This window comes from Camellia sinensis, chromosome 1 (assembly GCF_055761805.1).
Source record: "Camellia sinensis isolate YWXY chromosome 1, ASM5576180v1, whole genome shotgun sequence".
Classification (NCBI taxonomy): Eukaryota; Viridiplantae; Streptophyta; class Magnoliopsida; order Ericales; family Theaceae; genus Camellia; species Camellia sinensis.
Window position 1 is genome coordinate 219872461 of NC_138961.1, and position 72089 is coordinate 219944549.

Here is a 72089-nt window from a genome sequence, read left to right on the forward strand (position 1 = left end):
AGGGGCAAACTCAGGTACAATCCTTTGAGAAGAAGTACAAAAGAGGAATTTACAAAGCCAATACAATAAAAAGAAAATAATTCCCTATCAATCACAAGGCCTTCCTTTTTGCTCTCAGCCTTGACAAAGTCACTATAGGATGAGTTCAGAGGGGGAATAAAAAAAGGGATGTTAAGGTCAAGGTAGTCTGGACCAAAGGGAGTACCAATAGGGGATAACCCTAACAGATGACAGATGTGAAGGACAGTAGGGGCCATCATACCACATCTAAATTAGAAGAAATTGAAAGTAGAATTCCAAAAACAAAGAGCAGCAGGTATTAAAATGGGTCCTCCGAAATAGTGAACCTAGATAGTTAAAGAGCGTCGACGAGGCAAAGTTCCTGGAGATCTAGTGTCTCAGCAGGGACGACTCGATCATACCATTCCTTCCATTCTGGTCTTACTATAGGCCAGCAGCGATGGGGTCGGTTCACTCTCCAGCTTCCTCAATCAAGACCGCCTTCATAAAGGAGGCAGTGGTCCTCCAAATGTGGGTACAAAGCTGGAAGCTGAGTAGGGGCCTCTTTAAAAATAGGCCCAAGCACATATTCCTGTTGCTTATGGCGACGGGGAATGAAAATGCGCCCATCAATAGCACTTTTCTCGTTAGCTTTTTATTTCTCACACTCTTCAGCAATGATCCTCTTTAAAGGTACTGATGGACTCACGCGTTCCACGACTGGTATCTTCAAGGAGGAAGAAGCCATTGACAGAAGTTTTCAAAGGACGAAGCTGAGAAAAAAAAGGTAAAGAAGATGAGAGGTCAATAGAAATAAAGGGTTTGTGTGTTGGGTGAGCAAGTAAATTAAAAGCACAAAAGGAGAGGGCCTTTAAACCTTTTTGTCCGAAAGATGCCCAATCAGTTTATATGTGTAAAATTCATAAGAAGTATTGAAGGTGTAGACATAAAAAGTTTCTCTCAAGAGTGATCGTTTGGGAGGAAAAAACGTATCTCAAACACTCAAATTGGCTTCAAAATCAAATATTTGGCTTCGAAACCAAGGTTTGGCTCCAAAGCCGGATGAAAAACATCTAACTAGGGCTTCGAAAGTAGATAGTTGACTTCGAAGCTGGTTTCATACCTAAGAGTACAAGAATGCTCAGGTTTTTCTTTGCTTCAGGGGGATTAAAGACTTGCTTTTAAGTTTTTTGTTGAAAATAAAATCCTTCGAAGTAAACTTTGAAATACTCTACAGTTAGAATTTGTTTGTTTTAGACTTTGAAGTTGCAAAAACCAATATTTGGTTAAACAGTGAAAGAACCCAAACGGACTCACTTTTTCAGAATAAAACAGTGCAATCCCTAAGGGAAGTTTCCATACTTCGAAATACGTAGACTATTTTTTCAAGCAAAGATAGTTAATTCGAAGCTATTGATTGTGTTAACCATATGATTGGAATGAGAAGACCTAAGGCAAAGATTGTCAATTATACTCTATATGTTGGAGATATTCAAATTAGGTTTTCAATATTCTATTAGAAATGTTCAAATCAGGTTTCGAATGACAAAATTGGTAAATTCAAAGCTCTGATTTTGTTTGATTTGGGCGAATAGAATGGTTACAAGTATGTAATTGGAATATAAAACCAGACCATACCAAATAAACAAAGAAAAACCTAGCTTTATTAATTTAGAAAGCCTTCTTGGCTACAAATTCAATTTCATAAAAATAAGGAATAAAAAGAATAACAAGGTCATGAAATTTGCTCCAACAGTGGTCAATGAATTTATGTTCCTTTTTTATTCTGTCATTTATCCTATCCAAGCTGGGTTGCAGCTGATATGTTCTTATTTGATGGAAAAGTTGTTCAGCTTTCATTTCAAACTCCATTTCCTTCAATTCTTGTTCCATCTCATCCATATCTAGATCATCCCCGTATGAAAATTCTTTATTCTTGAAGTTATTATATTCGTCGATAAGATTCTCTATTTCATACTGGGTTTGAATTCGATGAGCCAACATTTTATCCAAAGATTGAGTGGTAGCCAAAGAAGTTTGGTACCAACGGAGAAGAAGTGGAAGTTGATCCAAAAACATCTGAAGTTTTGCTTGAGCAATGGGGTTGAGGACATGACCCCGAGTCATAATGTCATAAGCCCATTGAAAGTTCTTAAGAGGAATATTACCTCCAAAAGCATTGAAGGGCAAGTGAGAAACGGCTGCAAGCAAAAGTTGAGCTTCATATCGCTCAAATATAGTGGGAAGATCTGGAGGTTGGTAGGAAGGAAGAAATTGATTCTCAAAGAGAGTAAGTTTCAGTTCTTCTATCCAGTGAGGGTTTTGAGGAAGAGGAGGTGCAGGAGGGTTCATCCTAATGGGAGAAGGGAATTGGGGGTTATTTACACATTCAAGCCAGTCAGAAGAGCAAAATTTTAGCTTCTTGGCTAAGAATGACAGGTTGTATCCTTATGCTTCCTCTGGACGAGGAGTTGCTCACACTATTTTCGTAGGTATGGACGATGTGTACCACGCTACAAGTAAGTTGTCCTTCAAACTACGTCAGTGATTGATGGATACATATGGGTAAACCATTGAGCTCCGAGCAAAATGAGGAATATGAATTCGCTCCCTTAGCTTAGATTCATCAGATTCTGGCCAGCTTCTCAGCTAGTAGACATAGAGGAAGAAAGAGCGGCTGTGTCCCATGCAGAGGTTGGTGGGGTAGAAGAAGAAGCAATTGTGTCCCATGCAGAAGATGATGGGGCAGACGAAGAGTTTCCAAGATCCATTTTTGCAAATGCTTGATCTAAGGGTTCGTAATTGGCAAACTTCAGGTTTAGAGGTTGGTACGTTGGAAAAACTTCCATAACTTGCATAAATGGAGGCGGATAGGTGTAATCAATAAATGCATTGAGATTTTTTCGAGGTCTATAATCATCTTCCATAGACTCTTCGTATGCTCAATCCATGTAAGAAAAGGTTTGCTTGGCCATGAGGATTGTATTAGTCTTTTCGAATGCTCAGATAGTGGGAAATGTTCAAGGCGTAGAAGAGAATTTAATGCAGTACAAACATTGCAATGATGGACGTCGGTTGTAGTTCTAAGAAGATGCAAAGCACATGCACGTTCTAGGACGTGGGTAAAGTGCCTTGATCCACTAATATCACCAAGTATTGTGTATATTAGTGCGGAGGATAATGTTGGTCGTATAAATTGTAAAAGGCAATCACAATTCAACGCGTGGCATGAAGGGGACAATTTAGGGAGTTAATACAAGTTGCCAATCAAGTCAGACACGTGTCAGCCCGTATTGATAGATCTACGTAGCACTGGAACAATCGAGGGATATAAGGTGATGTGGCCTAACGATTACTCAGAAAGTTCAAATTCAAAATCAGGAGGGAAGCCTAAATGCAAATGTGGCGTAGTGGGACTAACTGTTAAAGAGCATGTTCAGTAATCATGGGAAGACATTTCGACGGTTAGAAGTCCACTTCAACGGTTATCATTGAGAAGTACAAATAGCAGAGAAGGACCCAGAGTGGAGGATCCAGATTTAGATCAAAAAACCAGTTTTATTTACTTTGTTTTCCCTTCTAGTTTTTACTATTCTTTACATTTCTGTACTTCAAATTCCTGCACTGCACTTCATTCATAGGAGTAGTTTCAAATAGTTTGTTGCTGTAAACCTCTACAAGGCTGGGTCAGATCATTGTAAGTTTTTCATTTTACCTAATGAAATTCTGAAATTATTCTTTACTAAATTGTTATTTACTAATTTCTCCTAAACAAGCCACCAATAAAAGTCCTCTTCATTGAGGCTAAGAGAACTAAAACACAATCGTCTGATAATTAGTTGGCAATTAATCTTTTGTATGGACTGATTGATCATTGCTAGCACGCTTAAAATTACAATATTAACCTTCGAAAGCCAAAAAAGCCAACAACTTCACACTATGTAATAATTTTGCAAAAAAAGTTTGAAAATCTTAAAAACTTAATTCATTTTCATATTTCATATTGCATAATAAATATTAATTTTTAATTTATTACACTTAATTATCTTTAGTTTTTCTCATAATTTTTTCCAGCTTCCTTATTTAGGAGTTATTTTTTTTCATATTTGAAAAAATCAAACTATTTATCAAAATAACTCATTTTTAAAATTATTTATCAAACTATAACAACTCTGACCCATGATTAACTGTTAAGCCATGATTAAGTATGCCTAATAAGTAATTAAAATAAAATCCTGAGTTAATTACATGTGCATTGCATTATTGGTGTTTCTATCTGTCTCTAGTAAAAATATCTATTTATGTTTCTATTTCGATTTGCGAATTAAAGGCCTTATAAGCATTCGAACATGAAATTAATTTGGTATTTGTGTTATGTGGAACTTTTAGAATTTTCTGATAAGTTTAATTGAAATTCGATTTGGAACGAATTAATTAGAATTAAATAATGCTCATTTGATTAGTGGTAAGTCTAATTAATTAAACTCCCTAAGCAAGCCTATATAAGGCTATTACATTACTTTGAGTCATCATCTCTTCATCATTTTGAGCCTACATATGTGTGTGAGAGAGAGAAAGAGAGAGAGAAAGAGAGAGAGAGAGAGAAAATGAATTGAATTCAATTAGGAGATTTACTAGGGAATTATGGGAATTGGCTTGGAAGCTTAAAGATGTAGCAAGCTAGAGCCTAAATCAACAGTGAGGTAAGGATTTAAGCCTTTACTTGTGTAATTGAGATGTATTACATGAATTCAAGATAACTTAGAACAAGAATTGAGCTAGGAAAGGAGAATTAGGAAGATTAACATACACCCATGCAAATTCTCTTTTATTTAAAGTTGGAGTTTGAAGAATTTTCACATGTATGTCCATATCTTGGTTTTATTCAAGGAATTCAACATGTTTTTGGTCTAACCGTCTCATTTGCTCATGATTTGGAGACTTGGAGCTTAAGTCATTTCTTGCCTGTCATGTCCATGTTATGTTTTCACATTTCAAGCTTGAGTTGTATAATTGACATGTTTATAGGCCTTGATTTCATAAAATAATCTTTAATTCTCTATGATTTCCGAGTTTAGACTTGTTTTCTCATGTTTTGGGCCCAAAGGATGTGTTTTGAAAGGTTAAAGATGAGTTTTGAAGCTTGGAGCTGAATCTGGAAATTCCAGAATTCGACCTCACCGCTCGAGCGACAGATCTTGCACTCAAGTGACCACTCTGTGTTTTGCACTCCTGCTCGAGCGACAAATAGTTGGCTCAAGCGTAAAATACATGCTCCTAAAAGTTTTCTATTTTTGCAGACCGCTCGAGCGACAAGAGTTGCGCTTAAGCGAGGACCTGAGCCTTAAGCTTAAGCGAGCATCAAGTGAGCGTCAAACGGAAAAACCAAGTAACCAGTACTTTTGCAGAGTTTACAGACCCCTTGAGCGACCTCTTACATTTTTGCATGTTCGCTCCAGCGAAAGAAGTGCGCTCTTCTTTCGCTCGAGGGAGACCCCTGTTTTCAATAAATTTTGTTAAGTGTTTTCAAGACCATTTTGGCATTCTCATTGCATCCTAGGCACTCCTAGGTCATGATTAAGACATAATAATGAGAATAAGAAGTAAAAACACACCAAGATAAGAACGACCTAAGTTAATGCTTCCGGATGTGTAATTCAGTACGTATTTGTTCTGTAATTGTGTAGGTCATGCGCCACAAGGTATCTGATTTGCTTACTCTGTTTGTCTGCTTTCGAAGCTATCTATGAGTAATAACTTAGTAAAACTACGTTCAACTTTATTTATTTTTATATATGGAATCGGATTTGTTTTATAACATGTTATAAATTCTGTACAGTGAATGATTGTCCAATTTCTGACAAGTATTTATGACAACAATTCCGTGGCTCAAGTAAGTTATCTGTTCTCGGTCCGGAGGTTCCTTTATGGAACTGACAAGTTATCCATACCCGACAGAACGGTTCCTTTACGGAACTGACAAGTTATCTATTCCCGGTCCGGAAGTTCCTTTATGGAACTGGCAAGTTATCCGTACTCGGCCGGAGGTTCTTATATGAAACTGACAAGTATGACCCTTGATGCTCTATATGTGATCTGTTAACGCTAACGAATGTACCATTTAAGATTAAGCATGAACTCTGATTTCTGGTTATGACTCGAATAAGAACGTGTATATGTATCTATTTCTGTTTACATAATGAGTTATGGGACATCATTTATTTAACCCTTTACTCAGTTATTATTCACTGGGTTTTCGCTTACTATTTATATTATGTATGTAGGTGAGCAGATGCATAAGTAAGCCTAAGCTGTTGCTTGGAGAGTTGGGTCAGCTAGCCACTATGCCTCCCAAGGAGGTTCCCTTTGAGAAGTCAAGTTTTTGTAGTTCAAACTTTTAAGACCTGTTTTCTTTTTGGTATTATACATTAGACTAAGTCTCATTTTTATTTCATCTGTCTATGGAAATGATGTATGACTAATGTCTTTTTATGACGTCACAAGTGTGTTTATAAGTTTAAAATTATTTGTCCCACGCATGTTAACACAGCTCGATGGACTATGTAATTTTATATATTTGTTTCCGCAGCCCTTTACATTTTGTAATTCTGTTCAGAGGTCTTTGGTAATCTAAGGATTACTAGCCGGTTACGATGTTAAACTTTTAGGGATGAGTTTGGTTTGTAACACAAACTAACCTACTTTTTTAAAAACACAAGTTCAAAATACCACTTTATCATGAAATCACATGTTCAAAACGCGATTTCATATTGATTTGATTTACTGATGTGTAGATACTGGTTATATCAATATGAAATTATAGGTTCAAAATACAATTTTACCATAAAATGATATTTTAAACCTATGATTTTAAAAAGTAAATTAATTTGATAAATAATTTTAAAAATTAGTTCTTTACCTAAATATTTTATTTTTAAAAAAATATTAAAAAAAAAAAAAAAACCTCCCACTTTTATCCACGCGGTGGTGATCCCTAGCGTAATTATCGTAAGAGTGACCTCCAGCTTGGTTTGTGGATGCTTTTGCGCGAATTGCGCCGTTCGCGGCTGGTCGGTAGCTTTTTTGCATCCGGACACTCTCTGTCCCCTTTGTCCTCACTTTTTGTGATGGATTTCACATAAAGTTTTTTTAATAATTTTTTCAAAATAATAATTAAAAAAGTAATACATTTAAGTATATATTATTTTATCTGTCTCAAAATAGAATATGTGTCTCCTTTTAAAAATTAATAATTAAAATAACATGAATTTTTTATTTTGTCATTTTTTAAATTTATTAACATTAATATTTTTAAAATGTAATAATTAGGGTTCGTTTGGGTATGAGTTGACTTTTTGATTATTTTAGTTTGGAATTAAAAAGTCTCGTTTGAGATGATTTTTTTGACTTTTGTAAAAAAATGTAATGGTTATGAGTTAGATGCAATGTTTTATTTTATTAAGGGGTTGTTTGGAGTGTCCTAAAAAAGTGCACTTGTTATCTTTTTAAACTAAAAAGTTGAGAAAAAAAAAATATGGATGTTTGGATTAACTTTTTATCTTTTTACAAAAAAATATATAATAAAAAGTTGTATAAATAAAGTATATAGTGGAAGAAAATTAATTGATTGTACGGCTCTCCTGCAGCTGCGCAACATGTCTCCATAGAAATAATTGCCTTCTTCGGGGCAAATAACTTTTGGACAGTGATGGTCGGTTTGTGGGGGCTATCATGGGTCTCATTTTAATAATTTAAACCGTTCAATATGTACAACTCGTCGAGTATTTTATGCCTGTAAAAAATTACATTGATCGGATAGCTATATGATCGAATTAGTTTTGTTCAACAGTTAACTATCACACCATCCGTTTTGTTTATACAATCATATAGTTAACGATATACGATCAACGTGATTTTTTACAGGCATATATTATTCGACGAGTTCTACATATTGACGGTTCAGATTATTAAAATGAGAACTATGGTGGCCCCTACAGACCGACCATCACTGTTCAAAAGTTATTTGTCCCGAATGAGGCAATTTTTTTTTTGGCCTAAGAGAAGTGTATGATGGCCTACTTAACGGCTGTGACGTTGTCAGTGGATTTATATTATAAAAATATATAAAATATTTTTTTAATATTTTTTATTTGTAAATATATTTTTTTTTACTTTTTGTATAACGTTTTAACTTTTTAAATTATATTTGACTTGTCAAACTTAATCTAAGTTAAAAAGTTTATTTTTTATTTTTATTTTTATTTTTTTTTGACTAAAATAACCAAAAAGTCTCAGGCTTTTTCTTCTAAAATGAATCCTTATACTGTTAAAAGATAATTTTGAAATTTTAATATTTTTTAAGTATAATAATTTTACTATTCCTATAAAAATAAAAAATAAAAAAAAAAGTTGAATTTTAAGACGGAAGGAGTACGTTTTTTTATGAAAAAGTTTAGACGAGAAAGTTTTATATATTTTTTTAATAAAATAAAACATTGTTAAATGGATAAAATATTTTTAATTAAAACATGATTGGCGAAAACAGCAATGGACTGTTGTGACGGCTGTTTTGCCAATCATAATGGCGCCATTTAAATTTGAAGAAATTGCTAACCAGTCCAATTTTTTATTTTTACAAACTTATCATTATTGATAATATAAATGGCTGTTAAAAAAATAAGCAGTCTGTTTGGTTTGACTTTTTTGAATTAAGTTTTTTAAAAATTGACTTTTTGATTTTCGTATTTTTTTTGTTTTTAATGAATATTTTTAAAATTTTAAATAATTTTTTTACTTTTTTAGATGCACCTTAATTAGATGTGTCTAAAAAGTAAGAAATTTGTGAAAAAATATTTTAAAAAATTAATAAATACATAAAATACAAAAAATGTACTGAATTCTTATATTTTTTTTATATTTTTGATATTTAGTGAATTTTTAAAAGATTTTTTTAACATTTTTTTTTACTTTTTAGGTGTATTTATGTTAGGTGTGTCTAAAAAGTAAAAAAAATTACTTAAAATATTAAAAAATTCAGTAAAAACAAAAAAATACGAAAAATAAGAAAGTAGAATTTTCTGAAAAGTGTTTTCTAAAAAGTGAAAACAAACAAGGTGAATAATATTTAGGCCTGGTTTGGCATACTCTAAAAAAATTAAAAAGTTAAAAAGTTATTATTCTATTTAAGTCACATCACTTCTCTATTACATCACTTAAAACCCAACCCATATTTCATAAACAATCAAAAAGTACACTTATTTAGAACATTCCAAACAACCCTTTAAACTCCAATTTTATTTGGACATCAGAATTGCTATAGGGCCCGAATATGCAACGGCTCGAATGGCTCAAAAGTAGTTTCCCTCCGAAAATTTGATGCACATGGAGCTCACGTGTTCTGGAAAGCAAACTAATGAAACAAAAAACAAAAACAAGAAATGAGAGAAGAGAGAATAGAGAGAGAGGTTGCGAACCAGAGTACAGGACTTCACGACGACGAGAGAGACAACCACGACGACCACCGACCCGGTGTTCACCGACGACCGTCGCTGACCATCGTCCACCACTGTTCGGAATCTCCATGCCGAATGTCCTAAACATTTTTTTTATCTGTGCATCTAGGTAAGTTATTGTATTTTTTTATTTTTTTTTCCTGAGATGCATTTGTGAGAGAGGTGTAAAAGGCAATTTATTTGATCTGTGTCAGTAAAAAAAAAATTTTTGGTTGTTCTGGAAGCAAGCCCTCTGTTAAACATTTTCATTGTAGTGATGCATGCCAATTGTTTGATGAAAGTCCCCATAGAGAAATTATCCTGATTTTTTATGTTTTGGTTGATGAAAGTCTTGATGAAATTATCCCCATAGAGAAATTTTCCTGATGCATGCCAATTATTTTCAAACAAACAAGTAAATAAATTTAACCAAAGCCAGATTGTGACCAACCTATATAATGTCATTGAGTTTACAATCCCAATTGAGTTATTTAGCAAGAACAAATGGTATTTAAAGTCCCCCTCTGTTAATTTTTTTTTTTTAAAAAAAAAACTATTCTCTATAGAAACTAAGTAATTTTGTGATTAGTCATACAAATTTAGTGACATGATGCTAATCTTTCTTGTTTTTTGTTTCACTATTATTTCCCCAAAAATGGAACACTTAAATTATGTTTGAATTAACTAATTTGACATTTAGGGTAATGTTTGAATTACTGTTTGAATTCAAACACTAATTTCAGTGTTTGAATTAACTAATCTCATTACTATACATTAGTTAATTCAAATAATCTCAGTGTTTGAATTTAAGTATTTGTACAGTGTTCTCATTAGTTAACTAATCTCAGTGTAAGAATTAACTCATTACTAAGATCAGTGTTCTCATTAGTTAACTAATCTTAGTGTTTGGATTAACTAATCTCATTACTGTGATTAGTTAATGCATTAATGCTAATGTGATTACTATTTGAATTAACTGTACATTACATCCATTATTGTACATTACTGTTTGAAAATGGAACACTTTATTTGTTTCAGTGTTGAAATTCCTGTGTATGTTAAATTCATTTTTGGCAAAATTATTTACCATCTAAGAACTTGAAAATCATTGTAAACCATTTCAATGTTGTCTGATAAGACATAGAACTTTCATGGACATTAAAACAAATGGTATTAATTAACCTTGAAATGAAATGTCCCTATCCAATATGAAAATCTATGTGGGTACTGGTTATGTTGGAGAACCTTAGAAAAATTGAAATGCACTTACATGCACTTACACTTTATTTTTTATTTGGTTTGAAGCTATATGAACTACACGTCTCAATGGACATTGATTCAAACAATCCTTTATTGAATGGGATTGGGGAAGTTGAAGAAGCGGAGAACAATCCGTCATTAAATAAGATTGGTGAAGTTGAAGAACTTAAGAAGGGCATGTGTTTTAGCTCAAAGCAAAAAGTATATTCGTTTTATGCAAAATATGCGAAACACCTCGGATTTGATGTAGTTTATAGAACACAAAATATTAGACAAGATGGGAAAGTAAAATACTTTGGAATTGAATGTACTCGGGCACGTAAGAGAACAAAACGATTAAAAGTACACTCTCTCGAACCACCTTTGTCATTATTCATTGCATGTAAAGCAAAGGTTAGAGAAACTTTACAAAAGGATGGAAGATTTAAGTTGACCACAGTTGTGCTTGAACATACGCATGACTTGATTTCTAGTGACTCATGACATTTTGCAATGAATAAGAGAATTCTTACCCCTGTGAAGAGAATAGTAGAAATAAACGATCAAGCAGGGATAGGGGTGGCTAGGAATTTTCATTCTATAGTTGTTGAAGCAGGGGGGAATGAGGCATTAACATTTGATGAACGAGATGCAAGGAATCATATTCAGAGCATGAGAAGATTGAGGCTTGGGATAGGAGATGCTGAATCAGTTGCACTTTATTTTCATAGGATGTAACAACAAAATTTGAACTTCTATTCTGCAATTGACCTCGATGAAGATGGTCGCATGTGAAACTTGTTTTGGGCAGATGCAAGGATTAGGGCAACTTATAAAGCATTTGGGGATGTGGTTTTATTTGACACAACTTATCTCACAAACAAATATGATATGCCATTTGCTCCGTTTGTAGGAGTTAATCACCATGGGTAGTCAATTTTGCTTGGTTATGGGTTGTAATCTAATGAAAACACTGAAACATTTGTGTGGCTATTCAGAGAATGGTTAAGTTGCATGTCTGACGTTCCCCCAAAAGGTATAATAACAGATCAGTGCAGAGCTATGCAAAATGCCATTAAAGTTGTCTTTCCACAAGCTCGACATCGTTGGTACTTATGGCATATAATGAAGAAAATTCTGGAGAAATTAAGAGGATATGCCCAATATGAATCCATCAAGTTTGCTTTGCAAAATGCAGTTTATGATTGTTTTACAAAAGATGAACTTGATGAAGAATGACAAGTGATGATTGCAAAGTTCAAGCTAGATGATGATGAGTGGTTGGGGGTATTTATACAATGAGTGACATAGGTGGATTCCTGCCTATGTTAAGAACGTTTTTGGGGCTGGCATGTTGACTACACAACAAAGTGAGAATATGAATGCATTTTTTGATGGATATGTGAACTCAAAGATAACTTTAAAGTAATTTGTTGAACAATATGATAATGCCTTGAGAAGTAAGGTTGAGAAAGAGATGAAAGCATATTTTAAATCTCGAAACAAATTGTATATTGCTTGACGGTATATGAGTTTGAGAAACAATTTGGTGCAGCCTACATGAACGCAAAATTTAAAGAAGTGCAAGTAGAATTAAAGCGACTATTGTATTGTCGTGCGAATCTTGTCAAAGAGGAGGGAGAAATTTGTACTTATCATGTGAAGGACGTTGTTCTTGTCGGTGAGAAAATAAAGATTGTGGAATTTGTTGTGTACTTTAATGCAAGTGAATGTGAATTGCATTGTATGTGTCAGTGGTTTGAGTTTAGGGGCATTGTGTGTGCCCATGCAATTACTGTGCTACTTAAGAGGTGTATATATCAGGTTCCAGATAAATACATTGTATCAAGATGGAAAAAAGATATTGAAAGAGGGTATGCATGCATTCCAACCACATACACTAAAGCTAGAGCTGTTTTTAATGCAAAGTTGCATGATAAATACCATAAGATGTTGGATGAAATCATAGAAATTGTTGCCAACGATGATGGTAAACACGAAGTGCTTGATCTTGGGTTAATAGAAATCAAGGATAGAGTGAGAAAAGATCAATCGGGTAGTCCGAGTCATGTACCACCTTCTACTAGTAACGTGCTGTAGACACCCTATTTTTGATTGCCCTTAAGACTTGGGCGCTACTGATTGTTTACTTAGTGATGCAGGCTATGCTATGCAAAGGGTCGATTTCTTTGGTGAGGAGAGTGTCAAATCCAAACCTCAACCCCTTTTTTGGACCAAAACTATTTTGAATGACTTTTAGACCTTAAGGCCCTCTCTTTCGAAATATTTTGAAAAAAGCTTCTGCGATGCTCCATGTGACAACCCTCACAACTGTTTACTGATAATACTACTGATTACTGCTAAACTGTGACTGAACACGATTAAGTAACTAATTTAACTGACATTCTGAACTGATTGATTGAGTTTATTAGTTTAAACGCATTTCTGTCTGTTGGACTGTTAATTGATCTGTTCATGTTTTAAATGTCGAACTGTGAATTGAAGGCCTTGTCAGCGGCCGAATCTGAAAATTGATTAGTGTTTCATGATTATTAGAATTTATGTGATTTTATGGTAGATTTAATTGAAATTTGATTTGGTATGATTAAATTGGATTCAATAATGTTAAATTGCATTAGTGGGCTTATTTACCAAATTGCCACTTAGTGGACAATTCTAGGACCATTTAGTTGGCTCTTATACGCTAGCATTAGCACCTCTTCAGCCATTATTCAAGACCCAAAACCGTAGGAAAGAGTGAGAGAGGAGAAACTTGGCTTCAATTGAGATTTGACTTGGAGACTTAGAAGATTTGGAGGATAATTGCTAAAATTGAGCTTCCCTTTCTGAACTTGAAGACTTAAGGTAGAGCTTTTACCTTCTTGTTTATGAATTGAGTTGGTTCTTGCATGGTTTAGAACAATGTTGAAGTCTAGAGCCTAGTTATGGCTTAAATTGTGGAATAGTGAGCTTGAATCATGCATGCATGCATGTTTACATTCTTGAATTTTGAGGTTGTTTTCATAGAATCCTCACATGCATGTCCATATTTGGGTTATAGTTCATGAATTCATCATGTTTTGGAAGGATTGGCTCATTTGATCAAGTATTTGAAGCTTTGATTTCAATTGAACACTTGCATGTTGCATGTACATCATGTTCTTAAAGTTTTGTTTGGAAATGGGTTCAATTAAACTACCTTTGGGCTTTGATTTTGCAAATTGATCTTTGAAACATGTCATTATATGATTTTTAAAATGTTTTCCAGAAAATTAGCCCAAAATGATCGAATTTGATGCTTTAAATGTTGAGTTTCATGCTTGGAGACAAATCTAGAAATTCCAGATTTTGGATCCACGCTCGAGCGTACACTCTGAGTTCATGCAGTCCGCTCGAGCAAGTAAAGTAACGCTCGAGCGTGAAATGCGTGTATCCAGTACTTTGTATGTGTTTACAGTCCGCTCGAGCGAGGGAATGCACGCTCGAGCGAGAACTTGTGTCTCACGCTCAAGTGGGGGTCGAGCACCTGTCGAGCGTGAATTTCATGCATCCAGTACTTTTGCAGTCCGCTCGAGCGAAGAAAGTCATGCTCGAACGCTCGAGCGGAGATCCTTTGTCTGCATGTCCGCTCGAGCGTAGAAAGCCACGTTCGAGCGAGACCCCTGTTTTCTAAAAATTTTGAAAAGTGTTTTAAAGTACATCTTTGCATCCTCATTTCATCCTAAGCATTCTTAGACCTTGTTTAAGGCATCTTAATGAGGATATTGATGTAGAACCACATCGAGTCAAGATAGGGACTAAGTCATTGATTACCAAGTGTGTAACTTAGTATGTGTTCGTTCTGTAATTGCGTAGGGTTGGCATCCGAGGACGCTCACTAGCCTATTTGTAATCCAGAACTCTGTGAGTAACAATGTTGTAAAGATATATTCAATCATGAATATTTTCTGAATGATTAATTGTACTACTTTCTGAAATGATATTTCTTACTGAATGAATGCTTGTCCTATTTGCGAACTGTATTCGTGGCATCCATAGTAATTTACTGTTACTGTACTGTACTACTACTGTCACAAGATCTCTGTCGGTTTCCATGTTTGGAACCACTACTGTTTACTGATATGATGACCATCAACTGACTGTTCGGTCTGTTAAGACCTACTGTACTGTTTGCTATGGGATGTACCACATATGACTGCTATGACTGAATGACTGATATACTGTTGTAACTAACTGTTTTAAATACTAAAGGGATATTCATTCTTAACCTCTTTACGCATATGTTATTCACTAGGCTTTAGCTTACTGTTTATATATATATATATGTAGGTGCCCAGGCACCGGATCGGAGCTAGGAGCGTTGGGTTTAACTCCCTTTTTGTCAAGCCAACCACTGTGCCTCACTGAGAGGTTCCAAGTCCTTCAAGCTAGGGCTTTTTGGGATGGTTTTAGATTCATTCTTTCTGTCTCTGTTTTTGCATAGACTGACTGTACCTGTACTGTACTGTACTAATAGGGATTAGGTCCTTGTCCTGGATGATTCTATATGTATGTATGTATATATGTTTTGCTTATGAATGTGAATATGTTCAGAAAATTCATTTTGCATGCAGACTGTCACAGCTCATTGGACATCTTTTATTACTGTTTTGGCTTCCGCCAGCCCTTGTACTCTGTATTACTGTCTTTACTGTTAAGCAGGCCTTCGGTAATCACGGATTACTGGCCAGTTATGGTGCTAAACCCATAGGGGCAGGTTTGGGTCGTGACATTCCGAGGCTCACATTTCGTTAAATGTTGCACTTTTTGATAAACCGAGCAAGAACAAAGTGGAAATGAATGAAAGAGAGATGAAATATTTGAAGAATCTTTTAAAACACCTTGTTTAGGGGTTTGGAGTTGAGGAAAATTGAAGAAGAGGGAAGAAACCCAGTTGGGGAAAGAGTTGGGCATGAACCGTTAAGAGAGAGTCGAGCAGCCCTCAGTAAATCCGGCCTATCCATTTGCACACTTGGATTTCAGCTATAAGGCCACCACTGTTGGAAAGAAGACTTCCGGGGCTTCATTTTCCACTCGAGAATCTCCTAAAGCCGTGTCCGGATGAAGGAGGTATGGCTGGATGAAGTTAGGCATCAATCCGGTTGGACCGAAACTGGACAGTCTTCACTAAAAGAGGGATATCTTTTAGCACACTTGGAATTTTTATGTGAGGCTTCCACCATTGGAAAGATTACTTCTGGGGCTTCAATTTGGACATAAGAATGACCTGAAAAGGAGTCCAGATGAAGGAGATATGCCCATTTGAAGTTTGACCTGCAGAACAGATTTTTGCTGTTGACCACATATGTGGGCTGTCGACTACCAGGGGTGGCTGGTTGACCAGAAAAGGTGGACGACCGACCAGTAGAGGTGGACGACCGATCAGGGGTGGCTGGTTGACCAGATATTTTGCTCCAGCTGTCTTCCAAGTGCTCCAGCTGTCCTAGCATTAGATATTTCGACCAAATGTCTTCCAAGTTTTTTGGAGGCTCTCTCTCTAAAAGTCTCTCTCTCTCTCTCTCTCTCTATAATTTTGTGAGCAAAATTCTAGCCCCTCTCTCTAGAAGCCTCTATTTCTTCTTGTTTTGAGCCTTAAGCTTATAATCCTCTATACTTTTGCAAAGAGACCGTTAATCAAACTTGACAACCATTGGGTTGAGGTAGCTTGGGACTTTGTTTGAGCTCCAAAAGGCTGGTTTTGGCTCAGATTTTGGCTGGTTTTGCTGCTATGCTTCAAGGGTAAGCACTTTCCCCTTTCAAGCTTGTTTTTGCACACTTGCTTTATCTCCCTTTTCCCATTGTTTTGGAATATTTTGGGGTTGGTTTTGAACCATAAAAAACTCTGATTTTGAGGTTCTAAAATGGTGGTTTAAGCCTTGTTTGGCTAGGGGGTTTTTTCTCCTTTTTGCTCCTTGGCTTGTAAGGCCTTTTGAGCTATCTTTCAAGCTTTTCAAACAACTTCTTTTGGGCCTTAAAAACACTGAATTCCAGAGGAATTTCAGTGGTAGAAAGGTGGTTTTGAGGTCCCAAATAGGTGCGGGTGGTCCATCCCTCATCTTCTCTTGTTTGCATGTGTTGATGGCCCATTAAAAGAGCATGTGTTTCTACTTCTTAGTGGCTTTGTTTAGGCTCATTTTTGTGACTTTTCAAACCTACCATAACTCTATTTTTGTCTTTCTTGGTCACCTCTTGCATGCTTCTTGTACTTGTAGTGTAATCCTACTTGTAGCCTTGCAAAGTAGCATGTCTTTGTACCTTGGATTTGCTTAGTTCAATCATGTTTTTAGCCATTATTTGCCATGCCATAACTCTATTTTTGGCTGTCATGGTTGCCTCTTGCATGCTCCTTGCACTTGTAGTGCAATTTGGTTCACTAGTCTAGTGTATTTGGTGTTTTAGCCTATTGATCTACATGTGTATGCTCTACTCCAGCACACTTTTGGCTATGTTTTAGCATGTTTTAGGTCAGATTTGAGTGGTTTTGGTCATGCATGCTTGGCTTTACATAGCTATAGTGTATTTGGCTTTGCTAGCCTTGCACTTTGGGACCTCTAGCATGTTATATTTGAGCTTTTTGCATGGCATAGCATCATTTGGCATGCTATTTCTGACCACATACCTCTTCCATATTCTTGCATTTATCACTCTTTCAATGCTTTTGGAGAATTGTGCCTTATGCCTTGATCATGAGCTAATTTGTATGCATGTTTGTCTAAGCTTTTGAGCTATCTCAGCATGTTTTTGGTCTTATTTTGCCATGTTACAACTCTGATTTTGGTTGGTGGAGTCAACTCTTGCTTGGTTTTGGTACTTGTAGTGTAATCCCGCTCATTGGCCTTGCATGCTTAGTGTTTTGGCTTATCATGCTAGCTTGTTTTGGCTACACTCCATCATGTTTCTAGCATTGCTTTGACCTACCTTAGGACTGTTTTGAGTCGTCTTAGTCCTTTGGGGCTTGCTTGATATGGCTATGGTGCAAGTGCCTTAGCTAGTCTTGAGTTTTGAGCACCATAGCATGCTATACTTGTGATGGTTGCATGTCTTGGCATCATTTAACATGTTATTTCAGAGCATATACATGTGTCATGTTCTCACTTCTTTCACTCCTTGAGAGCTTTTGAGAGTTGTGCTTTTGTGCCTTATTTGTGAGCTACCAAAGGAGCATGATTTTCTACTCTTTTGAGCCTTAGTTTGAGCATGTTTTTGCTACTAATTTACCATGTTGTAGCTTTGTTTTGGGTTGGTTTGGTCATTTAAGCTTGATATTGCATGCCTTTTATGTTATACTCTTTGCTAGTTTTAATGTTCTTGGCTCTTAGCATGCATTGCATGAGTTGTTAGAATGTTTTAGCATCATTTATCATGCCATTTCAGTGCTAGAGTATGTGCCATTGCATCCCACTAATTCACTCTTTCAAAACTAGAGGACTCTCACTTTTGGACTTAACCGATTAAGGGACTAATTGGTAATCTAAAATGTGTAAACAAAATGAATCAAGTAAAACATGACCAAGATAAGCATGTTATTTGTATTACATGTGTTTGGATCGGACGTTAATCCAAACACGAGAAATGTGGGACGTTTCATACTCATAGTGATGAACGTGTCGCATTTCTCGGTCGCCGATGCCCTTGATTGTGCATGATAGGGTGGAGGCCTTTTGAGTCTTATGTGTGTATTTACTAAGCTTGCACAAGCTTGATTCTTTGGCCACCATGCGTTGAAAATGGTTGGTTGGCGGCTCGAGAGTCAAGTGCCATACTCCTTTGAGCTTGAGATATGATAAGGAGTGTGAAAGTGCATACATTTCCTTGCAAATACACTGTCTTGCCTCTGTCTGTGCTCTGTTGCAGCAACAGGAGGAATTTCAGCCCTCAAGGTGTTCTTGAGATTAGAAATAAGCAATATGGAAATTGGTGTAATTTTCAAAGGTTCAAAAGAGCACAAACAGAGGCATCTTGAGGCAAGGCAGTGGATTTTCGGGAGGATGCAACCGAGCATGCATATCTCTCTCGCCCGCGAGGCCATTTATCACTTTTGTTAACTAGTTGTAGTTAATTACATGTGCTATAATTAATTTAGCTCAGTGCTTTGTAATACTCTAATTAGCTTAGATTAGCTAGTTATTCATTTTGTTCTGTAATAATTAATTAGCTAGAATAGTTAGTTAATTAGTTGGTTTGTAATAGTTAGCTTAATTAGCGTAGCTAGTTAGCTTTCATTTTATTTGGACCCTCCGTCGAGAGGGCTAATGTTGTAATAAGGGTGCGTGTGTGTGTGCATGTCTTCCAACCCCCATTTCTTTCTCTCTTTTACTTATCAGTTTTTGATGGTTAGTTTAGGGCATATCTTGATTAGCATACCTTATGCTTTGCATGTTTGCATCATTCATTTGTATTGCATGCACCGGGCTCGGCGCATCATTCAAACTGCATTGTATTTCAATACACTTCTTTGAATACATGTATCAAATGTCGCATTCATATGCCATCTTAGATAGCCGAGCCTACTTAGTGGCATTGTGCATGTGTTGCATTAGATATCTTAACTTAGCTAGGATCATGCATTGATTTCTAACTAGTTTTCTTTCTTTGGCTCGAAGTACACTGTAAGTGTTTACGCTTTAACATACTGCATGAGATGTGCATGTTGCCATGCTAGCATGCTTGCCATGAGGCTATGTGCTTAATTGCTTAACTGCATGAATGCTTGTGGATGGAGGCTTCATTACTTGAATTGGAACAATTCATCAAAATGTGCGTTTTAAGTCCACTTGAAGTGGCAAATCATGTTTTAAGCCCACTTGAGGGTGGCAAATCCGCGTTTTAGCCTACTTGCGAGTAGCACCTTCAAACTATTTTCGAAAAACAAACATGAGATGTTTTGTTCCAAATTGAGTGATTTAGTCAATAGTTGTATGCTGTGTGCATCACATAGTAAGTTAGCTAAATAACCGGAATAAGAACACGTGTTTTCAAAATAACATATCATGTTTAGTAGAGGTCGATCTCTGATCGGGCGAGCGGGGGTGCTTATTTCAGGACCTTCCTCTCTCGTACCCAAGTTCCCGAGTCGAGGCAACTTTGGTGATGATGGACACGTGTGGCCTTAGGCACGAGTTAGGATTTTCTAAATTTTCTAAAAATAAAATATTTAGGTGGCAACTCTGAAATCTGGTAAAACAATCCATGTTTGGCAATTTTTGATTCAAAATTGATTTTTCAAAACCAATTACCGGATTTGGACTCTTTGGTGATTTATCAGTCTTACATTACACTTTGTGAGATTAGATTCAAAACCATGACAAGAGTCCGAACTGTAGTAGCTATGAACACAATTTGCGCCCTCGCGCGCGGAGCGAGTTCGGGCGGTCTACACGTGCCACCTTATACTAGTAATGTACCACCTTCTCATAGTTCGCTGAAAAGTCTGTCTGCTTGTAGTACTACAAAAGCAAGCATGTCTCGCAAGATGCTTAGTCCTATGGTTACTCGCCGAAGAGGACATCCATGTACCAAACGCAAGGTTAGCAAAGTGGATGAAATAGTGAATCGGTTGAACGGAAAGAGTAAAAAGCCTTCAAAAGCACAGGTAAGTTCTTTTCTTGTGTGTGATATGGAAATTGTTGAATGTATTTAAGATAAATTATTCACCAATGTGTCTGTGTCTTACTATAGGGACGTACGGTTCCTCAATGTCAGCCTTGGAAGTTAAATTTTCATGCTACAGATGATATGTAATACAATACTTATCATGACCTAGTATGTATTTGAATTTTTTTGTTGTTGGTTGTTTTTTATTTTAATGTCTGAAATGTATAATGAAATTATGTTACTATGATCATAAGGCGACGCAAACTACACCTTAGTATTTTCCTTGCATGGATGGCACGCAACAGAGTATGTATGTACTGGTTTGTGTTCAATGTCTAAGGTAAAATATTTGTTCTTGTTTTAATTGATATATATGTTGAATGGACAATATTTGTAAAGTGTACTTGTTTATTGAATAGGCACAGTTTAGTCAAACGCAAACAGTGAACAATATTAGAGGCACATCTCATACTCAATCAGGAATGGTGAACAACATCAGCAGTCGAAGTTCGACAATTGCTTTAAATTTTGTTCACTTCAATGTAGATGCGGATCCAAATGTCCCATTTTTTTTTTTTTAGTTTCGCATTAGTACTTTGTAATTTATTTTTTTGTTTGTACTTTTAGTCTTTTTTGTTTTTGTTTTTGTGTGGAATGCTCCTGAGATGAGTTTGTTGGTAGAATACTATGAATGATGTTGAATGGTGTTTAACTATAAAATTAAATGAGGCAGATTGATGGTTAACTATGAATGATGTTGAATGATGTTGAATGGGGAAGATTTTGGTGTATCTACAAGGCTGATGCATAGACACACAGGTTTCCACTGGAAAGGTAAGTAGGAGAGTGGTTTTCGGTGAAACCCATAAACGGTTTTGGTGGAGGAAAAAGGTGGACAGTGTTATTGTAGTTTGAGACCATCAAATTCATGAAAGGGTCAGTGATAGTTTTTGGGCTTTGATCAGTAGGAGTAGATTCTGACTTTGATTCACATTTGAATTTTCTGTTTACTCTCTTGGTGAGTAAGTTGGAATTCAAAGAAGGCTCGGTCACGTAGATTTCTAGTGGGCCAAGGAGTGGAAATTAAGGAGGATTGGTTTCTGATCTTTCCATGGTAAAATGGGAGATACTGTGGTTTATGAGTTGTTAATGAAAATTCATAATCCAAATTCCCCTTAAATTGCTAGTCCACCTGAGAGTTAAGGGGCTTATTTTTTTGGTATCTGAAAGAGAAAAGGATCATATTAGCACAAAAATATATATACATTTTTAAAAATCATGTGCATTGCTTGAACTGAAACAAAACAATTTGAAAGCTAATTGTCTTTGGCATGGACTGAAAAAGTCTGAAACAGAGCACAATATCATACTTATCATAAAAGTTTTATATTTTCAAATGTACAACAAGATATACATTTGATTTTAACCAATAGATGTACCCTAACCCTGTTTTAGTTAATTCAAACAGATATACATCTGATTTTAACCAGGAAATATACATTTGATTTTTTTTATTTTTTTATTTTTCCATATTAAAATTACAACAATACATTCATTTAAACACTAACATTCAACATGTCCATTACATCCATAATTACATTCATCAAATTTCCCAAAAACTAACAGTCAAGCATTTCAATTCTTATATAATGAAGTACAAAACAATACAAACTACAATCACATAAATCATAGTCTTGAATTTGTTGTCCATCCTTTGAAGCTTTCTACCACGGTCATGTATTTCATTTTCCATCTCAAAAAGCCTTGCCCTGACATCATTCAATTCTTCTGTTTGGATAGCTTTACAAGGTCCACTATTAGAATGGATTGTCGAGGTAATGTCCCCATCATCATCGTCTACATACTTGAAGTAATTGCAGTGTTTTTTGTTACTCTTACTCTACAATGCATGACAATCAATTATTTAATTTACACAAATAATTTCCAAAATACTACAAGTTTAATTTCATAACACATACTTACATATTTGGATGGGCGAACAAAAAAGAGACGCCCTTGATTTCCATTCTCATTGGTTCATACAATATACATTGCAGTTGTTCTCCCACAATCACACATTCTTGGTCTTAATCTAATGTTGCTATTGTTAGTAGAAGAAGAAGCCATTTTTAATCTGCATAAACAAAATTCAAAATATTTGAATATTAGTTTCAAACAATGTTTCCATATTTCATGTCTTCAATGCTCTATGATATTCACCGGACAAGTGTCTTATACATTCAAAATTCAAAATTGAGATTTTATAGCAGTGAGTTTTTACAAAGAATATTTTCAGGAAAACTCACAACCTAAATCACTTAACAAGACACTTAAAATATACATTCAAAATTGTTAAGTGTCTTATACATTGAAATTAAGTGTCTTATACATTCAAATTAAGTGTTCTATTTTCAGTAAAAACTCATAACCTAAATCACACCAACAAACACCCAACTTACATCCACAGTTTGTTGAATCCTGCATATCAAGCTAGCAAATCAAAGATTTTCTTCAAGCATAAGGCAAAGAACATACAAATTCATCTAATTCATCTAATTCAAGAACATACAAAGAACATTTTCTACACATGGAACATACATTTTCTTCAAGCATAAGGCAAATAACAAACATTTTCTGCATATCCTGCATATCAAATTCATTTAATAACAAACATTTTCTGCATATCTTTCCATTCACATTTATAAAATTGTAGATAGATGAGTGGAATAAATAACTATCTATTAACAAAATTATCATTGTTTTCATTTCATCCTTAAACTATCAATTTCGTCCATTTAGTTTAGTCATAAAGTTCCTGATTTCAATTCATATGGTTTGATGGGAGACAAGCCTGACCCAACAGGGGCAAAGAATAAAAATTTAAAAAACAAAAAAACAAAAACAGAAGGTAATTTTACAATGTGAACAACCTAAATCACACCAACAAACACCTAACTTACATCCTACAACTAAATATTCATATTCTGCTCTATCCCTCATTTCAAAATAGTGAATAATAATAATAAAAAAAATCAGTGTGTAAAAATTGAACCATATGAACTGAAATTGATAGCTTATGAATGAAATGTAAAAATAAAACCCTACAATCGGGTGTGAGAGTCGTTTGAAATTAACCAATTTACAAGAGATCATAGAGCAATAATCGGGTGTGAGAGTCGTTTCAAAATGCTCTATGCTCTATGAAAGTAACCAATTATTGAAATTATTGGGAAAAAAATACAAAAACCCTCAATCATTAAACCCTAGTTTTGAGTTTACCTGAGATTCAAATCAGATTGGTTAGTAATCCGGCAGTGAGGGAATCGGGTGTGAGAGTCGTTTCCGACGTCGTTTCGAAGGAGATAGACTCGAATGATTTGGAGATATGCTTCGGAAGAATGACGACTTTACAAGAGACAGAACAATAGAGAGAGAAAGTCTAAATATGAGAAGAAAAATGAGGAAATAGAGCGAGATATAGGTTTTAGCGCGTGAGTCCACATTTTCGAGCCATTCGAGCCCTGAAACATTTTTGATTTGGACATAGATGTTTTTAGTAAAATTGTTATCTTTTGGGATGAACTAAAAAAATCAACTTATTGACTTATTTGGTAACATCAACTATTTATTTTTTGGATAAATTACAAACACACCCCCTGAGATTTACTTAAATTATAAATTATCCCTTGTGTTTCTAGAAATTACATTATGCCCCTTAAGATTTCTAATTTCATAATAAATGGGTCATTTTATTAATAAATCATCAAGTTAATTAACGGTATTTAATAATGTTAAAATTTTATTTCAATTAATAATTCAGATAATTTTATTATTGTATAGATAAACAGTTAGAAATCTCACATTTTCAATTAATTTTGTTAAATAAAAAATTTTGACAGGAGGTATTTGTAATTTTCCAAATCACAAGGAGTAATGCGTATTTTAAGCAGACCTCAGGAGATGTATTTGTAATTTACCCTTATTTATTGTATATTTTTTTATAATAAATAAAAAAAACCCAGTTATCAGTCATACCGAGGACAACCTTAAGATTTTAAGTAAATGTAACATTGCTACATGAAAAAACTTATAATTTTAGTTATTAAAGTTGGTGCGTTTTATCATTGATTTAAAATTTATTTTAAAAATCTGCACTGATTTGTAAATTAAAAAGGGGGGGTGGAAATCTCTTTGTACTTATTCATTCACAAAATGCATAACTTTATTTCTAAATAATAAATTATCATAATTCTATCCAAAAAATATCATAATATTTACTAAAAGAAATACGTAACATATATGCCACAAAAATATATAGCGGGTGTTTGGGAAGTTGCTATTTTAGTAAGATAAAATTTTTGTGTTTGGGAAGATGATTAGATTTTTTTTGTAGTTGGATGTGATGTTTGTGAGAGAAAAAGTGAAATAATTATGAATTTGATGTGATATTTTGTCTTATGAAATATTTTAGCCTATTTTAGCCCAAAAAATTAAAAAAAAAAAATTTCCCAAACACCCCATAATAAGAGTGTTGTGTATCATACAATTATCCAATTTTTGTATTATAAATGCAAATAGTATTTTTTTGGAACAATCCAGCCTGTCATTATTATTTTTTGTGTAGAGACAAAAGAATAGATGAAGTCATATATGACAGTTGAATTCAACATATGAGAGGGAAGAATTGGTTCTGCTATGTAGCTCGAATTTTTCGAGGTCGAAATCAGCCCGAATTCAAAACGACATCATTTTGAATTTTTTTTTTTCCCTTTTCTGGTTGAAGAAGAACGAAGAAGAAGAAAAAGAAAGAAAGAAGAAGAAGATGAGAGGAGCAGAGCAGAGAAAGAGAAAGAGAGATCATTGCCATCATCAACCAAAAATCAAACCCACCCCAACAATCATTAACAATTTTTTTTTTCTTTAATCATTAACAACAACCAACGATCACACAAAAAAAAAAAAAAAAAAAAAATCAAAATCAAGGGGACGGTTCTGTGTGTATACACAGATCATTAACAATTTTTTTTTCTCCTTTAATCATCAACAACAACCAACAATCACACACAAAAAAAAAAAAATCAAAATCAAAGAGACGGTTCTGTGTGTATACACAGATCTGTGTGCATACAGATCGAATTTTTTTTTCTTTTCCTTTTCTCTCTGAAACAGAGAAGGGAGAGAAGAAAGAGAGGGGGCGTCGATCGGAGGCGGCAGCGACGACGGAGGCGGCGATCGACGGGGATGATGGCGGCGATGATTGGCAGCGGTGATTGGCGGCCTAGCCCCTCTCTCATTTCCATCAACATCTTCCTCTCTTCTTCCTTCTCTATTTCTCTCTTTCTCTCTTTCTCCCTCTCCCTCTTCCTCTCTACGTTTCAGAAATAAAAGAGGGGAAAAAAGAAGAAAAAAAAAAAGAAAAAAAGGAAACTGCCAAAAACGACGTCGTTTTGGGCAGTCGGGGGATTCGGGGAAAAAAAATTCGGCGGGGAAATCATTTTCCGGGAAGAATATGGGTAACACATAAAAGAGAAATGCCTCGTAGCTCAATTTATTGAGGCTAGAGGGGACCGAAATGTTCTCTTCCGTCTCTCCTCTCTATCTCTATCTCTGTTCTCCTCTCATCTCCTCTCTAAGTGTTCTCTCTCCTCTCCTATATATCTTTGTTCTGTTCTCCTCTCCTCTCTTCTCTATCTCTGTTCTGTTCTCTCTCATTTCCTCTCTAAGGGTTTGCAAGAAAGGAAGGGGGAGAGAGAGAGAGTGAAGGGTCGCAAGGAACATTGATGGCGGCGCCGATAGGTAGAGGGGTTTGCGATGGTGATGGCTGTGAAATCATACCCATATCTCCTCTACAACAGTGCTATATAAAAGAAGATGATTCACACTCTCCTCATTTCTTGCATATACAACACCAATCCAACAAGAATACTCGCATCCTCAAATTATAGGACTTCAGAATGGACTAAAAGCCGTTGTTTAAGCAAAGAATGTAACTTTTTCGAGCACCCTATAAAGGAGATCTTGACCTCAATCCCCTTTTGAGCTACACTTGTGAAATGTAGAACTTAGTGTAGATAAATTGTTCCTTGTATTTTGTCAAGTAACATTAGGATATTAGTGGAAAATGCTTGCATTACTTAATCTAAGCATGTTTGTTTGCCTTTTTGTTGCACTCCCTTCTGGCCCGTGTTTGAAAACTCAAACCTACTAGTGTTGGATAGACATAAATCTCTCTTAAACAATTCTTGATAGAAAAGTCGAACATCATCTAATTTCTGGCTTGTTATTATTGAGTGAAACTTATTCAAATGTGTTTTACAAGTTCTAATAGAATCAACTTAGTAGTTTATGGAAGGTATGAATAAAGATAAAAGGGGATTGAGCTCAAAACCCATTTTTGGATATGATTTCACAGCGGCGTCATTCTATAATATTCATTGTGACGGTGGGTAGAGGGGTTTGAGTGTATTGAATCGAACCGTGTGTGGGTCGAGTGGGTTTGTGGGTGGGAATGAGACTCTATTTCGAGAAAATGTTAGTGATTTGGTGAGGAATTTGAGCTTGGAAGGTGTTAACAATGGTGGATTCACTGTTGGGTCTGTGAGTAGAAGGAATTTAACGGTTTATGGGTTGACTCAGTGTTGAGAATTCACTGTTGGGTCTGTGAATAGATCTATCACCTTTTCTTCTTCTTCTCTCTCTATGTTTGTTTTTTTTTATTATTATTCATCAATGGATTCTCTCTCCTCTCTCTCTCTCAAACCTCTCATGCTTCAGAAATGTAAGGCCTTGTTCTTCACCATCATCTTTTTCTCTCTCCTTCTGTTCCCCCTCCTTTTCTTTCTTCCTCTCGCCTATCTGTTTTACAAAGAAAAGAGAGAAGAAGGAAAGAATGGGAAAAAAAAAGAGATTCCAAAACGACGTCATTTTGGAACCTCGAGCCATTCGACCCAATTGATTTTCGAGCAGCGTAGTAGAGTTGCACATAAAAATAGATAGCGGTCCGCTACGTAGCTCGAAAGGCTTTGGCTCGAAAGTAAGTTTTACTCAACTTGGTGTTGCTGTAGCTGTGCAGATACACCCACCTTTCATTTCATTTCAAAAAAAAAAAAAAAAAAAGAAAAGAAAAGTACAGAGCACTGCTTGGTCTGGTGGTAATCTAGCTTGTGCCGCCGCTGCTGCTGTTTCATCATAGTGGAAGAGAAGGAAATTTGTGTGCCGCAGAGCAATCGGAGTTGTGCTTGAGTTGTAGATATTGTATTTCCCCTTCAAACATTGCTATGTAATTGCGGATGCCATGGTTGTTACTTAAGATGATTGTGGTTGCCATGGTTCCTCTTCCATTGCTCTATCATAAGATTATTGTTAAGATGATTGTGAAAATAACATATTGTTAAGGAAAATGATTGTGAAAATAAGAGGTACCCCCAAAAATTAGATTCTTTGTCTAATTTTAGTTGAAGATTTTTTTCAGATTCATTGTCTACTATTATTTAAAAAAAAAAAACAAAAAAATTGGATTTATTTATTGCTTCATTTTGTTTAAGAACTTATATTTTGTTTATGAGGAGATCAAATAGTGCATTGATGTCATTGTCATTAAGCAAATTAAAAGTTTTTTTCACTGTTTCACAAAAGGCACAGCTACTCAATTAACATCTTATACAATAACCTGTTGAAAGACAAAGAAGGCATGAGAGAGATCGAAAGGTAAGAGTGCAAAGTCTTTTTTCTGGTTTCGAGAATATATTAAAGAGGCAGTGAGGAGGGAAGAGCAAAGCAAAGGGAAAGGAAAAAAGAATAAAGCTTTGGACCCCCAGTGGGGGTACTGGGGGTCACCTCCCATTGGTCCAAAAAAAAAACAGTTTTTTTTTTTTTTTTTGAGTTTTCAGCCAACCCCAGGCCGACACGTGGCACTGGGGGTCACTGGGGGTCATCCCCAGTGGGGGTCTGTAGCATTGCTGAGGAAAAAATTATAGAGGAGAGAGAAATTCGTACTTTCAAGTCGCTTCGAGCCAAAGGCTTTTAAGCTACAAATCATTTTCCGATAGTTATATAGGGTTGGTTTGGACGGTGGGGTGATTTTTTAATTTTTTAGTTATTTTAATTTGAGGTTAAAATATTTTATTTGGGATGAGTTGTTTTTGATTTTTTTAATTTTTATGAGAGAAAGAATATAATAATTATGGATTGGATGCGATATTTTGTCATATTCAACTAAAAAGTTTTTTTTTATTTTTTTTTTTGTGACTATTTTAGTATAAAAACCCCCAAATCTAACTTCCCAAATGAGCCCATAGATAGAATAGGAAAAGGGGCAAAATAAAAATAGGATCATTTACAAGTACTAATTTATGAATTTATATTCTATTCAATTAAATTTTTTTGGACTTTCATGTCCTATTAAATTTTTAATAATTAGAATTGTCCTATAAACAATAATTGTTCATCATTTATGATTATTTATAAAAGAAAATGATGATTTGATATTTATTTTGATTTTCAAAACTTTAAAACATTAACATTCAAATTGAAAAAAAAAAAAAAACTAATAATGTTCTGAGTTTTAAAATTGAAAAAAATTGATAATATTCTAGGTTTTATTAGATAATTGAATCAAACTAATAAATAGAATGACAAAAAAGTTTAATTTCATATTTTGTTTTTTTTTATCAGTTAGTAAAATAATTATCTAGAACATTATTATGTAAAATTGATAATCTTCTTAGTTTTAAAAATTAAAAAAAGACTGATAATATTCTTAATTTTACAAAATAGGATTTATTGGTTAAAATTTATAAATAAAACTTTTAGGTAATTAACTCATAAAAATAAAAAAGGGACAACAAACACAGCACGCCCAGTGGGACTCGAACCCACAATCGCCTGATTAGAAGTCAGACGCCTTATCCATTAGGCCATGGGCGCTCGCTGCTGTGCGTTATTTTGATGAATTATTTTATATTGTTTTCCACTAAGTTGTTCGTCTGACTGCAATCGACGAGATCAGAAATAATGTAGCCCCACATACCTAATTATTTTATATTCTTCCCTAATTAAATACAGTACAAAACTTGTTATCAAAACATGGTCATAAAGTAAACTCTTGTTGGTGTCATATTAGAAAATTACATTTTGCCCTCACAAATACATCTTTAATGATATGGCAAGGATGATGGGTTTCATATTATTGTGAGTTGAATTGTGAAAAATTTATAAGGGTCTCAAATATTTTTCATAAAAATATATGTTATAATTGTTTAATAGGTAATTACCACCAAGGATCCTCTAGAGTGTTTTTTTTCTAAAGTTTCCTAAAGTAGTGTATTGTGTGGTTGAAATTTAATGTTGAAAAATTGATGTGACTTGTCATTAAATCTTAACCACACAATACACCACTCTAGGAAACTTTTAAAAAAAAATACTCTAGAGGATCCTTACTCGGTAATTACACCATTATCTTTTAAGGTTTGAAGAAATTACAACAATCCCAACAATTTTAGTTTAATTATACTGTTATCTCTTTTAATTGAGACTAAAGAAGTTGGAACTAATGCATATAGTGTGAAAATATAAAAATAAGTCAAATAAAATTTACATTTTATTGTACAAATATTTTTTTTCTTATTGATATAACTAATGAGCCGACCCCATTTGACGAATTACTAATGAGAATTACTAATATGAAAAAGAGGTTTAAGTGTTTTATGAATTAAAATATTAAGAGACTAATGTAATTATGATAAATTTGTGAAACTTATTGTATTATTTCTCTAAATTTTAAAAGAGGTCAGTATAATTTACCGTTGATTAAATTAGTCGCAAAAATATCAAACTAAAGCTTCGTTTGACATTGGCTGCGATAGCTAATTTTTTTGTGTTGGGATTTTTTAACTTGACTTTTTTAGCCTTGTTTGGTTTTTGTTTTAAGGTTTTTTTGACTTTTATGAAAGAAAAAGTGTAATGATTATGGTTTGAATATAACATTTTATTTTATTGACTTATATGGCCTATTTTGTCTTTTTATAGTTTTTAGACCCAAAATATTTACCAAATGAGGACTAAGAAATGATATTAGAAAACAACGAGCCATAATAATCTAGTTTCTTACCTCCCTACCATTGCTAATATTATATGTTGTTTATATATAAAATATATAAAATCAACAATAAGATGGGTGTAAATAACGACTCATATCAAGTTGTATAACACTATTTTTTACCCAAATTATTCAAAGAAATTTTATTTATGACTATTTAAATAGGAAAATGCGGGAGAGCTCGAATGCCTGAGAAATGCCTCGAATGCGAAACGATGTTGTTTTGGCAAATTTTTTTTTTCCTCGTTTATATCTAAACAGAGGGGGAGAGAGGGAGAAAGAGAGAGGATGAGAGGAGAGGGAAACAAAGAGAGAGAGACGGCGATGGCGGGGCAGGGCGACGGTGATGGAGGGTGCGAGCGGTGGACGCGACGGTAACCTTGCACCCTTTCGATTTCTTTTCTCTCTCTCTCTCTTTTTTTTTTTTTTTTTGGCTCTAAAGATGGAGATGATGTGTTGATGATGGTGATGCTAATGAAGATGTTGTTGTTGATTGTTGTTGATTTTTTTTATTTTTTTTTAGTAGATCCAGATCTGAAGAGAGAAAAAAAAAAATGTTGACTGATGATGATGTGATGAAGAAGATGTTGTTGATGATGATGATGTTCATCACCAGCGATCTTCTTCTTCTTCTCTCCCTCTTCTTCTTCTTCTTCTTCTTCTTCTTCTTCTGCCTCTTCTTCTTCTTCAGACAAACGAGAAGGAAAAAAGAAAAAGAAAAAAAAAAAATCCCAAAATGACGTCGTTTGGGGATTTCAGGCCATTCAGGGGCTTCCAATTTTGAGCTACGTAGCGCGATTGATTTAAACAACATTTTATCTTCATATTAATAGAATAATAACTACATAAATCATCAACCAACTTATGGAGTTTTCTTAAGTGTGCAAGTGAACACCATGTGCCACTTACACAAAAAGTGTAAGTGTAAGGTGTAAGTATAAGTATAAGGTGTAAGTGTAAGGTGTAAGGTGTAAGTGGGTTGCACATGGTGTGCAACCTCAAAAAAGGTGTAAGTGTAAGGTTTAATTTTTTACAAAAGGTGTAAGTGTAAGGTGTAAGTGTAAGGTGTAAGTTGCACACCATAACCAAACCCCCAACTTATTCACTTTTGGAGGTTTTAAAGCAATAATGTACAATCAAACATATATTAATATTGTCATCTAATTTTATCTGAATATTGTGCCCACATAATTTTATTATATTAATCTTCATATATATATATATATATATATATATTAACAGAAAAATATTTATTTTTATAAAAATAAATATGATAAAATTATATATTTATAATTATTAAATCAATTTTTATTTTTATTTTTATGACTAATCTACACATATGTTGAATGATTTAAATTACTAAATTGAAACTTGTGATAAATTTCACTCGTCCAATAACAGAGTCTTAAAAAAAAAGAGGGGGGGTGGGGTGGTGTATTTCAATGGGGCCCAATGAATAGAAGCCAAGGGAGCAATTTTAAAGGGCTACCCCATAATCTATTTTTCATTAACAAAAGGCTTTTTTCAAGGGGAATTGTCAGACTTGTGTTTAGCTTCAGATCCAAGTTACAAAGCATACCTATTTTGATCAACTGTGAAAAGAGTACTTTATAAAAATCTATGACTTGGGCCTAGCCTGGCCTCATCTACAGTATGGAGCGTGGTCTTACATGCAGTGGGCCAATAAATATGATCATGCTTGGTTATAGGCAAGTCCTAACTAAGCTCGGAATAACAAATGTTGGGAATTTGAATTGAATTTACTAGCTACCTTGCATCCAACTATCTCAATTCTCGACACAAAAGATGAAATGCGGTCGTGTAGTTACGTTAAGCACTTACCTGTATTCGTTATTGGTTAGTTTTGTCTCCAGTTTATTATGTAATTGAACTTGATTAATTAAGACTTGTGGACTCACCATAAACTCCATTTTGATACTTTAATTTATGAATTTTAAGTTAAATGATTCATAAATGATTTGATATCTCTCACAACATTCAAATTCCCAGGGCTTTGTTGCACATATTGGGTGTCATCCTTTCAAATTCCAAACTCAAGTTTGGTTTGTCCCTCATGTTTTTAGAGAAAAAATTTAAAAAATATGTTTGATTGAAAATTTAAAAAAAAAAATTAAAATCACTTTTCTCTCTCCTACACATTAATATTTTTAAGATATACAACTAAATAAATTTTAAAATTTTTATTTTTAAAATAATATCTCAAAACACATACAAATTTATCTGGTTGGTATCTGGTTAGTAAGTACTGGAAGAAGGGTTGGTTGGTTGGTTGAAAAAGGGTTTTACCTTTATCTGCATGGATCAACCAACAAGTAAAAGAATTTATTATTTTATGATGAAATATGGATGATGGAAGTGAGTACTGCAAGGGCTAGAAGTTGTTCTGTTCTGTCTAATTAAGTGGTGTAGCGGCAGCCAATCAATGATCTTCCATTTTAGTGAAACTGCACTCTCAAATCAAAACTCTTTTTACTGTTTCGTTGACTCTCTCTCTCTCCCTCCCTCTCTCTCTCTCTCTCTCTCTCAACGTTTCATCAAAGCTGCATTTATACTCATAGCTTGCTTCTAAGTTCAGTGCACATTGGATACAGCAATACTACATATTTATAATTATTTATTCAAAATTTATTTATAATTAATAATAAATAATTTAAATTTATTTCACTTGTGAACTTTACATTTTATCAATTTAATTTTTATCACATATACTCATTTTGAATAAATTTTAAGACCCTAATTTTGACATACCAGACTTTTCCTTTCTGATATCTAACTAATTCCAAGGCATCTATCTTCTTTGTTCTTTACAACAAAAACAATTTATATTCTTTGTTCTTTACAACAAAAACAATTTATATTATTTAACCTTGGGAGAAGGGACTTGAACACTTGAGTCTTGACCTCAGCTTTATATTATTGAGAGTGGATATTTTAAAATGTAATTACAAATCAGTGTAAATTTTTATGAATCTTAATAATTAAATTTATAATTTTTTTCATGAATTTGTATTTTTTTTTTCTATCTTCCACTAGAGTGTAATTATCCCTTTATTATTTTACTATAATAAATTAAGGTTTTTATGAGGAAACATTTAGGAATAAAATTATTTTTTAGCAACGAAATATTTTTATTGTAAAAAATGTTATTATTGTATTTAAGTGATGAAATTAGATATTTTGTGATAGATTACTATTTTTTGGATCAAATTTTGTTTGTTTAAAAATATAAACCATTTGAGAACCAAATTATTTTATCAGCAACATTTTTAAAATTTTGTCGCTAAAAATTTATTTAACAACTATTATAGTGACGACAAAAATTGATCCCTAAATATTTTTTATAACAAAATTTTTACTTTTAAATAAAAAATTTGATCCCTAAAACTCCTATTTATCTATTGTGCTATTTTGCTTTCTCTACCAAGAGACATTTTTTTTTTTAGACAGGTACCAAGAGACATTGACATGGCTAATTATTTGACAGTCTTAATTTATGTAATGCTAGGAAGTAATCACAAAATAAAAAATTTTACGGATAAAACATGATAACTCATATTGTTAGGTATGTATTGAGATTTGTTTTGTAGATAATGAAATGTGATAGTACAAGAATATTTATAATTTTTTTTATTGGGATGAGGCACTGTTATTTTTATTTTTGAGTGTCAGTGAAGCCACCCAACCTTGATATTCATTTATCTATTTACTGTTGGATTGCTTGAATGCTTGCACGAGTGTGAAAAAGGGTCGTTGCGTCGGTGGTAAATGGAGATTTGAGAAGCAAGAGACAGACAATCTGAAAAGAAGCGAGTCTGCTAGTGGCTATTGGTTTGTTCTATTCCGGTAAACAAGTACAAGATTCATCAGACTCTGGTTGTGGTGGTGAAGAACATCATGTTCAAATTAAAGACAGCCTGTGACGACGAGGACTGGGACCATTTTCATGGGTTTCTATCCTCTATCGTCCACTGTTTTAGGGGCTCTTCGCTGCATGTTATATCAGGTTTTTATTTTTTATTTTAACTTTGTGTCAAAATTGATTGGTATAACTTCTTATTATAATTTATTGGACATAAATAACTTAAGAAAAAATTAGTGAAATATCCCTCTCCACTCTTGTGTAGTAGGAGAGGTCTAAGAAGATTTTTTTTTATTAGTTAAGGTCTTTCAATATTTTTTCAGAAAAAATTTAACTCAGAGAAATTTTGGGCCCGACTTAAAGAAATTTCAAAATTTCTCTTAATCAGTGTGAAATTTTTCTAAGTCAGGCAAAATTTCTTTAAGTCGAATTTTCTTTATAGAAATGTTAAGAGATCTTAACTATTATGAAAATATTGTATATCCTTTATCTTATAAAATCTTAATATCAGGAATCCTAAAAAAAAATCTTCATAACTTAATAAGTTAAAAAAGGTTAATAATCTAAAAAATAGGATATATGTGTTTTGATATGTATGTTCTAATTACCAAGTTTTAATTTACAATAGGGTAATGTTAGAGATACTAAATTTTTTACCAAATAAATGATTAAATGCCTCACATGAGTGTAGGATCTACTTCCGTGTGAGAAATTTGATCATTTATTTAATAGAAAATTTAAAATTTATAACATTTTCCTTTACAATATATTACACCAAACAACTTCTTAATGTACTTTCACTCTCATGGTGTGGTGGAATATCAGGACACAAGACTCGTGTAATATATTGTCAAAAAATAAAAAATAAAAAAAAATTCTAGTAATATGATCCTGCATTTTTAATTAGAATAAAAGATTTAGTGATGATTTGAGGATGAGTTATTTAATGTGATTTGAGGATGAGTTATAATCGAATTGGCTTCTCCCTAAGTCGAGACAAGTCCATTTGATCCGGTTGCAGCATGGTCTTATCATTAATTCTTTGTGATCATCTTGGAATGAATGTTAAAGTCTATTATTCAATTATGATTAAAAATGTACGGTTGAAAACTACTGGCGGTGCCGTGCAGTGCCTATAAAGGACTCATTAATGTTTTCTACAATGAAGAAACCCGCAAGCCTCTCAATTCTTACCTCCTGTTGGAGACTTCACATTCCAAAGGTGGAATTAGATCTTAAAAAGTTAAAAGTCCGAAAGGTCACTTACAAAAGAGCTATTCAAGGTTTTTATTTTTTTATTTTTTTTATAACATTTAAAAAATAAATTAGACTAATGCTTGGTGCTTATACATATCCAGGCTCCAAGGTTTTTTTTGTTTTTTTTTTTAAAGGATGATTATATGTAGGGATATGTCAAAAAATTAGACATTCTGCACCAATTCAACATGTATGGTTTAATAATTTGAGTGAGTTGGGTTTTTTTTTTTTCTTTTTAACATTTAAAAAAAATTAAGACTAATGCTTGGGGCTTGTACAAATCCAGGCTCCAATGTCTGGAACTTTATTTTATTGTCTATTTGTTGGACTGTGTTGGTTTGGTTATTGTTGTTGTTTTTTTTTTTTTTTTTTGAAGGGTGGTTATATGTAGGGATGTGTCAAAAAATTAGACATTTTGCACTAATTCAACCTGTATGGTTTAATAATCTGAGTGAGTTGGATTGGACTGATTAGGTGATAAAATTGACTGATCAGTTATGCTGCTGGTTAAAATTTATTAATTTCATAGAGCATTTTTTTCTACATACAAAATACCAAAGCCATTTTAATTTCCTCCGAGTCTTCCTGATTTGAAATAAAAATATAATAAGGGCTCGTACAAAATTATATGAAATTAACAAATTTTAACTAGCAGCCTAACTGATCAGTCAATTTTATCACACAGCCAGTCCAACCCAACTCATTCATCTTATCAAACTACATAAATTGAGTTGGTGCAGAATGTCTTATTTTTTAACATACCCTTGCACATAACCATCATTCCAAAAAAAAAAAAAAACAAAAACAATTCAAGGCATTCCTGCTTCAATTTGTCAAGGCCCCTAGCACTGCTCAAAAGTTAATTATTGACTTATTTAAATTATACCATCTTTTATTTTTCTGTACGTCTTTTCCTAACAAATAAAAAAATCAATTTATAAATCATATTCAAAATAATCTTTAATAATCATGCAATGATAAGTCACAAACTTATACACAGATAGTAATTTGAACTCTCACCCTTGACACTAACACCAGATACGATTCATACAAATCTAAAAAATTTGTCCAACTAATTATATTTACTGTCGAACGAATGACTAACTCCCGAAAAAACTAAACCTGATGGAACCTTGCTAGAAGGTCTCAACCCCCCCCTCCGCGGCGCCGGAGTACACCTCTTGAGGTTTCGTTTGAAAAGTTGTTTTGATTTTTTGATTTTTTTATTATTTTAGGTTAAAAAATTTGTTTTGGTTAACTTTTTTAATTTTGTAAAAAAAATAAAATAAATATAATTTAAATATGATATTTTATTTTATTTTATATTTTTATGATTAATTTAACCAAGAAGCCTACGGATCACCAAGTCCTTGTAAATATTCACCAAGGTTTGGATGTCGAAACGATCACCCCTGGTGTCAGACTGTCAGTGTGTGTGAGTAAGTAATCTATGAAAACAATCTGTACTCATGTGAGTTAAACAGTAAAAATTCCGTGGACTTTGTTATAGTGTTATTTTGAGAAGTTGGTAAAAGTTTATTTTTAATTTTTTTAACCAAAAAAATTAGTTTGTTAGATAGTGACTCGAGTAAAAAAACTAATCTTTTTGACTAAAAAAATCCAAAACTAGCTTTTTGCTAACTTGCCAAAGCAAGTCATAATTGATGCCAAAGACAAACGGTAGTGCTACGTAGCTCGAAACCCCTCCTCCCCCGAACCAAAAACGACGCCGTTTTTGTTTTGTTTTTTTTTGTTTTTTTTTTTTTTTTTTTTTTGTAGATCAGAAACAGGAAGAAGAAGAGGGAGGGAAGGGGAAGAGGAGGAGGAGGAGGGACTGGAGGGGGCCCAACAAATGGGGCTGGAGGCGGAGGCCGGGGGAGGAGGCGAGAGAGGCAGAGACTGCGAGGGGCGGGGCTGCGACGGCGGAGCTGCTACTGCGACGATCGGAGCTGCTCGACGATCGGAGCTACTTGACGATCGGCAGGTCGGCGGCGACAAGGAGGGGCCCTCTCCATTCCCTCTTCTCTTTCTCTCTTTCTCTCATCTTTCTCTCTTCTCTTTCTCTCCTCCCGTTCCTGAGCTGATCGAAAATGGAAGAAAAAAAAGAAAAAAAAAAAAGGCTAATGCCCAAAATGACGTCGTTTTGGGCATTAAGGGGATTTGGGGGGGGGGAATCCTCGAGCTACCAAACATTATTCAAAGACGGATTATGGTGCAATCTCTCATTTACTCAACTTCAATCTTGTACAGTTGAACTAAGGGATTGTTTGGAAAATGAGAAAATAGTTGAAAAGTTCAAAAATTAATACTAAAAAATTAATTTTTATCTTTATTTTTTTTGTATGTCTTTTTTAAAAAAATTAAAAATTAATTAAAATAATCAATTTCCAAACGAACCCTAAATTTCTTGTTAAATTATAAGATAAATGTGTAAAACAACTATTTTCAAATATATGAAAAATATAATAAAGTATAAATATTGTCATTTTGTATTGTTTTTTAACGACCATAATCAAACCTTATAAAGGATTAATTTCACTTTTACCTCTCAATTATCTTCATTTTTCCTTAATTCATCCCTAAATAATTAATTTCATCAATTTAGTCATTCACATAATATTTTTTTTCGGGCTTGTTTGGTTTGATTTTTAGAAAAAAAAATTTGAAAAAAATTCTCTACAAACAAATTTTTAAGAGTAGTCAAACCAAACAAATTTTTTTAAAAAAAATCTCAAAATTTTGTTTGGTTATCTACTTTCCAAAATCACTCTATCTCATACACATCAAATCAATCACTTTTTTTAAAACTCTTTCTCCAAAAACAATTTTCTAAAATCATTTCTGAAAAAAAAGCAAACCAAACAAGTTTTCGTACTTTTTATCTCAAAAACTACTCTACAAACACAAACCAAACACATATCTTTTATAATTAAATATATGTTATCTCATTGATTATTCTTATATTTGCACACTATTTATATTAATTATTGTTATTTTAAACTTAAGCCTCGTGTGTTAATTATATATTTTAGTGAAAATATTATTATAAATTGTTATATCATTTTTTTTATTTTTTTATAAAAAAATTAAAAAATTATTAAAATAATTTATTTCCAAACGTGAGCTTATTAAAAGAAAAATTTATACAATTCTATCAAATTTATGTAAAGTTTTTAAAATCTAATGATATTAGATGATTATGATTTACCTCGGAATATATTATTAGTAGGTCCCTGATCGACCTTGAGAAGCGTGCCGAGGGAACAATGAGGGCGCACCGAAGAGTAGCAAAGAACCCCACTTCTGAATTTGGGTGGTTGAAGTTCTGACACATGTCATGTGACTGTGGGGGCTTCCTTTGGAGTTTTTTATGCATCAATTTTGTGTTAAAAAGCAAATAATGGCTTTACAACCCAAACAATCCCCAACTTTTATGAGGGGGAGATAAGACACATGGTTCATGCACCTTTACCCGATTATTAATCCCTTTAATCCGTGCCCTCAAAATTGTGGACCCAAATCTAAATTTAATGATCAAAATCTCAACCGTCAAACTCATCAATGGTATTAGATCCGACTGTTGATGTTCTTTCTTGGTCAAGTCTTTCAAACTTATCACCTACTTGCACTCACTCTTTTTTGTGAAAAGTTAAATGATAAAAACAGCAAAGAAAGGTGTCAGATTATTGTGAATATTTATTTTTTGGAAAATGATTGGTGGCCCTAAAAAAGTTACCCCTAATACCCCTAATTTCCAATTTTGGAAACTGTTTTTTTTTTTTTTTCTTTTTTCTCTTTTTTTTTCTTTTTTTTCTTACCTAAAATGGACTTTCGGGGCATTCGAGCCCCGAAGTCTCGGGCCCTCAATCAGCGTTGTTATTTTTTTATTTAAAAGATATTATGCACTAAAAAAATATATTTAAAGTGCTTAAAATTAGTGCTCGTCTGGCTAATAATTTGGAATTAAAAAAACATAAAAAAATAAATAAATTATATAAATCAATAAGATAAAATATCACTTTTTATCCATAATAATTATATTTTTTCTCTCATAAAAATTAAAAAAGTCCCAAAATAAAAATCAAAGCTAAAAATGTCCCAAGCTAAAAAAGGTTGGCTATATTAGGGGTTGATTGGTTTTTGAGTTGGGCTAAAAAAACACAAAATGACAAAAAAAAGTCAAAACATCACAAGAAGGCAAAAATCACAAAAAAATAAAAAAAAAAATCCACCATTTTAAAGCTAAAAAATTCAAAAAGCCAGTCAAAAATATCAAACAAAGAAAAAAATCTCAAGCTAAAAAAGGTTAAAAAAGTCAAAAAACTAACTAAAAAAATTATTGTCAAACAAAGGCTTAACCAATATGAAACGATACCTTAAAATATAATATCAATTTTAATTAAATGTAAAGTGAAATAATTAGAATAATATGATTATTCATTTCGAATTCTATACATTTTCTAAATAATTTTTGGAGAAGGATCCGACTGTGCAGTCTTGCCTCGTGGACTTGTTACGAGTCTTGCTTTTATTACAACAATGATTCATCCCACTAAAAATATCACAATTAATAGCACTAATACATTAAAAAAGTAAAAAAAAAAAAAAAAAAATACAACTTCAAGACCAAAACATCACATCATTAATGGCGGGACCCACTGCCACCTAATTAGTGGGAGCACTAATTAGTGCTCCCAAGCATTTTTCCTTTTATTATCTAGAAAGAATTATTTAATAGTGGGACAGAGAAAAAAATTATACAAATATAATTGGTGCAACTCATTTTATGATGGAATGAGACTCAAATTTTGTGGGGGCGCAAAGCCCTCCATGTTAGTGTAGTTTTCTTTTTTCGGTCTCACTGTTGAGTTATTCCTCCTATGATTTATTTTTAAGATTATGTGCATATATTATGTATAAAAAAATAATTAATTTAATAATTATAAATACATCATTTCATCATATTAAATTTATATGTAAAAAAAATAGACAATACATATGTGTTAAAAAATAAATGTTTTTTTTCTAGACAAATCTGATAAGTCATGTAATTATTATTATTAGATCAATTAATTTTTTTATGCATAATTTACGTAAAATAATAGAAGCTACTGGCCGGACTGCACAGTTGTAAACTGGAGAGAAGATTTTCTCTAGTTATATACAATACAGAGAGGGGTGGGGGTAGCCCAGCATAGTAATGGTATGGATCATGGATCAAAGAGTAATGTTAAGAATCATGAAAAATATATCATAAAAATAATTGTAAACTGGAGATGATTTTCTCATTGCTTCTGAAAATTGGGAATTTGGCCCAGATGAAGATGTCCACCTCTACCTTCTTCCTCGAACAATTACAGAGGGCAAGAGTAAGAGCCCTGAGTCAACACTTAGTTGTTTTTATTTAAGATTTTAATACTTTTTGTTTCTAACGTCTGTTTCTTTGCAGATCTTCATCAGCCACCGAAAAATTTTCGTCAATCCTTCTTCCCAGGAACAGATCTGAAAACACTTCTTGGCCTTCCAATCCATAAACGAAAAGCCCCAGTATTACTAAACTTTATCCCTACATACAAATCCACCTTACCCGACGTCCCAAGAAAAAGGAAGAAGAGTCTCTCTCCACCCACAGCCACAACCTTAACTGCTTCTACATCCCGAACAGATCAAGAGTCCACATCTGACCCAGCCGATCTTCCATCAACTTCGGCCCCCTACTTAATACCAATTCCTGAACGTAAACGCCGAAGAAGGCTTGTAAAGACTGCCGAGATGGTTCGTCCAAGGCCCGTCGTTCAAGACCTTCTCGTCGACCTTCCAACTGACACCGAAGCCGGACCAACGTAATCAATGCTCCCACCCAAACCAAAGAGAGCTAAAAAGGCTCAGCCTAAGGCCAAGGCTTCAAATGCTGAGGCTGAGGATGCTTTGCCGATTTCCAAACTAGCGGAAAGCAAAAAATCAGCCTCTACTTCAACAAAGAGGTTTGCTGAGGGCTAACCCTCAGGGTCTACACAATCAAAGAGGCCAAGGTCATCGTCTGCGACGACCTCGGCTTCGAAGAAGCCCGACGTCCCCTGGGCCCCTGATCTATCCCTGGAGGATAGGCCCATTATGGCTAGTGAAAGTGCTGATGACATTAATGTTGCTGTCGCTCTTAGCACTGCTCTTCTTCTACCAAATGACTTGGAACGAAATGGCAAGCTTAGTGAGTATGAAAATTACGCTCTTATGCTCCAACACTCTGCTCAAGTAAGTATTTCTGTTTGTATTTGTGTTTTTTCCTTCTGTTTCTTTCTGAGAAAATTTTCTGATACTTCTGTTTTCATTCAGGCTATCCAACACGCCCATTCATTTTCAATGCAATCCTTTGAAAATCGTCAAAGATTGGTTGATATGAAGAGGGAAGCATCTTCAATGAAAAGAGAGATAAGGGCCCTTGAAGCAAAAATGAAAAAACTGGAGGATCAGGCCGAGGCTGCAACGAAAGTTCAAACTTTAGCTCTTGAGAAGGCCGAGGCTGCTGAAGCCATTAAAAAAGTAGCTGAAGCCGAGAAAAGAGAGGCTGAGGCTAGGAAGGCCCAAGCGGAGAAAGAACTCCAGCAGGCTCTGGCCACCAAAGAGGCCGAAGTCAAAGAGGCCGATGAAAAGGCCTATGCTCAAGGTATGGCCGATGTCGCAGAAGACTACAAGCTTCAAGTCAGGTAGGCATGCAACAGGGGATTTTCCCTTGGTTGGATGTCCTTGATAAAGAAGCTTGATCTTCCTGCTGACTCGCCATTGCGCAAGGCCGACGCTATTCCCTTACCATTTCCTCCACCTCCTCCTGAAGGTGAATCAGAGTCTGAGGCCGATGCTGTGGATGAAGATGAAGAAAAAGATGATGGTGACGCCTTGGTGAGAAAACCCAAGGATGCTGCCGAAGCCTAGTCCCCTCCTCCTGCTGAGCAGGTTATGGACTTAACTTTGGATGAGGAGGGTGATGAGGTTGAGGGGGCACCCAAGGAGACTGCCACTAGGCAGCTATCGTCCAATCTTCTATTGGTAGAAAAAAGTGTGGAGAATACAATCGCAGAGATTGATGCCGAGATACAAGCGGAAAAAGTGGCCGACGAGGTTCCTCTAGAATCGTCCGAGGTCCCAGTCCCTGTAGTGGCTAACATTGAAGAAGCTTGACAAAATTGCCTTTTATATTTTTTCCTTCTTTTTCTGTACTTTGCACTTTGTACTTTTTTACTTTCTGGATAATGCAAAAACTCTTTCTTTTGGCCGACGTGGTTTCTTCAATATATAACTGCAACAGCTCTTTCTCTGGATGTTTTGATCTTGTGATATTCTGTTGACTGCTTCTGCATAGTCTTGTACTTAGAAAAAATCTTTTGCATGTTGCTTTCTTTGTGCAATCTTCTCGGGGTTACATACCTCGGGTATAATCGTAAAACTTTTACTTCGGCAAGAAACTGTCCTGCAATCTTTTCATAAATTTCAACAAGTATAGAACATATAATTCGGAATGTAAACTTTTGCAAGCTTTAAGTTTCAACAAGTTTTAAACGGTTATCTTAGTCTTACCCACTTGTAAATTACTACAAATTTCAACAAGTAATATACTTAGCCTGTAACTTTCTGTGTACCTCAGCGGGTGATAGTATGTCGGCTTAACATAAACTTGTAATTGCTACAAATTTCAACAAGTGTTAAGCATCTTCCCTAAGGTTTAAACAACCCACATATTGCTATGAGAACTTAAGCAATAACCTCGGCCTATCTTCGACTTGTAAATTGCTACAAATTTCAACAAGTGAAGATAAGGAATCAGCTTAATTCCAACTTGTAAATTGCTACAAATTTCAACAAGTGAATTAAGGAATAACATCGGCTTAACTTCAACTTGTAAATTGCTACAAATTTCAACAAGTGAATTAAGGAGTAACATTGGCTTAACTTCAACTTGTAAATTGCTACAAATTTCAACAAGTGAAGATAAGGAATCAGCTTAATTCCAACTTGTAAATTGCTACAAATTTCAACAAGTGAATTAAGGAATAACATCGGCTTAACTTCAACTTGTAAATTGCTACAAATTTCAACAAGTGAAGATAAGGAATCAGCTTAATTCCAACTTGTAAATTGCTACAAATTTCAACAAGTGAATTAAGGAATAACATCGGCTTAACTTCAACTTGTAAATTGCTACAAATTTCAACAAGTGAAGATAAGGAATCAGCTTAATTCCAACTTGTAAATTGCTACAAATTTCAACAAGTGAATTAAGGAGTAATCTTGGCTTAACTTTGCCTGAGTTTGATATGTCTTCAATAAACATCCATGCATAACTTTATCATGTTGAAAGGATTCTGAAAAGACTTTATTGATAATATCGGCCAAACAATGATATTCATCTAATGATAGAAAAATTTCAAATTACAAGTATTTCAAGGTCTGGGCAATGCTTTGCCCTCATTGTCCTCAAGCCGATATGCTCCATTGCCTAATACTGAAGTAACTCTGTAGGGTCCTTCCCAGTTTGGGCCAAGCTTGCCCTCCCTGGGATCCTTCTTGTTCCCGACGACTTTTTTTAGGACTAGGTCGCCAACTTGAAAATCTCTTGGATTAACCTTCTTGTTGTAAGCTCTGGCAAGCTGTTGCTGGTATACTGCGAGTTGAATCGCAGCTTTCTCTCTTCGTTCTTCCAATAAATCTAGGTCCCGGGCTAAGAGTATGTCATTGGTGCCATTCTCTACTCCCTGGGTTCTGATCCCTGGGATGCCGATCTCTAATGGGATAACTGCTTATGTGCCATAGGCCATGGCAAAGGGAGATTCTCCTGTTGATCTTCTCGGTGTAGTCCGATATGCCCAAAGTACGTTGGGCAATTCGTCCACCCACTTTCCTTTTGTTGCCTGCAGCCTCTTCTTTATTCCATCCAGGATTACTTTGTTGGATGCCTCTGCTTGCCCATTGCTTTGAGGAAAACTTGGTGTTGAGAAATAATTCTTGATCTTGAATTTCGCACAAAAGTTTTTGATAAGTTTGCTGTCGAACTGTGTTCCGTTGTCGGCAACAATTGTCCTTGGAATCCCGAATCTGGTGATAATGTTTCTCCATATAAAATTCTTGACGTCCACATCGCGGATTTTGGCAAGAGGTTCTGCCTCTATCCATTTTGTAAAGTAGTCTGTTGCTACCAGCAAGTATTTTCTCTGCCCAGTTGCCTGGGGAAGTTGTCCAACCAGATCCATGCCCCATTGGGCAAACGGCCAAGGGCTGGTTACTGGGTTTAGGTCGGCGGCTGGCTGATGTATCAAAGGTGCAAACCTTTGACATTGTTCACACTTCTTTACATAGGCTTCGGCATCCTTTTGCATGTAGGGCCACCAATACCCTTGGGTAATGGCCCTATGGGCTAGCGATCTGCCCCCAGCATGGCTTCCACAAATTCCTTCATGAATCTCGTAAAGAAAATCTTCAACCTGCAAAGGGTGTACGCACCTTAAAAGTGGTCCAGTGAAGGACCTCCTGTAGAGATGGCCTTCCGCTGTTAGACTGAATCTGGCCGATTTCAGCCTAATTTTATGTGCTTCTTTATGGTCTTCTGGCAGCTTCCCTTCTTTTAGAAATGCAATGATTGCATCCATCCAGCTTGGTCCAAGGCCCACGCACATTGCTTCTTGTTCGTTGCTCTGTTTATCTATACTCGGGGCCGACATGTAGTCGATCATAATTGTTCTTGTTTTTCCAGTTTGAATTGAGCTGGCCAGGTTGGCTAACGCGTCAGCGTGGGTGTTGTCATCTCGGCTAACTTGGAGTAATCTGCAGTTCTGGAATAGGGCTGCCAGTCGGATGACTTCCTTTGCATATGCCGACATTCTTTCGTCTCTGGCTGCAAATTCTCCTGTTGACTGGTTAACAATTAGTTGTGAATCACAAAAAACAATTACCTCGTCTGCCTCTGCTGCTGCTGCTAGCTTTAGTCCTGCAATTAATGCTTCATATTCTGCTTCATTATTGGAGGCTTTGAACCCCAGACGGATGGACTGTTCTACAATTTCTCCATCTGGAGATATCAGCAGTACTCCTGCTCCTGCTCCCTGGCGGTTTGAACTTCCATCGACGAATAGTCTGAATGAATCGCCGATGTAGATGCTGCACGGTCTGAGTTTTTCTTTCTCTTGCTTTTTTGTCTTTGACTGGGATTCTTTTTGCTTGTTGAGGTGATGCTCATCTTGGCTCGACGGAGCCCGAGGTGTGATGGCTTCCGGTGTGAGTTCTGCGATGAAGTCGGCCAAAACTTGGCCCTTTATTGCTGTTCTTGGCCTGAATTCCAGGTCAGACTGGCCCAGTGTTACTGCCCATTTTGCTATCCTTCCTGTTAAGTCTCCTTGATGTAATAAGGACTTCAGTGGGTGCTCTGTTAGAACCACAATCTTATGTGCCTGAAAGTAATGGCTCAATTTCTTTGAGGCCATTACCAAGGCTAGCATTAATTTTTCCAGTGGTAGGTACCTTGTTTCCGCGTTAGCCAGAGTCTTGCTTACATAATAGATAGCCTTCTGCTCCCCTTTTTCCTCTTGGATTAGCACTGCACTGACTGCGTGTTCAGAGACTGCTAAGTACAAAAACAATTCCTCCCCTGGGATTGGGTTAGAAAGGACCGGGGTTGTGGTCAAGTACTTTTTTAGGTCGGCTAAGGAAGCTTCACATTCTTCCGTCCATAGGAAGTCTGTGGCTTTTTTCACTAGGTTAAAGAAGGGTCTGCACTTGTCTGAGCTTCTGCTGATGAATCGGTTTAGGGCTGCGGCCCTTCCAGTGAGCACTTGAATTTGCTTTGCCGATGTTGGACTCTGTAGTTCCAGGATGGCCTTGATTTGGTCTGGGCTGGCTTCAATGCCCTTTCTTGTTACCAGATATCCTAGAAATTTACCTGACCCAACTCCGAAGGCGCACTTTGAGGCGTTGAGTCGGAGCCGATATCTTTTGAGTATGTCAAAGACCTCTTTTAGGTCGGCAAGATGACCTTTTGATTCCTTGGTCTTTACGACCATATCATCGATGTAAACTTCTACCGTTTTGCCAATCAGGTGTTTAAACATCTTTGTCACTAACCTCTGATAGGTTGCTCCTGCGTTTTTCAGCCCAAAAGGCATTACCCTGTAACAGTACAGGCCTTTCGGGGTGATAAACGCGGTCTTCTCCTCATCTGGAGGGTACATAGCAATCTGGTGGTACCCTCTGTATGCATCTAAAAAACTCATCCTTTTATGTCCCGAAGTGGCGTCTACCAGTTGGTCGATTTTGGGCAGGGGAAAGCTGTCTTTCGGGCAAGCTTTGTTGAGGCTGGTAAAGTCTACACAAACCCTCCACTTGCCATTCTTCTTTTTTACTACTACTGTGTTGGACAGCCACGTTGGGTACTGGACTTCTCGGATGGCCCTGGCTTCAAGGAGTCTGTCTACCTCTTCCTCTACTGCTTCGACGTGCATTAACGTCGGCCTTCTGGCTCGTTGAATCACTGGCTTTGCCGATCTGTCGACATTCAGACTGTGGCAGGTGACCTCGGGGTCAATGCCAGGCATTTCATAAGGTGTCCAGGCGAACGCCTCTATGTTTGCCCTTAAAAAATCTTCCAGTTCCTTTTCTTCTTCTCTAGCTAAGCCTGAGCCGAGAAGAAAAAAATCGTTCTTCGTCGCCCTCCTGGACGAGGATTTTCTTTAGCGCCTCTTCGCTTTTCTCGGCTGGTTCTTTCCCGACATCTTCTAGGACTTCCATGTCCTCATCTTCAACTTTTGCTTTCTTTGGCTCCCGTATACTACAGGTGGATTTTATTGCTGCCATGGAGCAAGTTTTGGCTTGTAGTTGATCCCCTCTAACTTCTTCAATCCCATGCTCTGTTGGGAACCGGAGTAGTTGATGCAACGTTGAGGGAACTGCCCCCATTGCATGCAACCACGGCCTTCCCAAGATGATGTTGTATGGTGAGGGTGTGTCAATTACCAGGAATTCCGTCCTGATCTTCTTAGTGCCGGCTTGTACTTCTAAGCTTGTTGCACCTAGTGGCCATGTCGGTGTTCCATTAAAGCCGACCATCGGGCCGCTTGATTGTTCTAGGTCATCGGGGTGAAGGCCTAGCTCTTTGTAACATCTGACATACATGATGTCACAGGAGCTGCCTTGATCTATTAGGATGCGTTTTACTTGGCACTCCCCAACCTGGAGGGATACTACCAAGGCATCATTATGCGGATGTTGGACCAGTTCTAGGTCGGCTTTAGTAAAGGCTATCATTGGCCCTTGGCATTCTTCTGGCCGATGTTTCTTTTCCCCGACTTGGTAGATATGCTGTAAATGTCTTACCCTCTGGGTTTCTCCTCTGACTTCGTTTTCGTTGACCCTTGAGTGGATCACATTAACCACCCTCGGTTCTCCTGCTTGTGGTAGCTGTGCTGGGGGAGGGGGTGCTGCTGGTGCTTGAGGCAACCTTGCCTGCTCTTCCCTTGTTCTGGCCTTATCGACCAGGTCCCTCAGAAGGCCTTGTCTTACCAGGTCCTCCAAGTGTGCTTTTAAGGCTCTGCAACCTTGAGTTGGATGCCCTTCTTCATTGTGGTAGGCACAACGTCTACCAACGTTCCTTCCCATGAATTCCCCCGGTGCTCTTGCCGGAGCCCTGAAATAAGGTTGATTTCGAATCCGATCTAAGATTTTATGGATTGGGATCCGGAATACCGTGGTTACCGCCTGTTTATTTCTTAATTCTATTTCTTATTTGGGCGGCCCATTGTTGACTCGGCCTCGCTTTGGCGAGCCATTTCCTTTTTCTTGTTTCACTTCTTTGTTTCCCGATGTATCTTCTTCGGCCCTAGCGTATTTCTCAATTCTTGCCATGAGTTCTTCCATGCTTTTTGGCAATGTTTTTGCCAAAGACTTCCGTAGTGGGCAATCATCTTTCAGGCCGTTCTTAAAGGACACGACTGCTACTTCCTGGTTGCATTCGGGTATTCGGTTGAACACCTCGTACTACCTCTTCGCATAGGCCCTGAGGCCTTCTTCCTTGGTGATTCGTAGAGCCATCAAAGCATCAACCCTCAGGGGTTGCAGCTTGTTGGTCACGAATCTGGCCACAAACATCTCGGCCAAGCCTTCCCATGTCTTTATGCTTCCTTTTGGTAACTTGTGGAACCAATCAGATGCAATTTCCCCAAAGGATGAGGGGAATACTTTGCAGAGCAACGGCTCGTTCCCGCTATATAACGCCATTGAATTCAGGTATAGCCCAACGTGAAAGTTTGTGTCACGACCCAAACCCGGCCCTATGGGTTTAGCACCGTAACCGGCCAGTAATCCGAGATTACCGAAGGCCTGCTTAACAGTAATACAGTAAAACAGAGTACAGGGCCTGGCGGAAGCCAAAACAGTAATTAAACAATGTCCAATGAGCTGTGACAGTCTGTATGCCAAAAAGATTTTTCATGCATTAATACATAAACAGTACAGAACAGTATGCACAATATTTACATTCATTCAAACTAGGGACTCTACCCTAGATAGCGGTACAGTGGACAGTCAGTCTATACAAAACAGTGCGGTCTATACAGAATTTACAGTCACTCAGTACAGGGACCTAATCCCTTTATAACAGTACAGTAGTCCAAACAGTATGGAAACAGACGGGGGAAAACAAACAAAACACCCCCAAGCCATAGCATGGCAACTCGGAACCTCGCAGTGAGGCACATAGGCTGGCTTGACAAAACTGGAGTTACCCTGACGCTCCTAGCTCCGATCTGGTGCCTGTACACCTACATATATATATGAGCAGTGAGCTAAAGCCCAGTGAATAACATAATGCGTAAAGGGGTTTAGAATGAATGTCCTTACAGTGATGAAAACAGTTCCATTCAATCAGTATTTCAGTTGTTCAGTACAGTAAACAGTCATATGTGGTACATCCATTAGCATAACAGTAACAGTAGGTCTTAAAAGACCGAACAGTAATGATGGCCATCAGTCAGTAAACAGTAGTGGTTCCACGAGGGAACCGACAGAGATTTCTGTCACAGTAACAGTAAACAGTAGGTGCTAAGGATGCCACAATACAATTCAGAATATAGGACATACATTCATTCAGTTAACAGTAATCAGTTCAGAAAACAGTACAGTTCAGTTGTTCAGAAGATAATCATTTGTGAACATATCTTTACACAATCGTTACTCACAGAGTTCTGGGCTACAGTATGCTAGAGCGTGTCTCCCCAGTTGCCAACCCTACACAGTTCACAGGTTGAACACACACTAAGCTACACAGTTGGGAAATATCATAACTTAATCCCTAATTTGCCTTGGTGTGTTCTACAACGATATCCTCATCTAAATGCCTTAAACTAGGCCTAAGAATACCTAGGATGGGATGAGGATGCAAAAATGCACATTTAAAAGCATTTTCAGGATTTTCAGAAAAACAGAGTCCCGCTCGAGCTCAGGTTTCCCCGCTCGAGCGTACAGGCAAACAAAGGTACTCGCTCGAGCGCAAACTTTCCCGCTCGAGCGTACTGTAAAGGTACTGGATGGGTGAAATCCCCGCTCGACGCCCGCTCGAGCTTGAGACATGACCCCGCTCGAGCGCCCAATCCTCCGCTCGAGCAGACTGTAAAACAGTGCAAGATGCTGGAAGCTCGATTTTCCCGCTCGAGCGACACTTCCCCCGCTCGAGCGGACGACGGAAATCTGGAAATCCCAGATTCGAGCTCCAGGTCCAAAACCAAGCTCAAAAGCATCAAAACCAATCCTCTTGGGCCCATTTTCTGGAAAACATTTATAAACACATAGGATATCATGTTTCAAAGCTCAATTTTAAGAAATCAAAGCCCAAGGGTGTTTAATTCAAACCCAATTTAAACCATTTTTCAAGCACAAGATGAACATGCAAACATGCATGAATTCAAACCATTTTGAAGCTTCAATTTGATGCTCTCAGGAGCCAATTCTTTTCAAAACATGGTGAAATCATGGACTTAAACATGATTATGAACATGCATGTAACCCTTTGCCATGAAAACAACTCAAACATCTACAATACAAACATGCATGCATGAAATGAGCTTCAAATCAACAACAATGAACCAAAATATGACTTAGTTCTACAATGAAGCATGACTCATGCAAGAACTAGCTCAAACACATCAATAAAGGTTGAGTTCCCTTACCTAGAGCCTCAATTCCAAGTGTAGGACCACAAAGCAACAATCAACCTTCAATTCTCTTCAAATTCTAAGCAATATTGAAATGAACTCAAGACTCTCACTTCCTCTCTCTCTAAATTCGGCTAGAACAAGAAGAAATGGCTGAGCAAATGTGTTTGGCTCAAGTATAATGAGCTCAAAGTGTAGAGGTAGTGGCCCACTCAAGGGCAAAACGATAATTAAGTCCAACTCTTTAATTAGCATATTTTAATCTAATTTAATCATACCTAATCAGTTTTCAGGTAAATACACCACAAAATCACATAAATTATGATGATCATTAAACATCAATCAGTTTCTAATTCGGCCGCCGATAAGGCCTTCAATTAGCAGTTTAAACATATAAGTATGAACAGATAATCATACAATCAAACAGATAGAATGCAATTTAACTAACATATACTCAATCAATTCGGTTTCCAGTTTCAGTCAGTCAGTTCAGTACTTTTAATCAGTTCAATTATCAGTCAGTTATCAGTCATTATCAGTCTCGTTTAACAGTAATCGGTGATCAATCGGTCAGTAATCAGTAAACAGTATGAGGGTTGTTACAGTCTCCCCTCCTTATAAAGAGTTTAGTCCTCTAAACTCGAGTTACCTTCATTCTGGAAGAAAACAGGATTCAGTGGAAACAGTTCAGGATATCTTTTGGCCATGTCATCTTCCCTTTCCCAAGTGGCATACACGCCACCATGGTTTTGCCAGTCAACTTTCACTAACGGGATCTCTTTGTTCCTCAGTTTCTTGATTCGTCGGTTTACAATCTGTATAGGCCGTTCCTCGTAAGTGTAGTCATCACTCAACACTATCCGAGTAGGCTCAATCACATGGAAGGGATCCCGGAGGTAGTCTCTCAACATAGAAATGTGGAAGACGTTATGCATATGCTCCATTTCAGGAGGAAGCGCAACTTGATACGCCACCGGATTGATTTTCTCAATGATCTCATACGGTCCGACGTATCTTGGTGCTAACTTGCCTTTGACTCCAAAACGAGTCTGGCCTTTCATTGGTGTCACTTTCACAAACACGTGATCACCCACTTCATACTCTCTGTCTCGCCTTCTAACATCTGCATAACTTTTCTGTCTACTCTGCGCAGTTTTCAGTCTTTGCTGTATCAGTTTCACTTTTTCAGTTGTTTCATACACAATCTCGGGCCCAAGCAAAGGCCCATCTCCAACTTCTGCCCAGCAGATTGGAGATCTACATTTTCTGCCATACAATGCCTCAAAAGGCGCCATTCCAATACTCGAATGGTAGCTGTTGTTGTAGGCGAATTCAACTAATGGCAGATGGCTTTCCCAGTCTCCCTGAAAATCAAGGACACACATTCTCAGTAAATCCTCCAGAGTTTGGATGGTCCTTTCTGATTGGCCATCTGTCTGAGGATGATAGGCACTACCCAGTCTCAGTTCAGTACCCAGTGCAGTTTGTAGGCCTTGCCAAAACCTCGATGTAAACTTCGAATCCCTGTCAGAAACAATAGACACAGGCACTCCATGCAGTCTTACAATTTCATCAACATAGATAACGGCCAATTTGTCCGCATTATAGATTGTCTTGACAGGTAAGAAGTGAGCAGATTTGGTTAGTCTATCAACAATAACCCATATTGAATCCATACCTTTTCTGGAGCGAGGTAATCCCACAATGAAATCCATCGTGATATGCTCCCATTTCCACTCTGGTATGGGTAGGGGTTGCAATAGTCCGGCAGGTCGTTGATGTTCAGCTTTGACCTGTTGGCAATGAAGACATTTGGATACAAAATCAGCAATTTCTTTCTTCATTCCCGGCCACCAGAAATTCTGTTTCAGATCTTGGTACATTTTCGTATTCCCCGGATGGATAGACAATTTCGAATTGTGGCCTTCTTGCAGAATTCTTCTTTTCAGTTCAGTATCATTTGGTACACACAGTCTTTCTCGAAATTTCAGTACATTATTCTCAAATTTGAGTCCCGGTCTCTGTTTGGATTCTCTTTCCTCGATGATCTTCTTCAAGAAATCATCCAGTTGCTGTTTTTCTTTAACCTCTTCAATCAGTGCCGGTTGAGCAGAAATAGCAGCTAAGATTCCACCTTGTTCTCTCAAAACAATTTCAATTTCAGATTTTTCGAGGTCACAAAGCAACTCTTTCTGTCCTGTAAGCAAACAGGCTAAGTTTCCAATCGATTTTCGGCTCAATGCATCAGCAACGGTATTGGCTTTTCCCGGATGGTACAGTATCTGTAGGTCATAGTCTTTAATCAGTTCTAGCCATCTCCGCTGTCTCATGTTCAGTTCTTTCTGTGTGAAGAAATACTTTAAGCTCTTGTGGTCGGTGTATACTTCACATGTCACCCCATAGAGATAGTGACGCCAAATTTTCAGTGCAAACACCACTGCAGCAAGTTCCAGGTCATGGGTCGGGTAGTTCTTTTCATGTGGTCTCAACTGTCGGGAAGCATAAGCAATAACTCTCCCATTCTGCATTAAAACACACCCCAGACCCTTATGAGAAGCATCACTAAATACAGTATAACCATCCGTACCTGAAGGTAAAGTCAGAACAGGTGCAGTCACTAATCGAGTTTTCAACTCCTGGAAGGCAGATTCCCTTTGGTCAGTCCAGTCAAATGATGTCCCCTTTTGTGTTAACTGTGTCAGTGGTAGGGCAATTTTGGAGAAATCTTTGACAAATCTTCTGTAATATCCAGCCAATCCCAAAAAGCTTCGGACTTCAGTCACATTTGTTGGTCTAGGCCAGTTCACTACAGCTTCAATTTTCTGCGGATCAACAGAAATTCCGTTTTTGCTAACAACATGCCCCAAAAACATAACATGGTCAAGCCAAAATTCACATTTAGACAGTTTAGCATACAGTTTCTGTTCTCTTAAGGTTTGTAGGGCAAGTCTCAGATGATGTTCATGCTGTTCTATACTTTTGGAGTAAATCAATATGTCATCGATAAATACAACAATAAAGTCATCAAGGTATGGTTTAAAAATTCTGTTCATGAGGTCCATAAAAGCAGCTGGTGCATTCGTGACTCCAAAAGGCATAACTAAAAATTCGTAATGTCCATACCTCGTTCCAAAAGCAGTTTTATCAATGTCTTCCGGTTTAACCTTCAGTTGATGATACCCCGATCTAAGATCAATCTTGGAAAATACTTTAGCACCCTGTAACTGATCAAACAGGTCATCAATACGCGGTAATGGGTATTTATTCTTTACAGTTACCTTGTTCAATTCACGGTAGTCAATGCACAGTCTCAGTGAGCCATCTTTCTTCTTTACAAACAAAACCGGTGCACCCCATGGTGAGGTACTCGGTCTGATGAACTTTTTGTCTAGCAGTTCTTGCAGTTGCACTTTTAGTTCTTTCAATTCAGTTGGAGCCATTCGGTATGGAGCTTTAGAAACTGGTTGTGTTCCGGGAATCACATCAATGGTAAATTCAATCTCCCTGTCGGTCAAATCCCCTGGAAGATTATCTGGAAAAACATCTGGAAATTCGCTGACTATAGGAATACAGTTCACGGTAGCATTATCATCAGTAGATACAGTCAATACAGAGCATAGATATCCCTTACACCCCTTCCTAATTAATTTAACAGCCTTCACTGACGAAATCAAATACGGAGGAGGTACTACTCCACTCCCATTAAACACAAATTCAGGCAAACCAGGTGGACGGAAAACAACTTGCTTGGTCACACAGTCAATAGTGGCGTGATATTTTTGTAACCAATCCATCCCCAATATTACGTCAAAATGATCAATGTTCAATGGCAGTAAATCAATAAACAGATGCATATCCCCAACAATGATTTCACATGCGGGGTACATATAAGCACATGTCATAGATCCCCCTATGGGTGATGATACGGCTAGCAGATAGTTCATAGGTTCTAAGGGTCTATTCAATTTCCGTGAGAAAGCATGCGATACATAAGAATGCGTAGACCCCGAATCAATTAATACATATGCATTTTGTGCACAAATAGAGAGAATACCTGACACAACGGTCTCGGTATTCTGCACATCTCCCGGTACTAGTGCGAACACTCGGCCTTGCCTCACAGGCTCTTTCCCGGTAGCTTTAGGGTTAGGCTTTGGTGGAGCATTTGATGCTGCGCCGCTGGCCGCAGCTTTGCTATTGCCTTGAGGAGCAGAAGGGCAATCTTTAACCATGTGGCCCACCTTGCCACACCTGTAACAGGCTCCAGATAATTTGTGACAAACCCCTTTATGCTTGTTACCACATACAGAGCAGGGTGGAATGAACCCACTCCCTTGGCTGGGGCTAGTCATTGATCCCGTGTTCTGTTTCTTATTGGCTGGGTTGTGCTTGCCTTTCTTGAATTTGAAACCCTGCCTTTTACCATGCCATTCAGTTGTTGGTGTTTCAGATTGTTTCACTGCTGCAATGTTCGACTCGGCCATCAATGCCCGGTCGAGAACACCTACAAAAGTCGGTAATTTCAAAACATTTATCCGGTCAAGTATTGCCACATTAAGGCCACCTTCAAATTTTCTGGCCTTCTTATATTCAGTATCCACCATGTGCGGTACATAACGGGCAAGTTCAGTAAATTTCGTTTCATATTCGGCAACCGACGTGGTGCCCTGTTTCAGTTGCTCAAATTCAGTCACTTTCCTATCCCTGACACACTGAGGGAAGTACTTTTCAAAGAAGGACTCCTTGAACTGAGCCCAAGTCATAACAGTATTTGTATCACGGATCAACATCCACCACCTTCTAGCTTCTTCTTGGAGGGTGAAGGTAGCTAACAATACCTTATTCGCTTCCGAGCACGGAAACACTTCAAATAATTTTTCTGTTTCAAGCACCCAAGCTTCAGCCTTTAACGGTTCGAGGCCTCCCTGAAAGGATGGCGGTTTCATCTTGCTGAATTTATGGGTGAGAGCAATAATATCCCCATCATTCACATTAACATTAGGTTCCGGCTGTACCGGAGGAGGAGGAGGTGGGGGCGGTTGGTTCTGTTGTTGCTCAAGTCTAGCAGTTATCAGTTCTATCATTCTTTCCATTCTTTCCATTCTTGCCTCAGTAGATGAGGACTCAGGTTCATTTGCATTGTCCATTTCACTATAAGCAGTTATAACAGTTTTAAACATAAGCAGTCATTTGTTTAACAGTTTACCACATTAGCATGTATTCAGTCATAACATAACCACACACTTATCATGCTCACGAGATGCCCTAATAACTTTTCTAGGACACCCTATAGCTCATTTGGACACGTGTGTGCGGTATAACTCGTGGTAAGTATCGCTCTGATACCACTCTGTCACGACCCAAACCCGGCCCTATGGGTTTAGCACCGTAACCGGCCAGTAATCCGAGATTACCGAAGGTCTGCTTAACAGTAATACAGTAAAACAGAGTACAGGGCCTGGCGGAAGCCAAAACAGTAATTAAACAATGTCCAATGAGCTGTGACAGTCTGTATGCCAAAAAGATTTTTCATGCATTAATACATAAACAGTACAGAACAGTATGCACAATATTTACATTCATTCAAACTAGGGACTCTACCCTAGATAGCGGTACAGTGGACAGTCAGTCTATACAAAACAGTGCGGTCTATACAGAATTTACAGTCACTCAGTACAGGGACCTAATCCCTTTATAACAGTACAGTAGTCCAAACAGTATGGAAACAGACGGGGGAAAACAAACAAAACACCCCCAAGCCATAGCATGGCAACTCGGAACCTCGCAGTGAGGCACATAGGCTGGCTTGACAAAACTGGAGTTACCCTGACGCTCCTAGCTCCGATCTGGTGCCTGTACACCTACATATATATATGAGCAGTGAGCTAAAGCCCAGTGAATAACATAATGCGTAAAGGGGTTTAGAATGAATGTCCTTACAGTGATGAAAACAGTTCCATTCAATCAGTATTTCAGTTGTTCAGTACAGTAAACAGTCATATGTGGTACATCCATTAGCATAACAGTAACAGTAGGTCTTAAAAGACCGAACAGTAATGATGGCCATCAGTCAGTAAACAGTAGTGGTTCCACGAGGGAACCGACAGAGATTTCTGTCACAGTAACAGTAAACAGTAGGTGCTAAGGATGCCACAATACAATTCAGAATATAGGACATACATTCATTCAGTTAACAGTAATCAGTTCAGAAAACAGTACAGTTCAGTTGTTCAGAAGATAATCATTTGTGAACATATCTTTACACAATCGTTACTCACAGAGTTCTGGGCTACAGTATGCTAGAGCGTGTCTCCCCAGTTGCCAACCCTACACAGTTCACAGGTTGAACACACACTAAGCTACACAGTTGGGAAATATCATAACTTAATCCCTAATTTGCCTTGGTGTGTTCTACAACGATATCCTCATCTAAATGCCTTAAACTAGGCCTAAGAATACCTAGGATGGGATGAGGATGCAAAAATGCACATTTAAAAGCATTTTCAGGATTTTCAGAAAAACAGAGTCCCGCTCGAGCTCAGGTTTCCCCGCTCGAGCGTACAGGCAAACAAAGGTACTCGCTCGAGCGCAAACTTTCCCGCTCGAGCGTACTGTAAAGGTACTGGATGGGTGAAATCCCCGCTCGACGCCCGCTCGAGCTTGAGACATGACCCCGCTCGAGCGCCCAATCCTCCGCTCGAGTGGACTGTAAAACAGTGCAAGATGCTGGAAGCTCGATTTTCCCGCTCGAGCGGCACTTCCCCCGCTCGAGCGGACGACGGAAATCTGGAAATCCCAGATTCGAGCTCCAGGTCCAAAACCAAGCTCAAAAGCATCAAAACCAATCCTCTTGGGCCCATTTTCTGGAAAACATTTATAAACACATAGGATATCATGTTTCAAAGCTCAATTTTAAGAAATCAAAGCCCAAGGGTGTTTAATTCAAACCCAATTTAAACCATTTTTCAAGCACAAGATGAACATGCAAACATGCATGAATTCAAACCATTTTGAAGCTTCAATTTGATGCTCTCAGGAGCCAATTCTTTTCAAAACATGGTGAAATCATGGACTTAAACATGATTATGAACATGCATGTAACCCTTTGCCATGAAAACAACTCAAACATCTACAATACAAACATGCATGCATGAAATGAGCTTCAAATCAACAACAATGAACCAAAATATGACTTAGTTCTACAATGAAGCATGACTCATGCAAGAACTAGCTCAAACACATCAATAAAGGTTGAGTTCCCTTACCTAGAGCCTCAATTCCAAGTGTAGGACCACAAAGCAACAATCAACCTTCAATTCTCTTCAAATTCTAAGCAATATTGAAATGAACTCAAGACTTTCACTTCCTCTCTCTCTAAATTCGGCTAGAACAAGAAGAAATGGCTGAGCAAATGTGTTTGGCTCAAGTATAATGAGCTCAAAGTGTAGAGGTAGTGGCCCACTCAAGGGCAAAACGGTAATTAAGTCCAACTCTTTAATTAGCATATTTTAATCTAATTTAATCATACCTAATCAGTTTTCAAGTAAATACACCACAAAATCACATAAATTATGATGATCATTAAACATCAATCAGTTTCTAATTCGGCCGCCGATAAGGCCTTCAATTAGCAGTTTAAACATATAAGTATGAACAGATAATCATACAATCAAACAGATAGAATGCAATTTAACTAACATATACTCAATCAATTCGGTTTCCAGTTTCAGTCAGTCAGTTCAGTACTTTTAATCAGTTCAATTATCAGTCAGTTATCAGTCATTATCAGTCTCGTTTAACAGTAATCGGTGATCAATCGGTCAGTAATCAGTAAACAGTATGAGGGTTGTTACAGTTTGGATCTGACTTACCATCATAGATTTGAAACCTCGGCATACTGAATCTTTTGGGCGGTTCGAATTTGTCCAGTTCCACCGAGAAGGCTGTCTTCGGTTTTACTGGGGAGTTTACCTCGGCTTCTGCATTCTGCTGCCTCCTCTTGAGGTAGTCCCTTAAGTCTTCTTTGCTCCTTCCTGGAGCTCGGCTGTCTTTGGATTTTAGTCTTTTTGGTACACTGCTTTCGGCCTCGTGGTGGGGTCGTTTGGATCTTTCTTCATGGGTTGTGTCAAAATGGAGTACTTGCCCCTGAACATGTCGATGTTCTTTGGGGTCTGGATTCTTCATGTGGTGTGTCCTTCGGGACTCTTCTTCCCTCGGCTTTTCCCGTCTGATTTCCCTGGAAGGCCGGTGAGAATGCCTTCCGCTTCTGGTATGCTGAGGGACCTCGGGGATTGTTTTTCTTCCATCCTTCTGAGTGTTGTTCGCCTGCATCGGCGTATCTTGCAGCGGGTATGGTGGCTGCATAACATTATTCTGCATCATGAAGTTGACGACTGACTGGAGGTCCGCCAACTTGTTTGCTAGTTCTTTCACTTCCTCATCCCTCCGTAGGCACCTGTCCCTCCATACCTGGAGGTTATCTTCATTGTAGTACTTTCCTTGGTTTGCTCTTTTTGACGTGTCGCCTTCTGGGATGACGTCGTTCTCTCTGTGACCCTGGTCACGGGCTTCTGCATTGTGGTTATCTCCTTCGATGTCAAGGTCAATTGGTCTGCCACTCCCAGTGGGAGCGTCATCCCCAATATTTTCCTGCTGTCCGTTACTGGCCATCTATTCTTCCTTCGTTCCCACAGACGGCGCCAAATTGTGTGGGTGAAAATCTGACCACACTGCCCGTTTAGTGATCAGCTGGAGAGCACAAGCAGAATAGATGGCTTAAGCAACCTGAAACAGAAAGAAAAAGCTCCGGCGGTGGTTCTTCCACCCGGGGGCACTCCGACGATCAAGTCAGTATATCTCTCAAAGATAATTAAGTACTAAACTGAATACTCAAAGTATAAATTACATACCTTAGACCCACGGGGGTGCCTCTTTTTTATAATATACTCAATCCAAGTCCCACTAGAAGTATGACTTCTATGAACTCCAATTTACTGTTTACTCTGGACTCTTCAAGAGATAAAGATACTCCCTAAGAGCTTTATCCTTATCTTGGTTAAGTCCCCTCTTTGCCTTAGGACTCTTGCCCCTTATCTCGGATTCCGATATCTTCGGAGATGACCTCGGCTTCTCCGAGATTACCTCGGCTTAACTACCAGGGCACGTGGCACCTCGGCTGACACGTCGGCGTCACCATGCCACGTGTTGGTATTCAGAAAATACATCCCCACAGTTGGTATTGAGATGCTTTTTGTTTTGGCCATTTCTTTTATCGATGTGTTATAATGTATTACATTTGATATCATCAATAAATAAATAAAAAAAATACTGATAAAAAAAGGGGGAAGAATAAATATATAATAAAATATTTATTTATTTATTTTGGTTGAAAAGAAAATGTACAAAGAATTTAGCACAGTACACAAAATTATATAATATTGGTCACAACTTGTTATATATAGTCTTCCACTGACATATTCCTATACAGGTTTGTCTGTGATAAAACCCTAACTCTTCAATCCCTCTTCTCTTTGGCTTCCCCATCCTTCCTCTGTTCCCCATTTCTTCAACTCTCTCTCTGTCTCTCAAAAGAGTGAGAATTCATGGATGTTGAACTGATGATGATGCAGCTGGAAACTCTCCCTGAACTCTATGGTCCTTACAGCAGCAACACTTCTCAATCGCCTGAACTCGAATTATCCGGCGGAAGCCCCACCGCCACCAGCAGTGAAACCACCACCACAAAACCACCCCTCTTCCAAAACCCATCTCTAAACTCTCCATTCTTAACCAACCCAGTTGAAGAGTCAAGTCCTCCAAGATTCAGAATCACTCAAAGAAACTCAAACTCCATGGAAGCGATGAGAGAGATGATATTTCGGATGGCAGTGATGCAGCCAATTCAGATAGACCCGGAAGCAGTGAAGCCGCCGAAGAGGAGGAACGTGAAGATATCAAAGGATCCGCAGAGCGTGGCGGCGAGGCACCGGAGGGAGAGGATAAGCGAGAGGATGAGGATACTGCAGAGATTGGTTCCGGGAGGGGCTAAAATGGACACGGCTTCGATGTTGGATGAAGCTATTCATTATGTGAAGTTCTTGAAGAAGCAAGTGCAGTGTTTGGAACAAGCTGGCGGGGTTAATAATAACTGTAACAATTACAATAACAGTGTGAGTGTTGGGTTCCAGACAAGGCCAATGCTGCCAAATGTGAATTATTTGAAACCTTGCCTCCTCTCTCCTTCTTCTCATATGTTTTAAGCTCAGAGAGAGAGAGAGAGAGAGAGAGAGAGAGAGAGGAGGGGGACCGGGGGAGGTAATGTTTTTTTGTAAATGGGCTATGCAGTCTTGATGATTATGCAGCTTTGTAAAGGAAGGGTTTTTTTTTATCTGTTACATTTTGATGTCCAATTGATTTGTTTTAGTCCCCTCTCTCTAGCAAAATTTTGTTTTTTTCCCCTTATAGCTGAAACATTGAAACATACACCTAGAATTGTGTTGAAACAGTAATTTTTTGACACTTGGTAAGAACATCATATAATGGTTATTTTATTTTATTTTTGTCAAAAGATAAGATATGAAAATAAAGAAAAGTTTCAAATTTATTATTAGTAAATATGAGAAATGGGAAAGGAGAAGAGGAGACATTGAAAATAAAATAGGTATGATTAAATCATTTATTTTATTTCTTTGTTATTGTAAAATATTATTCCTGGCATTATTGTTTAGCATTATTATTTCTAGCATGATTAAATCATTTATTTTATTTCTTTCTTATTGTAAATGTTTCAAACTTAGGAGGCAAGCTCTATATCAACTCTAAAATTTTGTCAAAATTTTGATGCATCAATTGATGTTTTCTCAGTTACTAAATTGTAAATCGAGTTTCTTCAAATCAGGTAGAAAGAGTTGATATATTTCTATTAGCCTCATATTACCTCTGTATATTTCTATTAGCAATACTAAAAACTCACAGAAAAAAATCAATGGCTTACATTTATTGTAAGGGTGATCCATATTTCACTGACTTTATGTTTACATCACATGCACAATTTCGGAGTAAGATTTGAAATAAATTTTCATGATTCATTAGCATTTTTATATTTCTATCTTTTATAATGTGGATTAATTATTTACTATTTTTTAAATTTGTTTTGAAAAACTTCTGGTCTTGCTTTTTAATCCATTGTTTGCTTCCAGCTTATTCAACCTTTTAATACAAGTTCATGTGAAAATTTATATGAGATGTGATTTTATAGGATAATTATTCTATAAGCCCAAAATTCGAACACAAAATTAAACTCAACTAATTTATTTGTAATGAGACCTGCACATTTGGTAAGATCCACTTCAAATAACAGGAATGAGTCCGATTTTATGTTTAGATTCTCTACACTAAATTTTTTTGCTCTACAATAATAATGTATTTACGTGGTGCTACCATCTAGCATTTTCTATCTTCTTATTATTCCTTCCTTTCACGTTTCTCCTGTTTCAAAGAATCACTACGTGGGATGGATAGCAATTTCAATTTGGAATAAAGTTGAATACAATTAGGCAAAAAAATGTTTTAATAACTGTTAAGCACTCAACATTCTCGCGTATGTTAGAGAGTTTAAGTTGATTGTTCAAATTCGCTAATTACACAGAGGGGGAGATTTCTCTCCGATCCTTTAAAAGAACTAAATCGTCCGATCAAGTCTATAGAGTCACTCCAGATTCTAATTTGAAAATTTGATTAGTTGATATTTAGGTGTTTGTGTGAGAATCATCTATAAAAAAATATAGTAATCTAATAATTGCAATAATATGATTTTATCATTTTTTTATCTAAAAAAATAGATTGTTTATTTTCAAAATTGCTTGTTTATTTTTTTAAATACAATATGATAAAATCATGTAATCACGATTATTTAATCAATTAATTATTTATTAATAATCTATACACACAAATATTGTAAATAAATGTTAATGACAAATATATATATATAGTACGGAGAATGAGAATTGAACCTTAGATTATATCTTTATTACTAGAGCGGCAACAACATATGTATTTTTAAATCAAAATTTATATTTTACAAATTTAAAAACATGAGTAAACACAGGCCCACTAGTACATATATATATATATAGAGAGATGCATGCATATAGACTTGTTAGTAAAAATATTATTTTTTTGGCCTTCTTTTACTGATGTGTTCTGTATATAGTCTTTATATTCTATTTTGTATTAATAATTTTTATTATTCTCTATTGAAAGCAGTACTCACATAACAATGGAACAATAGTTCGTTCTTCTGCCAAATATAAACTAGTAAGGTAAGGTCATGTTTGATTCACAAGATTAATAGTGAAGTATTAATAATCCTATTAAATTAGTGTGGTATTCACTAGTCAATTGGATTAATATCCATTGGATTAATAATCCCACCACTACCCCATTACTAATAATCCTACAAATTTGTTGGATTAATTATCCATTGGATTAATAATCCTAAACCAAAGTATTAAAACAAACATAGGATAATTGGACCCACGGATTAATAATCCTAATCCCATACTCTAATCCACCCAACCAAACATGCCCTAAGGGTGCAATTGAAATTCATTAAGTGCTTAGGGCTTTGTTTTAGATCTAAACAAAGAAGTGATTAATCATGCGAAGCAAGATGCTTTCAATTAATGCAATTTCAGTGACCCTTTTCAAATGATGACTAGAATGTTAAAGCCCTTCGTCCCCAAAATTATTTTCTTCACCTGACATGTGTGTGAATGATAAAATATAGATTCCATTTAAAGTGCAAGAAAAATGGTATTTTGGCCAATTTTTTTGTATCATCTTTTTTTATCACAATGATATGACAGTATCATTTGTATAATTGAAGATACTTTAATGGACTATTTATTACGAAGTGATAGGCTCAAAATTGAGCCAAATAATAATGATAGGTTCTACTCTCTCGGGGACTAGTTATCAGGATGACAACACATATGATTGGTAAAATGAAAGGTTTGGGCGAATCGTACTCAGTGTTAGAACTGTAGACTTGAATCTTCACCTGTGTGAATCCGTGACTTACTGCTATATGGTTGAGTGACCTTATTATGTAGCAACCACCTAAAGAGTGACCTCTGGAGCCTCAGCTCCTTATAAGGTCTGGCCCTAGAGATTACTCCTCTGTAATTAGGCCTTTTTCTCTAATTCAAAAGTTAGATAGATTTTTTAAATGGAATGATATGATTGTCTATTAGAATATTTCAAACAAATCTCTCCTTCTTTATCATGTTTTCTCTAATTCTCTTTTTTGGAGAATTCTATTCTATATACCTTCATACCGTATGCACTATTAATTATGTCATTTTATTTTTAATTATGATCAATTTTTTTCTTTAGTTATGATATTATTTTGAGATATTTAGTTATGACTTTTTTTAAAAAAATATATATAACTCAATAAATATCAAATTATCTCATTTTTTCTATAATTATTAGGTGCATTTAGTACACATTTTTTTTTTTTATAAATGTGGATGATAGTCTTTCCCATCTTTTTACACTGTTTTATTCATACATTATGTGACTATTTTCCCTATCACTTTCCCTAAAATTTCGTAAGCATTTGGTCAAATTTTGTGAATTGTGTTGCAGGGAGGGAAGAACCAACAAACCAATTATTTGGGAATCAGATTTTTTTCTCTTAAAAGTCAATAAATAAATAAATAAATAAATAATTAGGGCACAGAGCCGGGTTACCTCTCTTCCACATGGTAAGGCATTTGTTTGGGGGGACTGGGCTTGTTCCAACATTCAAATTCCAATATTGAACAGCCCAAAAATTAAAATAATAAAAAAATAAAAAAATTTCAGCCATTCTGAAAGTTGAAAAAGCTCCAAGTCATCAATGACTAGCCTAAGAGCAAGTTGTCAAGATAATCAGCTAGTCCCCTCCCTCTCCCTCTCCCTTCTCACCTAGTTACGACTTCGTTTCAGAACAGATTATATTAATAATTTTTTAATTTTTATTTTTTTTTATAAAAAAACATGTAAAAAAATAAAAGAATGATATGACAATTTATAATATTTTTTGATTTTTTCGCCAAAATATCTAAAACCTATTTTGGCAATTAAGAAAAAAACTAATTTATTGACTTATTTAGATCGCATCACGTCTTTACTTTTTTTTTTTTTTTTTTTTTTGTACGTTTTTTCAACCAAAAATAAATACATAAATAAATAAACTTTTTTTTTTTCTACTTTTTAAAATAGGCCTTAGTCCCCAAACTCAAGCTACTCTTTGACTTTTTTAACAAGCAACAAATTCACATTGAAAAGTAATAGGACACAAAATTAACTCAGAAAAATGTCTAAACAACATATTCAATGGTTGAGATTAATTTCATATCTAAATTTCACTATAAAAAATAGATCTCAGTCGCACACTAATTTTCTACACATTTTGTCCGGTGTTATTGTTGGGATCTCTTGGTGTTTTGTGTGTGAATATTTAGGATGAAAGAATTGATCGCACACAACCAATTGGCAGTGTGCTCAAATTTTAAGAGGTGAATTAATGATTAAAATTTTTATTATTACTCACTCTTTTATGAGACTACTTCCAAATAGGCCTCGTAATTACACAATTACGTAAACTAAAAAAAATAGGATTTTCTGTACCAACAAAAGCCTGTTTAAGAGTTTGCGGTGCTGTTTTTTTCTCTTTTTTTTTTTTTTTTCTTCCTGTCATTGTCATCTCTGAAATTGTCAATTCCAAATATTGAACTTGTTAGGACAAAAATAGAGAAAGTGAAAGCTACATTACAAAAGCAGGTAACATTCAGTTTTGGCTGGATGGTTGGTTTCTACTTCAGTTTGGATAAAATGATGATGACGAGTTCAGTGAAAATGATTTAATTTCCCCTCTCGTGTTGGGTGTAGTTAATAATGAATGAAAATGAACATGCTAGAATGTTAAAAATTTAATAGGATTGTTCTTTTAGATAGGAGCACAATGTAATTAAGCCATCTGAAATCTGAGTTAGTGAAATGTGGAAATAAGAGTATAGATATGCATAGACTTCAAAGGATCCAACTCAGTCCCTTATAACTTAGCTGTACTCTGTTAGCTAGTTTCAGACATGTTTGGGCTCCATTAAAACAAAATAATCAAGACAATGTGAAGTCAAGACTGCTTCTTTTCCTTTTTTTTCTTCTTCAAAACAATAATATATATATGTACATTGTGAGAGAAAAGGGTGGGGGTGGGGGGGGAAGGTGGGTAGGTTGCACCCCAATGCAGGATCTAATGACAAGAGTGTTCATGTTTGAAGGATCATGCCTCACTAAAAGCCAATCTAAAATTATCTAATTCAATCAAATCCAAAGTGAATTAATGCATATATATAACTAAAGGAGAAAAAAAAAAAAAGGTTTATATATATATAACTAAAGAACCCATGTGAGAGATCTACCAAGGCCCCAACATTCCCATATACTGGCTTTGATTATTAGAATTGTAATTGAGAACTGTAATTAGAAATGTAATTGAGAAAGTTTAAGAGAAAGTTGTAATTGTAAGGAGTTATATAAGGTCATCTATACTATATATAATATCGAATTGTGTATCTTCTGTCCTGAAGCTTCTACTTTCAACTTGTGACGGTGTGACTTGTCTATCGCGATCTCTTGAGTGACGAGAACACATTCTTCCTTCGCGGATCTCTTCCCCTGCCATGTCTTTGCTTTCATCTGGTGCTTCATTGTCTCCATGTCGGCCGCCATTCTTTTTATCAACTCGTCTTGCTCTTTCACGCGATCCTTTAGAACCTGAGGATCCATCCTTTGTCCATCTGGGCTGTGAGAGCGATGAGGACATGAGCCTCGTTTCTCTCGTGCGCCCCTCCGTGGGTTCCGTTGTTGAGGGTCCAAGTTTGCCATGTGCGGGACGAAAGGCAAATCCTCGCGCCTCCTGTCCCATTTTGGAGTTTGCCCATCGATAACAGATTGAGGCAAGTCTTCGTTGTGCACCATTGAAATCAGTTGAAGAAAAATTCAATCAAAAGGTTTGTTCTTTGATCTTTCCCACAGATGGCGCCAATTGTACGAGCGCGGAATAATCTTCTCGTATAATCCTGTTGATCAAGTTTGCACTCCTCCAAACAACGTTTGCTTTACCACCTGAAAACACAAACGTGAGCTAACCGGCGGGTGTGTGCCGAAAACCCCTCCAATGCTTAAGTCAGCAACTAGACAATAGACAATAAGCTCTGTGTATTCTAGAGTAAGAGTTGTGATACCTCTACATAGGTCCTGCTATGAGCTTTTATAGATTTTGCCTGGCCCAATCCAAGTAGGATTCCAACTCTCTTTATAAGAGTCCTCTTAAGAATCACACACCCTACTCACTACCAACCAGGTGAGATGGTTTGCACAATCTTAGTAGGACTCTACTCTCCTTAACAGAGTTATCCTAGGAATTACATTCCCAAGGATAATGCATATTCTGATAACTTCTTAAAACACTCTCATCACTGCATATTCTAATAACTCCTTAAAACACTCTCATCACTACAAGCCAAGTGAGATGGGTGAACCCTTACCTCGACTGACACTGCGGTCAACCGTGCTCACACAGCTCGGTGATACTTTAAGTACCACTGTCAGTCTTGACTTTGAGATGACGCCCTGTAGAGCTATCCTTTAGCTCGGTTCTCTCTCCACCAATACCTCGGTCTAGGATAGCTAGGTCAGGCCACTGGTAGCCCATCTCTGATCGACCCGATGTTTAGATGATCAAAGACCGTGCTACATAAATAATTACGTCGGCCTATAGTTCGGCCCAAACCGGAAATATGAGATGTCTTCTTGGCCTAAGACCGAGCTACACCAGCCCTTATCTCGGCCAATTACGTGGCCCAACTCTCAAAGAAAACTCTTCTTAGCCCGGCCTAATTTGTTTACAAATTACCCTCTCAAGTTATATAAGGTCATCTATACTATATATAATATCAAATTGGTGAAGTTGTATAACACTATTTTTTATTTTCTAAAATGTTTATTTGTTTCATAAGTGCAGTTATGCCATACAATTTCAATGTAGATTTCACAATCACTAGTTTGAGAATTATGGGTGAGAATAAATATGAGTTTTTTGTAATAGAATAAATATGAGTTCTAATATTTGCCCATATATATTGTATTGGTCAATACATATGAAAAGATTTTATTGCTAACATATTATTTTGATGCTGTTATCTAAAGGTATGAACAGAAATAAATAAAGTAGGAGGAGAAAATATAGATGGTCAAATAGAGACCCATGTGGGAGATCCCACTAAGGCTCCAACATACCCATATAGAGGCTTTGATTATTAGATCTATACAATATATCAATAATCATATAGAAGAAGAATTTAGGACACAGACCTCTCTCATATCCACCTCCCCCTTCTAAATGCATTGTATTTTATCTCTGACACAATTCTATCTTTTTATCTTCAATCTATTTAATTATGTCCTCGCTCCTCACTCCTCCTCCTGATAAGATAAGTTCTCTCATGTATTCTGTGACAGACAGAACAAGAGTATATACTATAGTTTACATATGCATTTCTAATTGTAGCTTCCCTTTCCTTCTTTCATGAATCATATATATAAATAATATATATATGATTATTAATATATAGTCCCATGCTTCGGCTGTGGAGATACCTGAGTCATAAAAAAAAATATATATATATATATATAAATAATATAATTCATGTCAAGCAATTACTGCTCCATCTGTGAACTGCCAACCAACCTGAAAAATGGTGAAAAAAATTGCTCAAGACTTATTGCAGTGGTAAAATGATGGAATGATTTAATTCTTTTTTTATTTTTATAATTTTTTTCTTCTTCTTCTAGTCAAGAGAAAGTAACAGAATTATCAAGATGTAAGCATAATGTATGAGTGTCCCAAAGAGTTATATTAAAAAATAGGACTGTAAGATTGAAATGGAAGAATTACTGTAACAAATCTAGATTTAGGAACATATCAGTTCAGTGTAGATTTATAAAAATATTTTTAAATTAGTGATAAACTTTACATATATTAAAATATGAAGTCATAAGTTTTTTCATTAATTAGTAATTAATTTTTAAAAGTACCATAGAATTGTTATTATCCCTTAAGACTTTAGTGGCAAAAATTTAGAGATAGTTATTTTTTAGGGACAAAAAATTGTCTAAAAAAAATGTAGCACCAAATTAGTTTATACTTAAAAGTATATTTATTTGTGATATTTTTAAAATTTTATTCCTAATTTTCTTTGACTTTTTCGGGAGACTTTTTATGATTATTTTTATGACGACATGAATCGGTCCTTAAATATTTTTTACAATAAAATTTTTATTTTTAAAAACAAAAAACTAATATTTGAAATTCTTATATATTGTAGTGAATGTTCATTAAACAATATCATATATATATATATATATATATGCATTTGAATAGATTGGATATTTTTTAATACTATATGTTATAAATATAGTATATAAAAAAGGGTGGTTGTTGGTTGGATTGGATGTTGGAAGTAGTACCTCGTGGCTTGGGGCAGGCTGTGGATGCTTCATGCATGATTGATATATCTTCAAAATATTTCCACCCTTTGTCCTTTTTGCAAGGTGGGATGTATTCGGATTGTGAAATTCTATTTTTACGAAAAAGTTATACAAAAAATAAAATAACAATTATATGAAAAAGTTATTTTTATAAATAAAAAGACGTTTTATGGGTATTTTATTTGAAAGTGAAAGAGTCAATATTAATTATATCAATTTTTACAAAAATTCTATATGAATTTTATTATTTATATACCATCGCATTCAATGTGATGTAAGCACCAAGAAAAATACACTACAACAAGTCGATTTATTTAGACCAAGTATAACATGAGATAAAAACTCATGCTCTCCTTATGAACTCTTTTTTTAATCGATTTTTTAAACAATGAAATATCACATGCACTACTTAAAAACAAGTTCACATATTTTGATCAAATACACTTGTTGGAATATGATCAAATTGGGTCAAAAGTGAGAGTGGACCTATCTTTATGTATTGGGCTAATTCCCGTTACTCAAATTTCCAGGCCAAGTTTCTCGATAATAGGCTCAATATTGGGCTTGAAATTGATCCAAGGCCGGTCCAATAAACTCATTTGGGCTGGATTTGGGCAAAGTTTTCAACCCACCCGACTAAATTCGCATACTCTGATCAACTTCTCATTTTTGAACGCTCGTATTAAATTATGAAGAAAAATAAATAAATAAAATGAATCCATTATTCATTATATGACATTGCCATATTTGATTCATAAAGATATTAATAATCCTATCAAATTAGTGGGGTATTCACTATCTAATTGAATTAGTACGATAAATTATCCCATTATCTATTGTTTGATTTGTATTGGATAAGAAAATATATGAACGTAGGATTACAATTATATTTATCTTCTTTAAAAATCTTACCCTCCATCAATATTTCTTCACAATCTTTACTTTATCAAAATTTCTTTAGAAACGTGGTTTTAAAAAAAATTATAAATAAATAAATAAAAGCAAAAATAAAAATACAAAATACAAAGGTTATGTTTGGTTTGTTTTTATTTTTTTTAAATATAAATTAATTTGATATAATAAATGTCAAAAAATATTTTTAAATTTTTAAAAATTATTTTTAGCCTTCTAAAATATAAAATTATATAAAAATATTAAGGGATTGTTTGGTTTGTTTTTCAGAAAAAATTTTGGGAAAAATTCTTTACAAACAAATTTTCAATAGTAATCAAACCAAACAAATTTTTTCAAAAAAAATCTCAAAATTTTGTTTGGTTACCTATTTTCCAAAATCACTCTCTCTCTCATACACATCAAATCAATCACTTTTTTTTAAAACTCTCTCCCCAAAATAATTTTTTAAAACCATTTCTGAAAAAAGGCAAACCAAAAAGTTTTCGTACTTTTTATCTCAAAAACTACTCTATAAACACAAACCAAACACAACGTAAGTGTTTTAATTTTTAGTCAAGGGTACAAAAATCTTTTTATTGTATTTCCCAGCTCAGGATATATAATCTCACCCTTATCCCATTACTAATAATTCTACAAATTTGTAGGATTAATTATCCATTAGATTAATAATCTTGAAACAAAATTTCAAAACAAATACAAAATTATTGAGCTCACAGATTAATAATCTTAATCTCATACTCTAATCTTGTCAATTAAACGTATGCCTAAAGGATGTTACAGAGTTTGGAAGGCTCTACAGTCCAAAGTTTTTTGCCATTTAAATCATTTTTTTAGGGCTTAAAATTTATTTGACTCATATGTTTGGTTAAATTTTTTAAATTTGTTTTGTTGAATTCAAATTTTTTGAAAATTAAAGTATTTTGCTTTTCGTATTTTTTATATATTATTTTTAGAGAATTTTTTTAATATTTTAAGTAAATTTTTAACTTTTTAAATGCACCTAATTTAAATATACCTGAAAGGTAAAAAATATTTTAAAAAATCAATAAATACACATGAATATAAAAATGTATTTAATTTATATATATATTTTTTGTAATTTTGGTATTTAGTGAATTTTTAAAATATTTTTTCACAAATATTTTACATTTTAACTATATTTATATTAGGTGTATGTGAAAACTAAAAAAATTGCTTAAAATATTATAAAAATATAAAAAAAAATACGAAAAATAAAAAACTCAATTTTTAGGAAAGAGATTCAAACCAAACAATTATTTTTCATATGATTTTCTCTTTTTTGAGATGAAAATAATTTTTGAACACTTAAAATATATATATATATATATATATATATATATTTGTGTTTATTTTTATCAAACTAATTTCTAATATTATTGTTTTAAAACAAAAAATAAAATAAAATCAGAAACAAGTTATCAAAGCTCAGCCAAACCCAAGAACTTAAAATTGGACATTTTATAGGATTTATAATTGTTGTGAGATATAGCCACACACTGAGTTAAGATTGTTTCATTGGTCTCTCTGCTTATCTCCCTACCTTTAATGGTGGAGATGCACCCAAGATAATCTAACGGTTTAAATTTGGCTATTTCAATTTATTTATTTATTTTTTTTGAAATAGTTAAATCTGAACTGTTAGATCATCTTGAAATGCATCTTTACCATTGAAAGTAGAGAGACAATTAGAGAGACTAAGGAGAGGATTTGAACTCCCAAACACTGACTTCTTTGTATAAATATCTAAAGTAATATGGGAATCATACCAAATG

At 35.7% G+C, this 72089-nt stretch overlaps 1 protein-coding gene and 1 non-coding gene across 2 annotated transcripts; one reads left to right on the plus strand and one right to left on the minus strand.

The window, feature by feature from the left end:
• Positions 1-29215: 29215 nt before the first annotated feature.
• TRNAR-UCU (transfer RNA arginine (anticodon UCU)) lies at positions 29216-29288 on the minus strand. Its single transcript has one exon. It is a non-coding gene; the product is annotated as a tRNA-Arg (tRNA).
• Positions 29289-60152: 30864 nt separating this feature from the next.
• Positions 60153-61211, plus strand: LOC114260538 (transcription factor HEC1). The gene has a single exon (XM_028200683.2). It carries the CDS (start codon positions 60384-60386, stop codon positions 61038-61040), a length of 657 nt encoding a protein of 218 aa, XP_028056484.1. The 5' UTR covers positions 60153-60383; the 3' UTR covers positions 61041-61211.
• Positions 61212-72089: the final 10878 nt, after the last annotated feature.

Coding starts and splice junctions, on each gene's coding strand:
- LOC114260538 (XM_028200683.2), top strand. CDS start 60,384: ATGGATGTTGAACTGATGATGATGCAGCTGGAAACTCTCCCTGAACTC.